Genomic DNA, 72,089 nt, shown 5'->3' with positions numbered 1-72,089 from the left:
GGACATGTATCTCGCCAAATATCCATCAAGAGTTATCTTATCTTTCATGCTCGCTCGCTCGCCGCTCGCCGGCTTTGCCGCTGCATTCACGTGGGTCACCTTCAACGCATCCTTCACGCGCTTCTTCACAGCCAGCTGGTTCCTTCACCTTTACAGCCACTCCACGCCTCTTCCTGCGCTTCTATTGGAGACACTCGCTTCAGTTGCTGCGCCTTCAGATGCCTGCGCTTCTCTGCGTTCTTGCCGACGGCCAACTCCGCCTCTGCTTGGCTTAGCCGCCTCTGCTCTTCTGTCGGCTATGCCAACGCCGCCTCTTCCACGTTAATATATATATATATATATATATATATATATATATATATATTATAGCCGCCTTCGGATGCCTTTTGCTGCTACCCGCTGCCAGTCTCCACGCCAACGTCGGCCAGCAGCCGCCTACGCCGACGTTTCTGCTGCTACCCGCTGCAAACTGCTCACACTCCCTCAATGCAGAACCCGACGCCGACTGCCCCCTCCACGATGCAACATTCGACGCACTCTCGCCGGCAGCTCTTTCTTTTTTTTTTCTTCTGCGCTCGCTTTACCTCCACGCTAACCTTCGCCACTGCTCTGCTCCCGCCTATGCCATCGCCACTGGCCGCCTACACCAACGTAAAAAAAACGATTATACGGCCGCCTATACCAACGTAAAAAAAACGATTATATATATATATATATAATTGTTTTTTTTTTAAGCCATCTGCTGCACGCCTCTTTTCAGCCGCCTTTCCACGATGCAACGTTTGATGCAGCCCGCAAATATATATATATATATATATATATATATATATATAGATTTATAAGTTTTTTTCTTAAGGCCACCCTTGGTTGCCCGTTTCTTTCAAGTAAATTGGTTAGTCATGCTGCAATAGATAAATATTCCTTATTTTTTCCTCGAGCACGGACAGCTCATATTGAGCTTAATGGCCGCCTTACATGTGCATGTATATATATATATATATATATATATATATATATATATATATCTTTGCTGCGCTTGATGCGTTGGCTCCCCACACAATAACAACACAACAAAACAATAAAAGAAAGGCCGCCTCCAACACTTCCTATCTATCCCTCGCCAACCCCGTCAAAAATACAAAAACAGAAAGTACTTAAATCTGATTAGTGGCGGGATTTCTCTATCGCAAAGAGGTTTTAATTAATTTTGTTTTTTTTGTTGCTTCTAATCAAAAAAACGAAAGCACACAAGGCGCCCTTGAGATCACACACTCAATGCCCTTGCAAACCCTACTCTAATCTACTCTAATCCACGATTTTGCAATCAATGGAGCACTTAGTAAGAAGTAATGGTTAACACCCTTCACTAACTTAGGTGTGCGTTCCCCGGCAGCGGCGCCATTGTTTGAGGCATCATAGCATAGCGGAGGCTACACTCCAACCCACACACTTGTCAATCCGTGAATGCAACCCGGTTAGCGCATAGAGGGTATCCCGAATGGGAGAAGAAGAGTTATCCACACACTAATGACTTCTAGTCCTACTCAATCCTTCTCAACACTCAAGCAATCAATCTTACATAATCAAAGCATCAAGATTAGGCTACACTTAAGCACACAAATGCAACTTATGCAAGGAACCTAATATGCAATGAGCTATCACACAAGCCTCAACTACACATTATTTCAAGCACAAGCTTCATTACAAGCACTCTACAACTCACAAATCAAAACATCATTAAGAAATCTAGATTAGCAAGAGTGTAGACCAAAACCTCATATCATTGAAAATGTAAAGAATAGAGAGTACAAGATTGAAGCATGAATGGAGATGGAGAGCCTTGGGAGAGCACTTGAGAAGGAGCTATGGAGCAAGCTCTCTCTATGAGCCTCTCAACCAAATGACCAAAGAGTGCTCCCTCTCTCAAATGGGCCACCTTTTATACAAAAATTCTAGAACTCCCAAAAGTTCCCATGTGGGATTATTGTCAAGCCCTCTCCCACATTCATCTACAACTTGGAACTCTTTTCAAGAGCCCTAAGTGTCTTTTTTGTTGCATCCTTGTATTGATCTTCATTCGTCATGCAACAGAGACAATAATACATAACTACAAAACATTTAAACACAAGATAAAGTATTTGATTTGAAGTAATAATATCATACCTTCTCATTTTCATCAGCAACAAGAAGTTCATCTTTCCAAAGATTTATTCCTCTCCCCTCCAGTCCAGCCTCTTCTTTAAGCTTTTCCTTATGAAGTGCTGAGAGATTCATAGCTTCCTGGGTGAGCTAGAAGGCAGCTTCATCTGGCTTTTGGAAATTTTCAGCCTCTTTGAAACAAATAGTAAGGGCCTCTGCAGGATCAAAAGTTGTTTCCAAAGCCAGTAGTGAATGGCCATCCTCTATGCCAACCTCCTTGTCAAGCCTTGAAGCCTGGGCAATTAGGGAAACGGCATAGTCCTCCCTCAAATTAAACATACACTCTATATCATGGAGGAAAACATAATCTTTACCACCAATCAAGACACATGGAAGCATGGACACTACATAGTTGCTGCTCTAAACATCAAAATCTTCAACTGGCTGTGCTGCCCTAAGAGTTTCAGTCCTCAGTTGAACAAGGTCAAGAGCAGCCACTTGCAGCCCCTCATCCTCGAGGTTGATATCTTCTTCCTGCTCTGCCATATCTGTTGCCACAGGAATATTCTCTTTTACCTCCGCTACAGATATATCTTCTTCTTCAGCCTCCTGCCCTTGCTCTTCTAGAGATTGCTGATGGAAGACAATGTACATAAGGAATGCCATGGTTTCCTAAAGCACTCTACACTTTCTAGTGTGCAAGTTACAGCTGAATTTATATTCCTCAGGCAGGCTGTCAAATCTTCTATTTACATGGTACCTCAGCCTGTCAATGGAGATAATATGATTTATATGCACAAAAACCTTTTCACCTTCCACAATTCTTCCTGCCTCTGTCAGTTGTTTGAAGGTATCCCAATGGTCTGAAAGAAAATCTCTATGATGCTCCAAAACAGAGCTCATAGTGAACTCCCTGTTGAAAATATTGTGGTATATGTGGAAGTTCCTCTGAGCCTTGCATTTGTGAAGAAAGTCAAATAGGAGCAAATCTGGAGATTTGTCCTCTTCTGGTTCCCTGTGCTTTGAAAGGTAAGATTCACCTTTCTGCTCCAGTCTCTTGCTTTTGCCAGAACAAAACTTTATATATCATGAATTCTATATGCTGACATATGCAATCAGGGAATGTATAGGATATCACCAAACAACTCTCTTCATGAGCACACATGAATCACCTGGTGATTGCTGTGGTCTGAGTATAGCTGCAGAAAAGTCCAGCTTCCTCGTAAAAGGAGGGGCCTGAGAATCAACTGTTCCAAAGCAAAAACTTTTCCCATCATTAAGAAAGAAATCCCCAGGGACATAGAAAGCAAAACAATAAGGAAGAAGTGAAAACCAAAAGTGACACAAGAATTTGCAAGAAAACGCGATGCAGGGCCATTTGGAAAATGTCAAGTACTCTCCTTGCATTTTGTTGCAAATTCTCCATTTCTATTGACATCCATCTCCAATCAAATGCTAGAAACATCTTACAATGTTCTGGACAATAAATAATACTAGGAGGAATACCCAAGGCAAGAGAGAGCAAAACAAGGAGGAAGAAATAAAAACTAAAACTAATAAAAGAATTGGTAGGAAAACGCGATTTGGACCATTTGGAAAATGTAAAGCACTCTCCTCGCATTTTGTTGCAAAATTCTAAGTCCTTTTCATATCCATCACTAATCAAATCATAGGGTGATGTACCAGATTCCTAGGCAGTAAGATTCAAGAATTCTATAGATGGAAGAAATATATATCAGAAAACATTGAAAAGAATATAGATCTCTGACCTTTCTTTTCCTCTTCCATACTGTTAGAGTTGCCCTGGTGATTCTCTTGCTCTCTTCCAAACTTGAGCTGCAGCCTAGGTAACCTGGAGATCTGGCAGTGGTAGTAGTCTTCAGACAGGTTGCAGAGTGGATGGAGTGTGTTGGGTAGAAAGTGATCAGAGGGGGAAGGAAAAGGATGATGGGAGGGTGCTGGCAGGGATGGAAGACAGGGAGGGAAGAGTGTTAATGGATCTGATTATGAAATCATGATTGGCACAATTTCCAAGGCAAAAAGTGACTTTTACACGTGTCAAATTTCAAATTCCAAAAGATTTGGGTGGGACCCACACGTGTGAAAAAACGACTACATTTCACACATGTGGTATTTAATAGCTACTTTATTTGTATTTTGCAATAATCTATTCACTCCTGTTTAATCTCTCCTAACTCAGCTCTCTTGCCTCTCTACCTCCCTACTCTACACCATCAGCATCATGACCAGTAGCACAGGCTCATCCCCAGCACAGGATACTCATCACCAGCATAGCACACCTACAGATAGCTTCCAGGTCAGTAAGACACTCTATTTCCTTCTCTTCTTGTTTAATAGTATATTAGGGTAAGGTACTGATTGATGTGATGTAGCTTAGATATTATGATAAATATTATATGCATTTCTTAGCTTTTTCCACTATAAGGAGAAGCAGGAAGACTTTCTAATTGGGCTTGTTGAGTGAGAGCTTGATCACTTCTTGCCTTCTATAGACTCAATCCATCTTGCACCAAGTTGTAAACACACTGAAATGACTGAAGGCATGCTCCACCATGCTGCCTCAAGAATTTGCAGTAAAACGCAAGGACAGGGCTTTAGAAATCTTAAACAGCCCAAATCACATTTTGTTGCAAATTTGAAAATGCTGCTTCATCCCACCCTATCATTGTGTTTTTGTGTCTTTCTAGGCTATTCAAGGCTGTATACTCCTTGCATAAACTCAATCTATATTGTTTGTAGTTGTAAAGACAGAGAATTCACTGTAGGAATGCAATAGCATGTTGTTTCAAGTATTTGCAGAAAAACGCGATGGTGAATTGTTAGAAATTTCAAAGTATCATAATCGCGTTTTGTTACAAATTATTAAATTTTGCTTTATCCAATTTGTCATTGCCTTCTTTTATCATTCCATGTTCTCCATGATTGTAATCTTTTTCCATTGCTTTGTATGCAGCTTTTTAGAGTGATGGCAAGAACCAAGGAAACTGCAAGGATGGCTGGCAAGGGGCCAAGGCTTGCAGCAGCAGCTGGGGCCAGATATCAAAGAATCTAGTGTGCCTCCAAAGGGAAGAGTTGCACATGGCAAGAAGGGGAAGCCAATGAGCATGTTGCAGCAAAAGTCCAAGAGATTAAAACATTCTGTAGGTGTGCTAAAGGAGATCAGAAAGCAACAAAAAGCTATAGGCTTTGCAATCCCCAAGGCCCCTTTTCAGAGACTAGTGAGAGAAATATGTGATAGTTGGCACCTTGGTTTCAGGTGGAACAGGACTGCCATTCTTTCCTTATAGGAAATGGCAGAGGATTACTTGGAGAAATACTTTGAAGATGCAATGCTTGTAGCAGTCCATGCTCAGAGGGTAACTCTGATGGCCAAGGACTTCAACACTTTGTCCAGAGTGAGATGGAGGTATGACAAGCTGGTCCATCCTGTGGAATGGTAGGACATAAAAATGAGAGACATATTATTAATTCCACCTACAAGGAAATTGAAGGTAGATAAGGTGAAGGTTGTTGAAGTAACCCACTCAAAGAGCACAGAGGGAAAGTTGCCTATGAGGAGTCATTGAAGCAGCAAATAGAAGAATCCAAATCTGCTATAGATGTGGAGACTGTACAGATGGAGCTGCAGATACAAAGAAGGTTGCAGGAGCTGGGCCCTAACATAGTTGTCCATATTGAAGATGAAACTTCAGAGAATAATTTTGACTTGACAAAACCATGCTTGGCAGCATTGGCTCATAAGAATGAGTATTGCTCAGATACTATCATTCTTGCAATGCTCTAGTAAGTGTCTTTTATTTTACATTTGTTTGCAAAACAATCCTTATTGTACCTCCTTCTTTACACCTTACCCTAATTATTGTTTTGTCCAATGTAGCATGATGAGAAGCTAGCTGAACCATGCTGTACAGCATACAGTTCATATTATTGATCCTGCAATTTCCTTCAAGTTAAGAGATCCAAAGGAAACTCCCATGGATATTTCCAATTGGTTCAGACACTGTGATTTTGATCATGTTGATATTTTGCTACTTCCATACCATAACAAGTATGCGGGTGACTACTTCTTTTAGGATTTTTCTTCAAGATTGAGAACTCTTGTAGCCTTTGATTTCTTAATGCCTTTTTTCTTTTGTAATGACCACTGGAGCTTTGCTTCTATTGACATCCAGCAGAAGCAATGCTTTTTATTTAACTCTCTTAGAAACACACACAGAGAGGTCAAATTGTAAGTGATTTGTGTGCTATTTTTAACTTTAAACTTTATTATTTGGATTTAATGTACACTAACTGAATTATATGTATTTCAGTTGTATTAGAAGGCTTCTAGATGCATTGGATCACTGTCCTCCTAATGTCAATCTTTTGGATTCAATAGAGCCAATAGATTTAGAGGTAGAAAGTTGTTCCCTCTACTGATGTCTATTTCATGCTATGCCTTTGAACTTATTGAATAATTTTATTTTGTTCAGATATTAACAGTTTCTAACATATCTTTCCAACTATCCAGACACCACAACAAGATGATTCAAGTAGCTGCGGATGGAGAGTGCTGATTAGTGCCAAATATATACTTTCAAGCTATTTTGAGATAGGATAGCCAAAGCTTGTAAGAAAAAATAATTTTCATTTAGCTTCAAAAAATTTGATATTGGTACAAAGTGTTCTAAATCATCATATCTCATTGCAGATGAGAGAAGATAGCTTCAGATTGAACTATGTATATAGTTTCAGAGCTGATATAATTTGGAAGTTTTTGAAGTATGCCTCCCCCAAACCTATTGTACCAGCTACTGTCGAGTTGGGTGAGAGCTCTAAAGTCCGAGAAGGTGTCATACACCTTGATGACACAAATGATGTAGATATGGTGCCACAGGAACAAGGACCTAGTGTTGATGAGGAGAAGCCACAAGAACAAGGACTTGATCTGCTGCTGCTGATGTTATTGAGGAGATGATGGAGCAGCAGCAAACAGATGCTCCAGGGGCAGTAGAGGAGACAATGGAGCAACACCAAGAGACTGTACATGACACGATGGAGCAGCAGAAAATAGATTCTCCAAATAAAGATGATACGGTGAGCTTGGACCATGTAGAGTAGCCTCTAATAGAAAATTGTTGTCTCACGAATATGTTCTACATATATAATTAAACACTTCTGTACAAAATTTTACTTTATTGAATATAATACATTTATTTATGGAGTCTGTGTTATCTCAATTTTCAAATTTTCAATGTCTTTGCATTTTATTGAACTCTCTCTTCTTTTGAGCACCTGCAAAAAAGCAATATGAAACAATAGGGTAAAGCAAACTAATAGCAGTGCTTAATGAGACTAGGATAAGTCACATGGTATACCTTCTTATTGTTGTAGATAAATAAAAAGTCCTTTGAAATAGAACCTTTTGTCTCAAATAGAATGTCATTGCGCAATTGAGCTAGGGAGCAACATTGTCTTAATGAGATATTGACTAGCACATCGCCATTCTCAACAACATCAATATCAAGAAGTTTATTTTCTACACCAAAAGAATCTTCATCTTGATCCATTGGGACTAGTTTTGTACCTAGCATTCGATTGCGCTTATAATAAAAAGAAAAAATGAAATTTTGTGATGCAACCATGTACTTCAGTTGCATAGAAGGTTGGACAACCTCACAAAACATTGAACTACATGTCTTCTTATCCCAACCTTTATCCAAAAATTGTGGCATGCATGCCAGACTTGTTGCTTTAACTGTGAACATTGTTTTTGAAACCTTCACTAGAAAGGTATTAAACAAGTCTACAAAAACTGTGAGAGGCATGCATAAAGAAATTTTTATTATCCTTGTGGCAATATTGGGCCTCAGAGCTTTTTGTACTTCTTTGAAAAGCTTGGCCCTATATGCCTTTGTAACACTAAAATGTGGGAGAGGCCAATCCACTGAATTCCATGCTGGAAGGTCTTGTTTTCTTAACACACCATGTGTGTTTGCATTGTCCAGCAAACTGATAAAAACATTAGGAACTCAATGGAGTCTTCTTGGGCCCTTTAATTTGGACGTTTAGTGAAATGCTTAAAATGCTAATCCATCTTTGACCAAGCCTAGAGGCCTAGTCCTAAAAGCATATATTTGATTTTTCATAAAAACAAAAAAAAATGAAAACAAGGAGATATTCTTAGATCTGGCCACCTAGGTGACTTTAAAGCTTTGTAATGGGCTGTCAGTCAGTTATCATAGCCTTCTCTACCTTTTCGAACTCCAAACATTCCAAAAATTCGTCACTTTCTTTCCCCCTTTTTTGTGTGTGCACCAGATCTCTTTCTCTCTCTAAATCCTCTCTCTAAAACACCCTGCACTCCTTCTCCATGGAAAAAAGCATCTTTCTCTACTCCAAAAGCCATAGCTAGCAGATCTGTACTCCTAAATGAGCCTTCTCTCTCCAAACCCACAGTAGTAGCCATGGCTTGCAAGGAAGAAGCTTACCATGAGCATTCTCTCTACAATACTTGGTCCTCTCTCCATAGCTAGCAGGTCTGTACTCCTAAAAGAGCCTTCTCTCTCCAAACCCACAGTAGTAGCCATGGCTTGCAAGGAAGAAGCTTACCAAGAGCATTCTCTCTACAATACTTGGTTCTCTCTCCAAACCCATAGTAGTAGCCATGGCTTGCAAGGAAGAAGCTTACCAGGAGCATTCTCTCTACAATACTTGGTTCTCTCTCCAAACCCACAGTAGTAGCCATGACTTGCACAGAAGAACCTTTTCATGATGTATTCTCTCTCTATATTGCTTAGCAGCCATAGCTTGCACTAAAGAAGCTTCCCATGATGCATTGTCTCCTTTGCATTTTCGTCTCACCATTGCCAAGCCTCTCTATGTTTCTTTGGCTCCCTTTCTGGCTTCTTTCTCTATCCACAATGTAGCTCTAGAGAAGCAACCCTCATCTCCATTCTTCCCATTATTTTTTGATACCATATCCTGCTCCTTCCACTCCTATTCAACCCAAGCTTACAAGCCTACTTTCTTGTAGATGGCACTACAAGACATCACCAATAAGCCTTCTAAGATCCGCCTTCAGGTTGATTTGGAGAAAGAATACGCAACCCTACGCAGTAGGCATGTTGCACCCAATATTTCATACGATCAGCTTCGAATGCAAGGAGCAAAGGCCATTGATCTTTGGATTGATGGAAATCTTTATCCACCAGATCCAATATCTGGTGCCCCTCCACCATTTAAAAGCATTACAAGTTTTCTTAAGTTTGTTGGTGATGGTTTCAATGGGATTCTTGGCTATTGTAGGAGATTACACATGTTGTGGCTAGATGAGGCAGCTGAAAAGAGGCAAACACAATTTGCCTTCGACCAGCTTCAAGCGGCATCGACTAAGCAGATCAATAGTTTGATGCACAGGATTCAAGAGCTCTCAGAGGAGCTTGAGGTGCAGAAGAATAATCTAGCGGATCGTGTGCGCACAATAAATCAATTTACCGATAATTATGTTCATCTTCAACACTCCACTCGTAATCTTCGGCGTCGTGTTCACCATTTCACTCATCTTCCCATTGGATATCACGCAAGGCAAAGAAAACGTAAAGCTGTTGGGTTACTTTCTAAGACAGCAGGCGCATGCAAGAGGCGTAAACAAACAACCAGTTAAAATTTTTTGTAGGAATTATAGAAACTTTGAGAAGCAATTGATGAATAAAGCATCTCTCATGGGTGACTCTTGCGATTGTAGGGCATGTGCAACAGCTATACTAGGATGTAACAACGCTGAGGCCAATGTTAATGTCTCCCTTCTTCAGCATGTCCTTCAGGAGAAGGATATCATGGAAATGATAAATAGTTCTGGTAATGATAAGCTGCGGGAGACCCTTCGTCAACATTTCTTGAAGGAAATCAAAGAAATTGTCACACCCAAAGAGATGCTTGATATATGTGACTCAGCAGGTATTAGCCAGAAAGGTTAGAGAGCAATATACAGGTCAATCACTTTAGGGTTACGAGCAAAGGGAGTTACGCAATCCTTGCTTCCAACACTTTATAGCTTACAGATGGCAAAGAAGTGTGCTAATGGTGATATTGCATCCATGTTTAATGGTGGGTACAAGTGGGTTGAGGATATTATGCCAATGCCAACAATCAAACCCTTTGAATACAATGCATATAACAATGTCTACATTGACATGGAAGTGCTACAAAAAGCAATGATTCATTACTATGGCCTCACACTTGAAGAGACAGGTGGAAATGCCGTGTTTGTCTTGAAGCTGGATGAATGTCAAGTGGTTAAAGGTCAAAGACTGGAGCATGTTAGTTTAACCTTGATGAGCCGAGCACTTAGAGGAAAGCCTTTAGAGACCCAAGAGTTGGATGCAACTAAAGACAGCAACAATAGGGGTCAAGGGCATAAGCAAGACTACTACGGCATTCAATAAGAGAAGAACATCTGGTGGCAAGCAGCATGGGTCCTCCCAAAAGAGAACCATGATACCTTGAGGTGGTATTTTGAACGGTCTGGCATTCAACATGTCGTCTCTTGTCAGGTCAATGGTCAAAAGCTTGATGTTCCCGGAATAGGCTGCTTTAACATTGAATGGCACTTGGGTGGCGATCTAAAAACCTTAAAGTGTATGTTGGGTTGTAAAACAGGTGCGAATACTATATTCTCATGTGTTTACTGTTGTCATTCCAAGACAGCAGTAGACTCAAGAGTAAAAGGGAAACAACCTAGCAAAGGCAAAAGTCAAAAACAGGTGGGTGCAAAAAAAGCAATCGTTTTTGGTGCTGAATAGAGGAAAGGATCAAAGGTATGGCATAATGGCATATTAAGTTGTGACCAGAGCAAGCCACCTAGTCGTGACCAGGAGGACAATGCTTGGAACCCAATCTTGGACATTCCACTATGCCAAGTGCATGTGTGCACATTACATGCAAGACTCAGGATTTTGGATAAGCTATTGATGCTCCACATAAACTATGTCTGGAACATGGAGCCCGAAGATCGACAAGAAGAGTCAATACGTGCACTAGAGGGTGTACTTTCCTCTATGGGATTACATGCTGGAGCAGTGGTCTTGACAAAGGACAAAAAATCAAACCCTACACAAGACAACCCTAATAAAATTTGCATGGGTGGATCAAAGGCAAGACACTTGCTATCAAACCACTTGGGTTCTCATAGCCACACTGACTTTGAAATTTGGAAGAAGATATGTGATGTTACAACATATCGAGGAAATGATGCCAGGCTTGGCCTAAAACGTGCACATGTATGGGAGGTGTGTAATAAAATGGTCGATCTTCTAGAGCGACCTCACCTGGATGACCATGGTATTGAGGCACTTAAACAAGCCACTTGTAGATTTACAAAAGAAATGGTCGAGGCATGGGGAGAAACACACATTACTCACTACATGGTAATGTTATATTTCTTGTGTCCTTGTAGTATGTTCTTCATACTGTTTGTTGACTTTTTTTAATTTTCTATGCAGCATATATTGTATGCACATGGGCCATACTTTCTCGATAGATATGGCTCTTTAGTACTTTGGAGCAATCAAGGCATGGAGAAATCACATTACCAAGCAAAGGCCGTGTATTTTAAGGCCACTCGCCATGGTGGTGGCAAAGTCAAGAGTAATGCGCTCCATGAAATGTTCAACTGGTTCTATCGCGTTCTGGTTGGCAAAAAAAGGCAGAAAAGTCGCGGTAATTTGTCTCTTAGGCGTCAAATAATGAAAACTATTAATGCAAGAAGAACTGAAGGATACAACAGATCAAATGCTAGGGAGAGACTACGGCAGTGGGTAGCAAGCAAGCGTCGGTGTGGTTCCTCATGGGCTTAAACTCTCTGATTATAATCTTTTTGTGTTTTTAAATTTTCTAAAAGTTTTAAAAAATTATATTTATAGACATATTTAAGTCATTTTTCATTTATAGCCACCACATTTCAATTTCTTCTTTGTGCTCTACTCTCTCTTGCCCTCCCACTATCTCTTGCACTCGTACATACCTAGGCCATGCCAGAAGAACAGGAGCAAGACTTGCCGTTTTTCGATCAACTCGGCCCACTACCTGCTACAGCAAAAAGGACAAATCTACCTATAATAACAGAGCAAGAGCCAAAGGAGATGAGAGAAGAAGAGCGCAGGAAGGAGGTTGAAGAAGCGCAACGCAGGAAGGAAGCTGAAGAAGCCGAGCCTAGTAGAGAAGCAGAAGAAGAGCAGCATCGAAAAGAAGCCGAGGAAGGTCAAGGGTAACCACCGGAGATTGTTATTGAGGCCGACACCCTAGAACAGCTAGAGGTTATCTTACAAAACAGGGAGGTCGAACTCTTGTCCTATGGCATCACGAAAGAGACCATTGACAAAGAGTTTGCTCTTGTGAGGGCGGCTTGGGAGACAGAAATGCAAAAGAGACAGTAGCCCAAAGAGGACGCAAGGAGGGCAAGCCAAGCACACCCACAAGCAGCCACAACATCTAGACGTCCAGTCAAGAAGTGTGGCAAAAGAATGGAGGGCAAGTTTCGGGACCAGCAAGAAGAGGAAGAGCGTGCACAAAAGAAAAAGAAGTTCAGGTCTGAACGACCACCGTGGGAGAATCAAAGACCACCACCGCCTCCACCAGTTACAAAGAAGAAGAGAAAATGGAGGCCAGGGACAGTCGCGCTACGAGAGATTAGGAAATATCAGAAAAGCATAGATCTTCTCATCCCCAAGGCACCATTCTCTCAACTGGTGAGAGAAACAATGGAAAAATTTACTGACAGGGTTGATCGCATACAGAGTACAGCTCTTGAAGCTCTTCAAGAAGCTGCTGAAGATATTGTAGTTTCTGTTTTTGAAGACTCAGTGCTGGCTATGGTACATGCCAAGAGAGTTACTTTGAAGCCTGTAGATATGTCCCTAGCCCTACGTCTACGTTTAGAGCGTAGCCTTCTACCTTAATAGGCTAACCCACTTTGTAATTCTCCCTACAAAATTTTGTAATGTTCCCAAATTTCTTTGTAGCATTTTCACACATTAATGAAAGCTTTTTGAGTTGTGTTACATTCTTTGTTGAGTCCAATTTTTTTTGTATGCTCAGTGCCAATGAACATTTCATTAAAAAAATATAAAAGCACTATACACACAGGAAAAAACACACACAAACACACACACACACACACATATATACACACACATACATATATACACACATATATATATACATATACAAATATATATACATATACACATATATATATATGTACACACACACACATATATATATATATATTTATATATACAAAAAAGGTAGAGCCTATAAAGTCACCTAGAGACCCTTATAGAGGGCCTTATGAGCCTCAAGACCAAAAATATCAAAAATAAAAAATAAAAAAATGCCATGTGCGCTACGGCGCGTTAATCAACAGTTTGACCAGGTCAAACTGTCGATTTCCGTGCCGTAGCGCACATGGCATTTTTTTTATTTTTTTTTGATATTTTTTGTCTGGTGAGGCTCATAAGGCCTTTAGGTGCCCTAACAGCCCCAAAACCTTATATATTTATATAAGATATTATATATATTTATATATATCTTATAATAGCTCCAAAATCTTATAATATCTTATGTCTTATATATATATATATATCCTATATATCTTTTATATATATATATATATATCTTTCAATAGCCCCAAAATCTTATATATATATATATAGGTACACACACACACACACATATATATATGTATATATATACATATATGTACATATATATACATATATGTGAGTGTATATACATCTATAAATATAACATTTTTTCGTACCGCTCTAACCCAATCTCAATTACTTTTTTAATCACAATCACATTTAAAATGAATCCTAAACAATATTTTCTATGAACACATGAACAAAATCTTAAAATTGCGAGGCTTGAAATGGTATATCACAAGTACGCCAGGAATAATCACAATGCACAACAAAAAAATTTTATTAAACTTGGAAGAAAAGTTTGCATTACATCTTTTTAATAAGCTCTTGGAAGAGCTCAGGAGAGAGAGTTCTAGAGGCTAGTTTCTGGCCTAAGATTTGGAATATATCACTTGGCTCATTGATTCCTTGAGCCTGAGAAAGGGCACAATGGCCTAAAACTGAGCCGGGATGCTTGCCCGTAAAGCAATACAAGGCAGCTTCCCTAGATACCAAAATACATTTATTTATGTTCGAGGCTAAGGGGTTCTTCGACAAGACTGCACTAAGTGCTTTACATTTTAGGAGCTTGGCATAGGCGATCCCTGAATAGTCTAAATGAAAAACCCGCACTATGTCGACTCTGAGGGCAGGTATGTAGTGCCAAAGAGATGCATCTCGACCCTCCGACTTTGGTCGCGTTCCTCCTACGTGCATAGCAAACTTGTCCACTTCAAAAGCAGTCTGTCAACATGTCAATATAGAAGTTAGGAAGCGTGAAATGATACAACTAAAAATAATTTGCTTTACAACTAAGAAGTTAGGACATACCTCAGTTGCATCGTCACTTGCAACTAGTTGCTCATTTGTCAAGTTTATGCTTCCTTGGTCTTGAGCATCGCCAGCAACCAAGGGCATGTGTGGTCCAAAGGCAGCTACGCTCTCATAGAATTGCACATCTTGCTTTATTTCAACGAGCGCTTTGGCCACTACATCTTCCAAGGAACTGCTACCAATATCGTATGCAAGCGCTTTTGTGAGGTTGTCATCTTCAAAAGAGATTTTCACTTTTCCTTTGTCTTGACCCCCAGCATTCACGGCAATAATAGACAGTGCCTCATCCTCGCGAAACCCGAGTGTCGTGGCAATGTCATCCAAAAACAAAAATTCTTTCCCATCAATAATGATTGGATGCAAAGCCATGATAACAAGGTCTGGGACCTCCTCAAGTACTTCATCCCCCTCTAGAACTAGGTCCGGAACCTCCTCGGGGACATTCTCTTGTAGAGCCACCAATGCCATTGAGGCCTCCCATTGTTCTGTAACATTCTCTTCCTCAGCATGGGCCTCTTGGACCTGCTCCATTAGCTTTACTTTGCCCTTTTCTTTTTCCTTGCCACTTTCTTTCGCCACACCCTATTGTAACAGAAGGACCAACACCATGTCCCAGCTCAGGAAAGAAGTGCCGATATTGCCCATTTGTAGATCCAAGAGTAAGTCTTCCTCCTCAATCCTATAGTCCTTTTCTGTGAGGGATTTTAAAAACCTTGTTAGGCGAAATCTAAAATTCTTGTCTTCCCTGAATATGTACTTGATGAGGTCAACTGGAACCCATAGGCCCTCATCACCCTCAAACATGATGGAGTACGTGCTGATGTGTTCATCCATATACTGAATGACATCTGTAAAAGCATCCGCGTGTAGATGCATTGTTGCATGCACATCAATTGCTCCCTCAAACATAGGGACGATCTCATCAACCCTATGAAGTAACTCAAGCTTTCCTAGCTGTGCAATAAGTGCGTCAAGTAGAGGTGCCATGACTATGAGTGATTGCAAGAAATAGAGAGTGTGTGATACACAAAGGTGTGCAAAATTGAGAGCAAGTGTTAGGAGAGAACGATAATTGTCAATTGATAAAAATGAGTAAAGTATCGTTTATAAATGGGCGACCTTGTTATAAAAATTTTAAAAACTTTTAAAATTTTTAAGTACCAAAATTTTTTTTAAAAATGGTATGCGAAAGCAAGAACGTATCCTTCCATCGCAAGGTCATTTCTAATTTACTAGTGGCTCAATCCACAGATGCTTGTGTGACCAACCTTACACTATCACAAAAAAATAAAACTTGCACAAGACAATTGAAAAACCTTAATAAGATAGTGAGGCAAAAAAATTAAACTTATATTTACTTCAATTCAAGATTACATATCCAGTGGTTATTTGATAGCTACACAGCTAGGGAAAGTAATTTCTCTACAAAGAAAAGATCGTTCCTGCCTTTTGCGCACTACTCTACCATTGATTATAAAAGCAAAATCACCACTCTCAGTGAGAATCGAAGAACTAAGTAGTCGCGTAAGTTGCATTCACAGCAACATCTTCTACATCCCCACCTTGCATGGATATATGTAGCACACCCTGTTCTATAGAGGTTGTGTCAGAGTCTAACGCCTCCCATTCTCCATTTGTAAGCTTCCATCGCCTGTAAGGAAACGCAATGGACAACTGTTGCTTGGCAATATGGTAGCGCATCACAACCTTCTCAACTATTACTCCGCATCTAATGGTGTCTCCACTGTGTTGAACAACTTTTTTATCCCATGCAGGTGATAAGAAACAAGTCAGAGCTCTCTCCCCCTTTGCAATCCATAAAGTTGGGGTACGATGTGTGTCACTTGTACGAAACAGGTACACAAAGAGGTGTAGAGGTATAAAGCAGGATATGGTTGCTTTGTGAGATCCATATGTGCACTTCATAGCATTTTGCACCTTGCTTTCGATCTGCAAACAAGCCATGGCCACTGAAGCATTGTCTGGAATTGGCCATTCAATAGATGTGAGAGTTGGCGTAGGTTTTGGAACTAATTTTCCAGTACCATTTGCTGTCATGGGAACCACATATGTATCCTCATAGAAGAAGATGTTTCGTGCAAGAAGTTGTGCAGCTGGACACCCTCCAAAGATTAAACTACCAAGCTCCACATGGTATGCTTCAAAGGTTCCTGAAATTGCCTCCATAGGCTCCCACTCACTATAGTTTGAGGGCAAAATATCTACGCAGAGGAACCCAAGAACAATCAAAGCAGTGCTCAGTACCCCATTATTAGCACACAATTGATTTAAAAACAAGAATATAAAGTGGTGAAATAACTTACAATTTGCAGGAACTCGTTGACGTTGGTCATGGTCTGCTAGTTTCAGCTCTGTTGCCTTGTAAACATGTTGGACCTTGGCTAGCTTTTTTCCATCACGATCTTGTTTGAGCTCCAATATCCGACCTTTCCAATGGTGACTTTGTATATCAACGTATTGCTTTGACACCTTGTGGGTTCCTCTTGTACTAGGCTGCATCGTAATCCAATCCCACTTCTCGTACTGTTTGATGTTCCAGTGTCCATCCTCATCTTGACCACTGCTACAAGAGAGAGATTGAATACTGATCGGAGGCCTTCGAGCTCTAGAAGAAGACATCAGATGTATATATTAGGGAGATTATAAACCTTGATGATGGCAAAGGAAAATTGAATGGTGAGAAAAAAACTTAGACTAGGGAGATGTACAAAAGAGAAGGAGTTGTAGAGCAAGTTCCAAGGGCTTGGCTGTGCTATTACTGCACTTTGAAAGAGGATATTAGAGGGGGTGAGAGGAGACAATGAGTAAGATTATGAGAGCCAAAGAATTTGCAACTCAAGCTTCCATAGCTTGGCTCCACTGTTACACTCTGTAAAAGGAGGTTGGACAAGGTAGAAGGATGAAGTAAGGAAATGTAAGTGAGGATCAAACTTCCATAGCTTCTGAGAGGAGGTTGCAGATCAAGCTTCCATAGCTAAGCTCTGCTGTTACACTCTGTAAAAGGAGGTTGAACAAGGAAGAAGGATGAAGTAAGGAAATGTAAGTGAGGATCAAACTTCCATAGCTTCTAAGAGGAGGTTGCAGATCAAGCTTCCATAGCTAAGCTCTGTTGTTACACTCTGTAAAAGGAGGTTGGACAAGGAAGAAGGATGAAGGAAGGAAATGTAAGTGAGGATCAAACTTCCATAGCTTCTGAGAGGAGGTTGTTTGCAGATCAAGCTTCCATAGCTATAGATCTAGGTTTTTGAGTGAAGAGAGAGGTAGATCAAGAGGTAGATAGCTAAAAGAAGTATCTTACAAACCATTGGTTTTAGTCCACATGTAATCTCCCTATTTGTCTATTTCTTAATCACCTCCATTAGGCAATGGCAAATTAAAGGGCCCAAAAAGACTCCATTGAGTTCCTAATGTGATCAATAAAAAATATACCGGATTAAGCTAGCTCTGTTGCACATCGACCTTGGTATTGTTGTTCTCCTATCGATCCATGCAAAACATCTATAAATCCTAGAATACAATCGATGTTTTGCCATGTCTCATACGATGAAGGGTATAAATCTGAAATAAAATAACACAAGAATGTCAATAAGCAAAGAAAGAAAGCTTTATCTTAAAAATCCATACACCTCATAAAGAACAAAACCACAATAGAAAAATATACAATTAGGCCTGTGTTGCGGAAGATCATTTGGATAGTCTCGCAACAAGACAAGTTCTTTATGCATGTACACATGCTGAATCAAAACTTCTTTCACTGATATCTTCCCTCTGGTGATTTTAAAATCTCGTACTCTTCCATTCCATGATGCCAAGAAAATGTTTTTTGTCTGGGATCTCTTTCTTTTGCTAGGTTGCATGAGCACCCATGCTCCTTTCGAAACACTAAACCTTTCCCAAGTTCCTTCCGTTTTGACTGTACTTGAATTCTCTACCGAAGAAATAGAAGAAGCAGGTCGACGGGGTAAGGATGTGTGGTATAATTCTGCCTTCATAGCATTATCATCCCCACAGAGCGTCTTCCACAAGAACGGCCATAGTATTTATTCACCATGGAGACCTTGTGAATCTGTAACCACAGCAAAGTAATGTAAACAATATAATAAAGTGAAGTTTCAAGAAAGAGAAAGTGGGCAGACAGACAAGAAACATCTTACTCTAAGCCAAACACGATCAAGGGAGCAGTTTTGGAAAAGAAGAGGCTGCTACACAATGAGGCAGTGGTGTAGAATGGTAGACCTTTCGAAGGAAAAGCAGCACAACATTTCAAAGTTCAAAGGAAGGTGGAAGCGGGAAGGCCCTTGTCAGAGACAATGTCAGACTAGATTCTATCTTCATGTCCAAAGATCTTGTGAGAATAAAAAACCAATCTCCACATTAATGTAGCACGCTTGTACCTACATAAAATATTGTTTCTTTTATCTATTTTCTCTTATTTTTGTGAATTTCCAACGTTACGTTGGCCCTTTGTTCATTGGTTGAGAGCTTATTTTTCCAAACCGTAAAAGGCCCCAAAATGAGCTCCCTTTTTTCCTAATGAACGTGCCATCTTTAGAAACGCATTGTTTTTCCATATTTTTAGTATGCATGAACTCTTAATATGTAAAAGTACTCTAAATATGACCTCTTATCACCTAAATTCGAATTTCTATTTTTGGAGATACTTATCTCTTAATAGAACTATTCTTGTCTTCTTATTTCTTTTAGGATTTTTGGAGCTAATGTTTTTTTCTTATACTTTCCTTATGTTTCTAGCCTTATTGTCTCACTCTTCTCTAAGTACACTCTCTTTCCTTATTAAAATCTATATTAAAAGAGATACGTACATACATGGCTTGGGAGGGACCTTCATGGTAATTGGCAAAGGCAGCATAATGATACACAAAGGTATTTTTATTGTGGTAAGCCTAGACATGTGTAGGTAGATTGCTATAAGAAACAGAGTGACATGAGAATTAGAAAAGTGTAGAAAAATAACTATGCATCCTCTAGCAGAAATAATGACGATAATGAGAGGTTGTTTGTTATGCAATATGTGGTTAATCCTACTCATTTTTAGAATTTCAGAGCTATGGCTAAAAAACATATAGGAATGTGAAGTGCCTAAGGTCAGATGGATGGGGAGAATACTTCTCCAATGATTCTTTGAATTCTTGTGAAAGAATGGCATTCAGAGACAATTTACATGTAGATACACTCCACAGAAAAATGGAGTTGCTGAGTGAGAAAACAGACACATTGCAGAGATAGTATGAGCATTGATATCAAAGAAGAATATGCCACATAGCTATTGGACTGAGGCTGTGTCTATAGCAGTTTATATCATGAACATGACTCCTAGTGTAGCCATACATGATGTAATGCCAAAGGAGAAGTTTACTGTGGCAAGAAACCTGATTTGTCTCACTTGAAAGTTTTTGGATGTATTGCATATGTGCATGTGCCAGATGAGTTGCATACCAAGCTAGATCCAAAAGTAGAAAAATGCATGTTTATTGGGTATTCCCTTAAGCAAAAGGGATATAGATGTTATAATCCTACTATACGGGTAAGCAAGGATGTTGTATTTTGATGAGATAAGTAGCTGGTATGTTGCTGAAAAAGATGTTAGAGAGATGATGTAAGTGGAAATGTGGTTGTACAGATTGCAAGTCAGTAATCATAGTCATTGAGTGGACCAAGAGAGTCCTCATCTAGTGGTTCAATTTATAGACCATGGAGTGGTAGGATGCATCATAATACTAGTCCTGAGAATGTAGTTGGTACATCACATAAAGTCAAAGAGAAAGTGGTTGAGCCCCTTGGTATGCCTGATATTTCTGCAAAGCATTCTCTTGTTGATTAGTGGCTCGGAGATGAGCCTTGATGAGAAGCTTAGGATTCCAACAATGAGGACACCTGGTGTGAAGAAGGCTATGGAAGCCATGAATGCAAAGTTATGAAGATCTGGAAGAGTCAAAAGCCCTATGTGCAGAGGTTGACTTATGATGGTTATGTGTGGCACATCACTATGCTTATATGACAAAAATTGTGTAGGTTGTAGAACCCACATGTTTTCGAGGAGTATGCTAAGCACCCGACCTAACTCTCTTACCTAGGTCAAGCTCTCATGAAGCAAGTTAATAGGCACATAGGACATTCCCTTATGAAAACAACCATAAGGTGGAGCATAAGCTCCTTTATTACATTGGGCCATGTTATAGGGACATAGCCTTAGACACCACTGTCACATTTTTAAATTTGTAACACAAACACAAATATAAGAAACACATACATTTTACAGAATGTAATTGAGCTTAAAAAGTTATTATATTTTAGAAATTGTTGGGCCTTTGGCCATATATACATAAAGTTTTTAGAATGAAGAGGTGTCTAACTAGAATCCTCATTGGATTCTACGTGATCTTCATCATCCAATTCCTCGTCCTTTTCACTTACTTCACACTAGTAATCTGGATCCTCCTCTTCTTCTTCCCCTTCATTCTACATACATGCCATCAAGCATAAGGTAAGCTAGAGTATTAAAATACAATTAGACATAGAAAAGAGAATGGTTTAGACTCACTTATCTCATCAGCTTGAGTCCCCAAAACGGACTCATCCAAGTGTACACCTCGCGTACGCATCCATGCCCACAATTGAGGATGGGGGGCTCTATACCTATAGTCATACTCCTCCTTTGTTGGGTCACGCCCAACAACCTCCCTCTACAAAAAACAATTAAGAAAATATACAATTATTTCAAGAAAATAATATATTACAAAACAAAATTAAAGAAGAGAAGAAATGATACTTAATGAAATGAGCAAGAAAGGAGGATTTCTCGCTGGAGCCAAAGTGCAAAGCCCCTCGTTTCCATAGTCGGGAAGCACTCATTGCCGCTTGTTGTTGAAAAGCACCTGGGTGCTTTCTCATGAAGCTGCATGCATGCCTCCATTCCTCGGCCGTACACAAACTAGGCTTCTCCAAATTATTCTTTGCTGCTCTCTTCATATATAGAGAGAAAAAGCTTGATGTGTCACTTCATCCACTTCTCGAAGAAGCAAAGACCCGCATGTGGCAAGGGGAACTCCGACTTCAGCACATCGATAACATATTGCTTATAAAGTTCATCTTGTGCTTTCCACTTTTTGAAGGAGTTCGAGAACTCCAGGTTCGCAACAAGTACATTCATACAATTCATGACTTGCTTTCCTTGTGCATCTATCTCACGAGGGAACCATCCACATTGGTAGGAGGCATGGATCGAACAATGGAATAGGTCTCTTGGGGGATGGCTCATAATGTGTAGATAAAAGCCCCATGTTGGGGGGAGACACATTGAGAGACCTATACTTATTTTGCTAAAGAAAAAGCAGCTTGCTTCCCCCTTGTTAGCATGTCAACTACCCCCCCCAGACTCCCTACTACATCGTTGTTGTGGTGAAGATGAACGTGAGGGAGCAGGGGTGGATCTAGTAGCGGAAGGTGGTATAGGCTCATCATCACAACCATATTGTGATGGGCCTACACCACTCGGCCCCATGCCTATCAAAGGCGTGATCTGCCCCGACTGAGCAAGTGGGGTAGATTTTCCCCACGGCATTGACTAGCCAAGTGGGGTAGTCAGTCCCCATGGCGTCGACTGGCCCGACTATTGTGTCTGTAAATTGCAACCAAGCTTGCTGCCCATATTGTTCATTTATAATGGATAGCAGATTGGCCACATCAAGATCTTGTGTGACAGGTTGATTGTAAGATCCCTGTTCCCACCGAGCAACAGATTCGGAATACTAGCAGCGGAAGTAGCACTTCTTGCGCGGGACAGGGGTCCCACACTCGGGGCCTCACCCACGGATATCCGGATAAGAGACTAATCCGTCGGTTGTTCCAAAACCGAACCCGGAAAAACTTCCTTTACCGGAAAGCATGGGCGATTCCACCAGGATAACTTTTTACTCTAACGTAGTCAAGATCATTTCTGATCGAGCTGATCCAATTGCATCTATAAGATACTTGGTCAGATCAAGGAAGAAACTTGCACTTGGATCATTGGGATCAACGCTTTTTCCCCATTCAAGAGGCACAGCCATTGATTCCTATCCATAGAACAGTTACTGTCCGGGATTTATTTTATCTATCGTAAAAACAAAAGTTAAGTCTCGATTTACGGATCCATCAGTACAGCCTAACCCCATCCAGCCCCATGGGTTAGCCAACCGCCCAACCACTGTAGTGATGGGATTCAATTAAGAATTTGGTTAGGTTTTGTCCCGGGTACCAAGGAAAAGAGTTCCAAGGCCCCCTAGCCAGATGTTCATGCAAAATAAAACTAGTCACACCACTCACACACCCAATATGAAATTGCCTTTTCACAAATTCAACCAGTTTAAAACAATCCTTTAATAAAACCATAGTATCACTGATCACCATCTTCCAATTTATCCAGTTGATTCTTAATTTTCCCATCATTCCTTCATCAGAGTATCTATGGCATCATTGGCAACTAGGACGCTCACCACCTGTCCACTCAGGGGCCGTTTCCTAATCCCTAGCCCATAAAACTCGGCAATATAATCACTTATCAAGATGGACTCTCGTTGAAGATCAGCAAGATCAACCAACAGATCCATATAAAGAGCCCTGGACTCATCCATTGAAGACCAGCAAGGTCAATCAACCAGATCCATGCCTGATTTCAGAAAACAACGCCAACTCTGTTCCAATATCTTCCTCGACGCACGCGTGGGTATCCTAGGCGACCCAGAGCCCGAGCACCGTATGGTCAGCACCCTCTAGGGTCCTTCGCAGGTGACCTAGCGCTTCACTCATAGGCCGCTTCCTTGGCCCCTCATCCACCGTACCGGAAGCTCACCATTTTAATCGCACCGAGGCTGGTCAAGACCTCGACCGACCTTGCTACGCGAGACGTCCTTCATTGACTCTCCGTCACCAGTTGCAACTTTATCAGTTAGGTCCACGACCTTAATCACAAGACGGTCAAAATGCTCCCCCAGCATTCTTGACATAAAACAATCATTTACAAACAGCATTTACAAACAGTTTACAATACAATTTCTATTTTAACTTTCATTTTTCCACATTATCCCTCATCAATCTACATTACTTATTCCATATTCCATTTATATGTATACTCATCCCATCACATCATTTTCCATCTCATCACTCCAGACTCCTTTATATCACATATCATATATTCACATCCATACATCCACATCTACATCCATACATCTATTTTCACATCCACTTCTACATGCACATTCATGCATCCACATCCATACATCCACATCTACATGCACATTCACATCCATACATCCACATCTATATGCGTACATTCACATCTACATGCATACATCCACATCTCTGTGCATACATCCACATCCACATTCACATTCACCTCCATACATCTACATCTACATGCATACATCCACCTCCACATCCACATCTATACATCTACATCTACATGCATACATCCACCTCCACATCTACATCCATATCTACATCTACATGCATACATCCACCTCTACATCCACATCTACATCTATACATCTACATCTACATGCATACATCCACATCTCCATTCACATCTACATCTATACATCTACATCTACATGCATCCATCCACCTCCACATCCACATCTACATCTATACATCTACATCTACATGCATACATCTACATCTATACATCTACATCTACATCTACATGCATACATCCACATCTCCATTCACATCTACATCTATACATCTACATCTACATGCATCCATCCACATCTCCATTTACATCCTCATCTATACATCTACTTCTACATGCATACATCCACATCTCCATGCATACATCCACCTCCACATTCACATCCACATCTATACATCTACATCTACATGCATACATCCACCTCCACATCTACATCTACATGCATACATCCACCTCCACATCCACATCTACATCTATACATCTACATCTACATGCATACATCCACATCTCCATTCACATCTATATCTATACATCTACATGCATACATCCACATCTCCATTCACATCTACATCTTTACATCTACTTCTACATGCATACATCCACATCTCCATGCATACATCCACCTCCACATTCACATCCACATCTATACATCTACATCTACATGCATACATCCACCTCCACATCTACATCTACATGCATACATCCACCTCCACATCCACATCTACATCTATACATCTACATCTACATGCATACATCCACATCTCCATTCACATCTACATCTATACATCTACATCTACATGCATCCATCCACCTCCGCATCCACATCTATATCTATACATCTACATCTACATGCATACATCCACATCTCCATTCACATCTACATCTATACATCTACATCTACATGCATTCATCCACATCTCCATTTACATCCTCATCTATACATCTACTTCTACATGCCTACATCCACATCTCCATGCATACATCCACCTCCACATTCACACTCACATCCATACATCTACATCTACATGCAAACATCCACATCTACATGCAAACATCCACATCTCCATGCCTAATAAAATTCTTTTAATTAATCTAGGATGATAGTTCCTAGAATATGATAGGAAGTTCTCTTTTTATGCTTTGAATGAAATTATTTTATGCGTAATTTCTATAAAAATTTTGCCATAGCTCCGCTACTATGACTGATAAGTCTCAATTTTTTCTAAGGGATAAGGCTTATCATTAAGAAATTAATTAGAATGGTCTCTAATTGGATCATCAATCCATAATGGATTGAATCATCGATATACATAAACTAAAAGCATATAAAAAAGCCATTAATTTGGCCTCAAGCATAGCTTAATCTTGGATTAAGGAAAAGCCTTATGAAAAGCTTCATTTGCATTGAAAAGGGTCATGAGTATGACCATTTCTTAAGTGAGAGAGAGAAAACCCATTAGAATTAAATATAAATAGAATTTTATGTAGTTCTTTACTATCATTAATTAATTAACTTAATAGCATTTCAAAAACCATATCAATTAAGCTTCTCAAGCTTGAGAGGGGTTGAGAAGAGAGAATCATTGAGAAATTATAGAAAAGATCAAAATTCACTATACTATCTTATAATTTGCTTGATTCTTTGGTCACGGTAGAGGCCCCTAACCAATCAATTGGTTTAGTATGTTGATGGAGCCACCAATGGGGAAGAAAGGAGAAAGTATCAAAAACTAGTGAATTATTAAAGAATTCACAATTCTTGGCTTAGGTAGAGTAGAGTAACAATGCATAAGACACTATATCTTTTTCAACAAGGGAAGGCTTCTATTTATAGGAAAAATTAAGCTTCTAACCAAACAAACTGATTCTAGAATTTTCCAAGTCAGTTTGGTTGAATTTGGACTAGATTTGGACCTAGTTTGGTTACTTTTTGATTCGATTTGGTTCCATTTTGATTTGGTTTGGTTCAAGAGATATGAGAGATAAAAATATCACATTATTTTTGAGTTTAAAACTCATTCAAGCATGTGAAATATGCATCTCCTTTAAAGAACTCCCCTTCCTTACATATGTGTCAAAATTTTATTGTTCATAGTTTTTTACTAATAAACCTTGTACATTTTTAACTCTTCATCTTATGTGAGCATTTACTCATTTTTGGATACCCAAAATATCTCATATTTTTAATATTGCTCATAGTTTTTTACTAATAAACCTTGTACATTTTCAACTCTTCATCTTATGTGAGCATTTACTCATTTTTGGGTATCTTCTTTTACAATTTGGATTTATCTCCTCCCTACACATGGATTGATGCTATTGGCCCATAGGGACCTTAATTGGACCATAATCCAAAAATTTCTGAAAATCTAGACCCTTAGACTAAGGTTCTTTATACCTATTTCCAATTAATTCCAATTGCACATTGGAAAATTCTTTTTGAATTTCTGTTTCAGGGGAACTTATTTTAATAAGATGAGTTATGTTTCTATCCAAAAATATTCATAATCTGAATATTCTCTCTCTAGAATAATTTTCTCTCTCTAGGCTAAAACAGTTAGAAACAAGGTCTTTATATTTCTAAAGAGGGATTGATTACAGGGGAAGATACTAGACATCAAAAAGGGGTTGGGGGAGGAATCTTACATTCTACCCCACTTAAAAAATGTGAGATGTCCTCATCTCGCAAACTGGGATAATTTCGCAAGATGCACGAATATAAGACTTAGAGAAAAAATTTAATCAAGATTAACCACCAAGAAAAGTCTTAAAGAAATCAAGATAAGAACAAGATTTAAACTTTATTCATTCTCGGAACTTATACAGTAAAGATAGAAGAACTCTTTACACTTCCATAAGCCCGTCCATCATATGGTCACAAAAGCAGCACTCACACAAGCTGCACAAGTATAGGGTAACTCATCTATGGGAATGATTTTGCTGGTTATTACCACACCTATCTCAGTGGTATGAGGTGATCTAACAAAAGGACCTCTGAGAGACAAGCCAAAAACGGGATAAAGGCATATCTTCTCATGAGGAAGAAAACACGCCAGTAAGAAGACCCGCTCAGAAAACCCAAGATGCCTTGATCTCATGACGCAGTAGTATCGGGGACCCAAACCCAAAGCTTCAATAACCATGGCCAAGCGGACATTGTTACGAAAGTGATGCTGACCCCAGGGTGTTACCCTGGTTATATCTTGATAGGTCCGCCATTTGGTCTGCGCTACAGAAATTCCCAAGTGAGGGAAAAGTGAGCGCTCATACTGTTCGATAAAATTCTTCTTCACAGACTCACTTGCGTCTTGAAGGTGAGGAATCATTATGGATAAAACTAGTTCTTGTTGCCAAGCCATGAAGGAGATTAAGAAAGAAAGGAGATTGATGGGAGTAAGATTACTGTGAGCGACAAGTAAAAGTTACGACTTATATAAAGGAAGGAGCTAGCATAACCTAGAAGCCAACGGTAACTTGCCACTGAAGTCTTACCGTCTTTCCATGATTTGTGTTTGACACATTTTTCTATAGAAGGCATTAAGAATTTTGAGATGAGGAGATAAAAGAAGCTTGTAGGCTAAGTCACCTACTTTCATTGAATTCAGATATAAGGGTCACAATATCTGGGGGATAACTTCTTATACTCCCCAGAGATAAAGAACTTCTTTTGGGCCGTACTCGAATGAAAACCAAAACCCTGGTATCCAAAACACCGATTCTCACTTCTGAACTCATTGTTCTAAATCCTTAAAACAGGTGGGACTCCTGAGAAGTATTCTAGGGAAAGGGTCTTCCTTTTTTAAACAAAAACTTTCTTTTATTTTAGAGAGGGAATAATTATAAGATCAGAAAGGAAGATTCTTACTCCAGTATACCTCGAAGGTTGGGGAGGAATCTTACATTCTACCCTACTTAAAAAGTGCGAGATGTCCTCATCTCGCAAGGTAGAGGACAGCTCTTTTTCTTAAGATCCAATTTTATTCTGGGGTTCCTTATATTCTGGGATAAATATCCCTTATATAGAACTCATCATTAAATAACAATTCATTCAGATTATATCATTCATATCTTTAACATGATAATGGTCCATTAGACCGAAAAGTTTCCTTCGGAACATTCCTCCACGGAAATTTTAGTCAAGCAAGTTCTCAATTTGACATCCCTTAACTTGATCTACCGGTCAAGTATTAACAGTAGCAATCTAACAGCACAACCCACTAATCTCATAGTGATTTGCTGAATTCATTATCATCATTCTAGTTATGAATATCATCATTCTAGTTATGAATATCATCATGGGGACTCGTCCCATTCCCCCTCATTGTGGTTTTATTATATTTCAACTAATTTTTAAAAATCATCATTTTTCAATCAGAATTTTTAATCAGAATCCAAATCAATTCATCAATTCTCAAACAGAATTAAAATGCTCTGATACCAACTGTAAGATCCCTGTTCCCACCGAGCAACAGATTCGGAATACTAGCAGAAAGCGGAAGTAGCACTTCTCGCGCAGGACACAAGGGTCCCACACTCGGGGCCTCACCCACGGATTTTCGGATACGAGACTAATCCGTCGGTTGTTCCAAAACCGAACCCGAAAAAACTTCCTTTACCGGAAAGCACGGGCGATTCCACCAGGATAACTTTTTACTCTAACGTAGTCAAGATCATTTCTGATCGAGCTGATCCAATTTCATCTATAAGATACTTGGTCAGATCAAGGAAGAAACTTGCACTTGGATCATTGGGATCAACGCTTTTTCCCCATTCAAGAGGCACAGCCATTGATTCCTATCCATAGAACAGTTACTGTCCGGGATTTATTTTATCTATCGTAAAAACAAAAGTTGAGTCTCGATTTACGGATCCATCAGTACAGCCTAACCCCATCCAGCCCCATGGGTTAGCCAACCGCCCAACCACTGTAGTGATGGGATCCAATTAAGAATTTAGTTAGGTTTTGTCCCGGGTACCAAGGAAAAGAGTTCCAAGGCCCCCTAGCCGGATGTTCATGCAAAATAAAACTAGTCACACCACTCACACACCCAATATGAAATTGCCTTTTCACAAATTCAACCAGTTTAAAACAATCCTTTAATAAAACCATAGTATCACTGATCACCATCTTCCAATTTATCCAGTTGATTCTTAATTTTCCCATCATTCCTTCATCAGAGTATCTATGGCATCATTGGCAACTAGGACGCTCACCACCTGTCCACTCAGGGGCCGTTTCCTAATCCCTAGCCCATAATACTCGGCAATATAATCACTTATCAAGATGGACTCTCGTTGAAGATCAGCAAGATCAACCAACAGATCCATATAAAGAGCCATGGACTCATCCATTGAAGACCAGCAAAGTCAATCAACCAGATCCATGCCCGATTTCAGAAAACAACGCCAACTCTGTTCCAATATCTTCCTCGACGCACGCGTGGGTATCCTAGGCGACCCAGAGCCCGAGCACCGTATGGTCAGCACCCTCTAGGATCCTTCGCAGGTGACCTAGCGCTTCACTCATAGGCCGCTTCCTTGGCCCCTCATCCACCGTACCGGAAGCTCACCATTTTAATCGCACCGAGGCTGGTCAAGACCTCGACCGACCTTGCTACGCGAGACGTCCTTCATTGACTCTCCGTCAGCAGTTGCAACTTTATCAGTTAGGTCCACGACCTTAATCACAAGACGGTCAAAATGCTCCCCCAGCATTCTTGACATAAAACAGTCATATACAAACAGCATTTACAGACAGCATTTACAAACAGTTTACAATACAATTTCTATTTTTAACTTTCAGTTTTCCACATTATCCCTCATCAATCTACATTACTTATTCCATATTCCATTTATATGTATACTCATCCCATCACATCATTTTCCATCTCATCACTTCAGATTCCTTCATATCACATATCATATATTCACATCCATACATCCACATCTACATCCATACATCTATTTTCACATCCACATCTACATACACATTCATGCATCCACATCCATACATCCACATCTACATGCACATTCACATCCATACATCCACATCTATACGCGTACATTCACATCTACATGCATACATCCACATCTCTATGCATACATCCACATTCACATTCACCTCCATACATCCACATCTACATGCATACATCCACCTCCACATTCACATCCACATCTATACATCTACATCTACATGCATACATCCACCTTCACATCTACATCCATATCTACATCTACATGCATACATCCACCTCTACATCCACATCTACATCTATACATCTACATCTACATGCATACATCCACATCTCCATTCACATCTACATCTATACATCTACATCTACATGCATCCATCCACCTCCACATCCACATCTACATCTATACATCTACATCTACATGCATACATCCACATCTCCATTCACATCTACATCTATACATCTACATCTACATGCATCCATCCACCTCCACATCCACATCTACATCTATACATCTACATCTACATGCATACATCCACATCTCCATTCACATCTACATCTATACATCTACATCTACATGCATCCATCCACATCTCCATTTACATCCTCATCTATACATCTACTTCTACATGCATACATCCACATCTCCATGCATACATCCACCTCCACATTCACATCCACATCTATACATCTACATCTACATGCATACATCCACCTCCACATCTACATCTACATGCATACATCCACCTCCACATCCACATCTACATCTATACATCTACATCTACATGCATACATCCACATCTCCATTCACATCTACATCTATACATCTACCTCTACATGCATACATCCACATCTCCATGCATACATCCACCTCCACATTCACATCCACATCTATACATCTACATCTACATTCATACATCCACCTCCACATCTACATCTACATGCATACATCCACCTCCACATCCACATCTACATTTATACATCTACATCTACATGCATACATCCACATCTCCATTCACATCTACATCTATACATCTACATTTACATGCATCCACCCACCTCCACATCCACATCTATATCTATACATCTACATCTACATGCATACATCCACATCTCCATTCACATCTACATCTATACATCTACATCTACATGCATCCATCCACATCTCCATTTACATCCTCATCTATACATCTACTTCTACATGCCTACATCCACATCTCCATGCATACATCCACCTCCACATTCACACTCACATCCATACATCTACATCTACATGCAAACATCCACATCTCCATGCCTAATAAAATTCTTTTAATTAATCTAGGATGATAGTTCCTAGAATATGATAGAAAGTTCTCTTTTTATGCTTTGAATGAAATTATTTTATGCGTAATTTCTATAAAAATTTTGCCATAGCTCCGCTACTATGACTGATAAGTCTCAACTTTTTCTAAGGGATAAGGCTTATCATTAAGGAATTAATTAGAATGGTCTCTAATTGGATCATCAATCCATAATGGATTGAATCATCGATATACATAAACTAAAAGCATATAAAAAAGCCATTAATTTGGCCTCAAGCATAGCTTAATCTTGGATTAAGGAAAAGCCTTATGAAAAGCTTCATTTGGATTGAAAAGGGTCATGAGTATGACCATTTCTTAAGTGAGAGAGAGAAAAACCATTAGAATTAAATATAAATAGAATTTTATGTAGTTCTTTACTATCATTAATTAATTAACTTCAATAGCATTTCAAAAACCATATCAATTAAGCTTCTCAAGCTTGAGAGGGGTTGAGAAGAGAGAATCATTGAGAAATTATAGAAAAGATCAAAATTCACTATACTCATCTTATTATTTGCTTGATTCTTTGATCACGGTAGAGGCCCCCAACCAATCAATTGGTTTAGTATGTTGATGGAGCCACCAATGGGGATTGAAGAAAGGAGAAAGTATCAAAAACTAGTGAATTATTAAAGAATTCACAATTCTTGGCTTAGGTAAAGTAGAGGAACAATGCATAAGACACTATATCTTTTTCAACAAGGGAAGGCTTCTATTTATAAGAAAAATTGAGCTCCTAACCAAACAAACTGATTCTAGAATTTTCCAAGTCAGTCTGGTTGAATTTGGACTAGATTTGGACCTAGTTTGGTTACTTTTTGATTCGATTTGGTTCCATTTTGATTTGGTTTGGTTCAAGAGATATGAGAGATAAAAATATCACATTATTTTTGAGTTCAAAACTCATTCAAGCATGTGAAATATGCACCTCCTTTAAAGAACTCCCCTTCCTTACATATGTGAAAAAATTCTATTGCTCATAGTTTTTTTACTAATAAACCTTGTACATTTTCAACTCTTCATCTTATGTGAAATATGCACCTTCTTTAAAGAACTCTCCTTCCTTACATATGTGTCAAAATTTTATTGTTCATAGTTTTTTACTAATAAACCTTGTACATTTTCAACTCTTCATCTTATGTGAAATATGCACCTTCTTTAAAGAACTCCCCTTCCTTACATATGTGTCAAAATTTTATTGCTCATAGTTTTTTACTAATAAACCTTGTACATTTTCAACTCTTCATCTTATGTGAAATATGCACCTTCTTTAAAGAACTCCCCTTCCTTACATATGTGTCAAAATTTTATTGCTCATAGTTTTTTACTAATAAACCTTGTACATTTTCAACTCTTCATCTTATGTGAAATATGCACCTTCTTTAAAGAACTCCCCTTCCTTACATATGTGTCAAAATTTTATTGCTCATAGTTTTTTTCTAATAAACCTTGTACATTTTCAACTCTTCATCTTATGTGAAATATGCACCTTCTTTAAAGAACTCTCCTTCCTTACATATGTGTCAAAATTTTATTGTTCATAGTTTTTTACAAATAAACCTTGTACATTTTCAACTCTTCATCTTATGTGAGCATTTACTCATTTTTGGATACCCAAAATATCTCATATTTTTAATATTGCTCATAGTTTTTTACTAATAAACCTTGTACATTTTCAACTCTTCATCTTATGTGAGCATTTACTCATTTTTGGGTATCTTCTTTTACAATTTGGATTTATCTTCTCCCTATACATGGATTGATGCTATTGGCCCATAGAAACCTTAATTGGACCATAATCCAAAAATTTCTGAAAATCTAGACCCTTAGACTAAGGTTCTTTATACCTATTTCCAATTAATTCCAATTGCACATTGGAAAATTCTTTTTGAATTTCTGTTTCAGGGGAACTTATTTTAATAAGATGAGTTATTTTTCTATCCAAAAATATTCATAATCTGAATATTCTCTCTCTAGAATAATTTTCTCTCTCTAGGCTAAAACAGTTAGAAACAAGGTCTTTATATTTCTGAAGAGGGATTGATTACAGGGGAAGATACTAGACATCAAAAAGGGGTTGGGAGAGGAATCTTACATTGATCGACATTGCTGCTACATACATGTATAAATCTTAGACAAAGAATACAACATGTGATATTAGAACATTTTTAAGACCTCCTATAATATTGCTTAGACAAGTAGGGTGGACAATGCCCCTTTTGGATGATAGCTTCTAAGGAATTTCCTCACACTCCCCACTATTAAAGCCAAAGGCAACTCCTCTTTTACAAGAGAAGGATAGTGAGAAGATTGAGGGCTCCCCCTCCACTATAACCAACTACTCGAGGATAACCACTCCTAACTTGACATAACATTCTAGATGGCATGTAACAATGTCCCATATCTCTATGCATAAGTATTTCCTAAACCCATCACCCAAGGATGCAATAAACATGAGGTTGAATAAATAAGGCCACTTATCTCAACAATGTCAAGCCAACCAAGAGAAAACAACAACACAAGCTTAGACAAAAAATACAACCTCTAATATTATGAAATTGTTACGACCTCCTACAATATTGCTTAGACAAGCAGGGTGGACAGTGCCCCTTTCGGATGATAGCTTATGAGGAATTTCCACACGCTCCCCACTATTAAAGCCAAAGGCACGAACTATAGTGAGAAGGTTGAGGTCTCCCCCTCCACTATAACCACCTACTCGCAGGAAAACCACTCCTAACCTGACATAAACATCACTCTAGATGGCATATAACAATGCCCCATATCTTTGTGAATAAACCATAGCGTATGCATAGTCTAAACTATACGCCATGCATAGCCTATGCATACCCTATGGCCGTATGCTGTATACATAGGCCTTGTGCATACAGCCTATGCACTTTTGCATAGGCCGTACAGCGTATGCATAGGCCATATGCCGATGCATGGACCGTCTACATAGGCCTTATGCATAGGGCTTCTGCATAGGCCTATGCATATGGCATACGGCCGTATGTATAAGGCCTATGCATCTAGCATACGGCCTATGCATAATAGGTCGTATGCCGTATCTATATGCATAGGCCATATGTTGTATGCATAGGCCTATACTTATGGCCTATACACATGGACGTATGCCCCCGGCACAACCTAAGGGTGCAAAAACACAAAGAGAAGAAGCATAAACAAAGAGGACTTACCTCTACTAGCCGACTCCATATAAACTACTGCATGGCCTATGCTCTTGGTGGTTGTTCGCTTGAATAGACCTACAAAATATTATCTTAATAAATCAAAATATTAGTTCATTAGTTCATTAGTTGCATAAGAGGGCTATGCATAGGACATTTGCATAAGAGGGCTATGCGTAGGGCCTATGCATAAGAGGGTATGCATAAGCCCTATGCATGCATAAGGGCATGTGTGAGATCCCCTTGTTCCCACCGAGCAACGGATTCGGGTACTAGCAGCGGAAGTAGTACTTCTCACACGGGACAGGGGTCCCACATTCGGGGCCTCGTCCACGGATATCCGGACAAGAGACTAATCCGTCGGTTTTTCCAAAACCGAACCCGGAAAAACTTCCCTTACCCGGAAAGCACGGGCGATTCCACCAGGATAATTTTTTTTACTCTAACGTAGTCAAGATCATTACTGATCACGCTGATCCAACTGCACCTATAAAGATACTTGGTCGGATCAAGGAAGAAACTTGCACTTGGATCATTGGGATCAACGCTTTTTTCCCCATCAAGAGGCACAGCCGTTGATTCCTATCCATAGAACAATTACTATCCGGGACTTACTTCATTTATCGTAATAACAGAAATTGAGTCTCGGTTTACGGATCCATCAGTCCAGCCTAACCCCATCCGATCCCATGGGTTAGCCAACCGCCCAACCACTGTAGTGATGGGATCCAATTTGGAATTTGGTTAGGTTTTGTCCCGGGTACCAAGGAAAAGAGTTCCAAGGCCCCCTAGCCGGAATTTCATGCAAACATAAAACTAGCCACACCACTTACACACCCAATATGAAAATTGCCTTTTTCTTAGCATCAACTAACTTTAAAACAATCCTTTAATGAAACCATAGTACCACTGATCACAATCTCCCAATTTATCCAGTTGATTCATAATTTCCCATCATTCCTTCATCAGAGTATCTATGGCATCATTGGCAACTAGAACGCTCACCACCTGTCCACACAGAGGCCGTTTCCATAGTTCCTAGCCCATAATACTCGGCAATATAATCACTTATCAAGATGGACTCTCGTTGAAGATCAGCAAGATCAACCAACAGATCCATATAAAAGAGCCATGGACTCATCCGTTGAGGACCAGCAAGGTCAGTCAACCAGATCCATGCCCGGTTTCACAAAACAACTCTTACTCCTTGTTCCAATATCTTCCTCGACGCACGCGTGGGTATCCTGGGCGACCCAGAGCCCGAGCACCGTATGGTCAGCACCCTCTAGGATCCTTCGCAGGTGACCTAGCGCTTCACTCATAGGCCGCTTCCTTGGTCCCTCATCCACCGTACCGGAAGCTCACCATTTTAATCGAACCGAGGCTGGTCAAGACCTCGGCCGACCTTGCTACGCGAGACGTCCTTCATTGACTCTCCGTCAGCAGTTGCAACTTTATCAGTTAGGTCTCCACGACCTTAATCACAAGACGGTCAAAATGCTTTCCCAGCATTCTTGACATAAAACAGCCATTTACAAACAGCATTTACAAACAGTTTACAAATACAATTTCTATATTAACTCTCATTTTTCCACATTATCCCACATGCAATCCACATTACTTATTCCACATTTCATTTACATGTGTACTCATCCAATCATATCATTTTCCATCTCTTCACTTCAGATTCCTTCACATCACATATCATATATTCACATCCATATCCACATCCATACATCCACATCCACATCCACATTCACATCCATACATCCACATCTACATGCTTATCTCCATTTTCACATCCTCATTTATACATCCACATCCCATATCCACATTCATACATACACATCCATATCCACATCCACATGCATACATACATCCACATCCACATTCCCATTCACATATATACATCCATATCTACATGCACATTCACATCCATACATCCACATCTATATCCTCATTCACATCCATACATCCACATTCATGCATCCACATCTACATGCTTATCTCCATTTTCACATCCTCATTTATACACCCACATCCCATATCCACATTCATGCATACACATCCATATCCACATCCACATGCATACATACATCCACATCCACATTCCCATTCACATATATACATCTTTATCTACATGTACATTCACATCCATACATCCACATCTATGTCCTCATTCACATCCATACATCCACATTCATGCATCCACATCTACATGCTTATCTCCATTTTCACATCCTCATTTATACACCCACATCCCATATCCACATTCATGCATACACATCCATATCCACATCCACATGCATACATACATCCACATCCACATTCCCATTCACATATATACATCTTTATCTACATGTACATTCACATCCATACATCCACATCTATGTCCTCATTCACATCCATACATCCACATTCATGCATCCACATCTACATGCATACATCCATACATCCACATCCACATTTACATCCATGCATCCACATCTACATCCTCATTCACATCCATACATCCACATTCATACATCCACATTCATACATCCACATCCACATCCACATTCACATCCATACATCCACATTCATACATCCACATCCACATCCATACATCCACATCCACATCCACATTCACATCCATACATCCACATCCACATCCACATGCATCTTATCATATCTTATCACTTCCCATATCTTTTATGCATACCTCTATGCATGAAATTCAATTATGCTAAAAGTAACACTTTTATAATAAAATATTCAACTTTTATGCATACCTCTATGCATGAAATCCAATATGATAAAAGTAACACTTTTGATATAAAAAAATTATCCTTTATGCATACTTCTATGCATGAAAATTAAAAATGATAAAAGTAACACTTTTGATATAAAAAATTTTCCTTTATGCATCCTTCTATGCATGAAAATTAAAAATGATAAAAATAACACTTATAATATAAAAAAATTATCCTTTATGCATACTTCTATGCATGAAAACTAAAAATGATAAAAGTATCACTTTTGATATAAAAAATTTTCCTTTATGCATACTTCTATGCATGAAAAATTAAAAAATGATAAAAGTAACACTTTTGATATAAAAATTTTTCCTTTATGCATACTTCTATGCATGAAAATTAAAAATGATAAAAGTAACACTTTTGATATAAAAAAATTATCCTTTATGCATGATATTAAAATTCAATTTCTCCATGATTATAATGAAATTCTTTCAATTAATCTAGGATGATAATTCCTAGAATATGGTAGGAAGTCCTCTTTTTATGCTTTGAATGAAATTATTTTATGCATAATTTTTATAAAAATTTTGCCATAGCTCCGCTGCTATGACTGATAAATCTCAATTTTTTCTAAGGGATAAAGCTTATCATTAAGGAAATGATTAAAATGATCTCTAATTGGATCATTAATCTATAGTGGATTGAATCATCAATATGCATAAACTAAAAGCATAGAAAAAAGCCATTAAATTGGCCTCAAGCATAGCTTAATCTTGGGTTAAGGAAAAGCTTTATGAAAAGCTTGATTTGGATTGAGAACGGGTCATGAGTATGACCATTTCTTGAGTGAGAGAGAGAATTTACATAAAAATCATTAGAATTTAAACATAAATGAAAATTAACTTCAATAGCATTTATTAACTTATGTAACTCTTCACTATTATTCAAACTTCAATAGTATTTAAAAAAAACCATACCAATTAAACTTCTCAAGCTTGAGAGGGGTTGAGAAGAGAGAAACATTGAGAATTTATAGAAAGATCAATATTCACTAATTACCTTACAACTTGCTTGATTCTTTGTTCACGGTAGAGGCCCCCAACCAATCAATTGGTTAAGTATGTTGATGGAGCCACTAATGGGGATTGAAGAAAGAGGGAAGCTCCAAAAACTAGTGAATTATTAAATGAATTCACAGTTCTTGGCTTAGGTGGAGTAGAGTAACGATGCATAAACACTAACTATTTTTCAACAAGGGGGAGGCTTCTATTTATAGGAAAAATTGAGCTCCTAACCAAACAAACTGATTCTAGAATTTTCTAAATCAGTTTGGTCAATATTTGACCATTTTTAGGTCAGTTAAGCTAACTTTTTGGAACTAGACTTGAATGAGGAGAGAGGAGAGATGAAATATCTCAATTTTTATGAGTTTAAAACTCATTCAAGCATGTGAAATATGCACCTCCTTTAAAGAACTCCCCTTCCTTACATATGTGTCATAATGGAATCATTTTAATATTGCTCATAGTTTTTTTTACTAATAAACCTTGTACATTTTCAACTCTTCATCTTATGTGAAATATGCACCTCCTTTAAAGAATTCCCTTTCCTTACATATGTGTCATAATGGCATCATTTTAATATTGCTCATAGTTTTTTACTAATAAACCTTGTACATTTTCAACTCTTCATCTTATGTGAGCATTTACTCATTTTTGGATACCCAAAATATCTCATATTTTTAATATTGCTCATAGTTTTTTACTAATAAACCTTGTACATTTTTAACTCTTCACCTTATGTGAGCATTTACTCATTTTTGGGTATCTTCTTTTTACAAATTTGGATTTATCTCTTCCCTACACATGGATTGATGCTATTGGCCCATAGGAACCTTAATTGGACCATAGTCTAAAGATTTCTGAAAATCTAGACCCTTAGACTAAGGTTCTTTATACCTATTTCCAATTAATTCCAATTGCACATTGGAAAATTCTTTTTGAATTTCTGTTTCAGGGGAACTCATCTGAATTATAAGAAATATTTTTCTATCCAAAAATATTCAAAATCTGAATATTCTCTCTCTAGAATAATTTTTCTCTCTCTAGGCTAAAATAGTTAGCAACAGGGTCTTTATATTTCTGAAGAGAGTTGATTACAGGGGAAGATAATAGACATCAAAAAGGGGTTGGGGGAGGAATCTTACATTCTACTCCACTTAAAAAACGCGAGATGTCCTCATCTCGCAACTTGTGATAATTTTGCAAGATTCACGAATATGAGACTTAGAGAAAAATTTTAATCAAGATTAACCACCAAGATAAGTCTTAAAGAGAGCAAGATTCAAAATACGAACAAGATTTAAACTTTATTCATTCTCGGAACTTATACAGTAAAGATAGAGGAACACTTTACACTTCCATAAGCCCGTCCATCATATGATCACAAAAGCAGTCCTCACAAGCTGCACAAGTATAAGGTAACTCATCTATGGGAATGATTCTGTGGGTTATTGCTGCGCCTATCTCAGTGGTATGAGGTGTTCTAACAAAAGGACCTCTGAGAGGCAAGCCAAAAACGGGGTAAAGGCATATCTTCTCATGAGGAAGAAAACACGCCAGTAAGAAGACCCGCTCAGAAAACCCAGGATGCCTTGATCTCATGACGCAGTAGTATCGGGGACCCAAACCCAAAGCTTCAATAACCATGGCCAAGCGGACATTGTTACGAAAGTGCTGCTGACCCCAGGGTGTTACCCTAGTTATGTCTTGATAGGTCCGCCATTTTGTCTGCGCTACAGAAGTTCCCAAGTGAGGAAAAAGTGAGCGCTCATACTGCTCTATAAAATCTTTCTTCACAGACTCCCTTGCGTCTTGAAGGTGAGAAATCATTAGGGATAAAACTAGTTCTTGTTGCCAAGCCATGAAGGAGATTAAGAAAGAAAGGAGATCGATGGAAGTAAGATTACTGTGAGCGACAAGTAAAAGTTACGACTTATATAAAGGAAGGAGCTAGCGTAACTTAGAAGCCAACGGTAACTTGCCACTGAAGTTTTACCGTCTTTCCATGATTTGGGTTTGACACATTTTTCTATAGAAGGTATTAAGAATTTTGAGATGAAGAGATAAAAGAAGCTTGTAGGCTAAGTCACCTACTTTCATTGAATTCAGATATAAGGCTCACAATATCTGGGGGATAACTTCATATACTCCCCAAGAGATAAAGAACTTCTTTTGGGCCGTACTCGAATGAAGACCAAAACCTTGATATCCAAAACATCGATTCTCACTTCTGAACTCATTGTTCTGAATCCTTAAAACAGGTGGGACTCTTGAGAAGTATTCTAGGAAAAGGGTCTTCCTTTGTTAAACAGAACTTTCTTTTATTTTAGAGAGGGAATAATTATAAGATCAGAAAGGGAGATTCTTACTCCTGTATACCTCGAAGGCTGGGGAGGAATCTTACATTCTACCCCACTTAAAAAGTGCGAGATGTCCTCATCTCGCAAGGTAGAGGACAACTCTTTTTCTTAACATCCAATTTTATTTTGGGGTTCCTTATATTCTGGTCAACCCAGCAGAACACTGGGATAAATATCCCTTATATAGAACTCATCATTAATATTCAGATCATATCATTCATATCTTTAACATGATAATGGTCCATTAGACCGAAAAAATTCCTTCTGAACATTCCTCCACGGGAATTTCAGTCAAGCAAGTTCTCAATTTGTCATCCCTTAACTTGATCTACTGATCAAGTGTTAACAGTAACAATTTGACAGCACAACCACTAATCTCATAGTGATTTGCTGAATTCATTATCATCATTCCAGTTATGAATATCATCACTGGGACTCGTCCCATTCATCCTCATTGTGGTTTTGTTCAGATTTTTATATTTCAACTAATTTCAGAAATCATCATTTTTCAATCAGAATTTTCAATCAGAATCCAATTCAATTCATCAATTCTCAAACAAAATTAAAAATCATATCAACCACATTCGAATTCATCATCTGGATAGCATTAACGCTTATAATTTCAAGTCTTAGATTTACTCGTATATACTGTCAGTAAAGAGCTGCAGTATACTCTCGGTATATACGGGTAGTCGTGGCTGTTGGAATTATAAGGTAAATACCATCATGTCTAGGCCTCAAGCAAGTCAGGGATTCTATATAATTGCGGTACTTCCATCTGAAGACCCAATTACCAAATTACGAATTTCAGTTTGAATATCAAATTGTATGAATTATATCACACAATTACAACCTTTTTGTGCTTCTTGATAAATTTTTGACATATTTGTCTTCTCAGTTGATCTTTATTAACCAAATGCTCTGATACCAACTGTGAGATCCCCTTGTTCCCACCGAGCAACGGATTCGGGTACTAGCAGCGGAAGTAGTACTTCTCACACGGGACAGGGGTCCCACATTCGGGGCCTCGTCCACGGATATCCGGACAAGAGACTAATCCGTCGGTTTTTCCAAAACCGAACCCGGAAAAACTTCCCTTACCCGGAAAGCACGGGCGATTCCACCAGGATAATTTTTTTTACTCTAACGTAGTCAAGATCATTACTGATCACGCTGATCCAACTGCACCTATAAAGATACTTGGTCGGATCAAGGAAGAAACTTGCACTTGGATCATTGGGATCAACGCTTTTTTCCCCATCAAGAGGCACAGCCGTTGATTCCTATCCATAGAACAATTACTATCCGGGACTTACTTCATTTATCGTAATAACAGAAATTGAGTCTCGGTTTACGGATCCATCAGTCCAGCCTAACCCCATCCGATCCCATGGGTTAGCCAACCGCCCAACCACTGTAGTGATGGGATCCAATTTGGAATTTGGTTAGGTTTTGTCCCGGGTACCAAGGAAAAGAGTTCCAAGGCCCCCTAGCCGGAATTTCATGCAAACATAAAACTAGCCACACCACTTACACACCCAATATGAAAATTGCCTTTTTCTTAGCATCAACTAACTTTAAAACAATCCTTTAATGAAACCATAGTACCACTGATCACAATCTCCCAATTTATCCAGTTGATTCATAATTTCCCATCATTCCTTCATCAGAGTATCTATGGCATCATTGGCAACTAGAACGCTCACCACCTGTCCACACAGAGGCCGTTTCCATAGTTCCTAGCCCATAATACTCGGCAATATAATCACTTATCAAGATGGACTCTCGTTGAAGATCAGCAAGATCAACCAACAGATCCATATAAAAGAGCCATGGACTCATCCGTTGAGGACCAGCAAGGTCAGTCAACCAGATCCATGCCCGGTTTCACAAAACAACTCTTACTCCTTGTTCCAATATCTTCCTCGACGCACGCGTGGGTATCCTGGGCGACCCAGAGCCCGAGCACCGTATGGTCAGCACCCTCTAGGATCCTTCGCAGGTGACCTAGCGCTTCACTCATAGGCCGCTTCCTTGGTCCCTCATCCACCGTACCGGAAGCTCACCATTTTAATCGAACCGAGGCTGGTCAAGACCTCGGCCGACCTTGCTACGCGAGACGTCCTTCATTGACTCTCCGTCAGCAGTTGCAACTTTATCAGTTAGGTCTCCACGACCTTAATCACAAGACGGTCAAAATGCTTTCCCAGCATTCTTGACATAAAACAGCCATTTACAAACAGCATTTACAAACAGTTTACAAATACAATTTCTATATTAACTCTCATTTTTCCACATTATCCCACATGCAATCCACATTACTTATTCCACATTTCATTTACATGTGTACTCATCCAATCATATCATTTTCCATCTCTTCACTTCAGATTCCTTCACATCACATATCATATATTCACATCCATATCCACATCCATACATCCACATCCACATCCACATTCACATCCATACATCCACATCTACATGCTTATCTCCATTTTCACATCCTCATTTATACATCCACATCCCATATCCACATTCATACATACACATCCATATCCACATCCACATGCATACATACATCCACATCCACATTCCCATTCACATATATACATCCATATCTACATGCACATTCACATCCATACATCCACATCTATATCCTCATTCACATCCATACATCCACATTCATGCATCCACATCTACATGCTTATCTCCATTTTCACATCCTCATTTATACACCCACATCCCATATCCACATTCATGCATACACATCCATATCCACATCCACATGCATACATACATCCACATCCACATTCCCATTCACATATATACATCTTTATCTACATGTACATTCACATCCATACATCCACATCTATGTCCTCATTCACATCCATACATCCACATTCATGCATCCACATCTACATGCTTATCTCCATTTTCACATCCTCATTTATACACCCACATCCCATATCCACATTCATGCATACACATCCATATCCACATCCACATGCATACATACATCCACATCCACATTCCCATTCACATATATACATCTTTATCTACATGTACATTCACATCCATACATCCACATCTATGTCCTCATTCACATCCATACATCCACATTCATGCATCCACATCTACATGCATACATCCATACATCCACATCCACATTTACATCCATGCATCCACATCTACATCCTCATTCACATCCATACATCCACATTCATACATCCACATTCATACATCCACATCCACATCCACATTCACATCCATACATCCACATTCATACATCCACATCCACATCCATACATCCACATCCACATCCACATTCACATCCATACATCCACATCCACATCCACATGCATCTTATCATATCTTATCACTTCCCATATCTTTTATGCATACCTCTATGCATGAAATTCAATTATGCTAAAAGTAACACTTTTATAATAAAATATTCAACTTTTATGCATACCTCTATGCATGAAATCCAATATGATAAAAGTAACACTTTTGATATAAAAAAATTATCCTTTATGCATACTTCTATGCATGAAAATTAAAAATGATAAAAGTAACACTTTTGATATAAAAAATTTTCCTTTATGCATCCTTCTATGCATGAAAATTAAAAATGATAAAAATAACACTTATAATATAAAAAAATTATCCTTTATGCATACTTCTATGCATGAAAACTAAAAATGATAAAAGTATCACTTTTGATATAAAAAATTTTCCTTTATGCATACTTCTATGCATGAAAAATTAAAAAATGATAAAAGTAACACTTTTGATATAAAAATTTTTCCTTTATGCATACTTCTATGCATGAAAATTAAAAATGATAAAAGTAACACTTTTGATATAAAAAAATTATCCTTTATGCATGATATTAAAATTCAATTTCTCCATGATTATAATGAAATTCTTTCAATTAATCTAGGATGATAATTCCTAGAATATGGTAGGAAGTCCTCTTTTTATGCTTTGAATGAAATTATTTTATGCATAATTTTTATAAAAATTTTGCCATAGCTCCGCTGCTATGACTGATAAATCTCAATTTTTTCTAAGGGATAAAGCTTATCATTAAGGAAATGATTAAAATGATCTCTAATTGGATCATTAATCTATAGTGGATTGAATCATCAATATGCATAAACTAAAAGCATAGAAAAAAGCCATTAAATTGGCCTCAAGCATAGCTTAATCTTGGGTTAAGGAAAAGCTTTATGAAAAGCTTGATTTGGATTGAGAACGGGTCATGAGTATGACCATTTCTTGAGTGAGAGAGAGAATTTACATAAAAATCATTAGAATTTAAACATAAATGAAAATTAACTTCAATAGCATTTATTAACTTATGTAACTCTTCACTATTATTCAAACTTCAATAGTATTTAAAAAAAACCATACCAATTAAACTTCTCAAGCTTGAGAGGGGTTGAGAAGAGAGAAACATTGAGAATTTATAGAAAGATCAATATTCACTAATTACCTTACAACTTGCTTGATTCTTTGTTCACGGTAGAGGCCCCCAACCAATCAATTGGTTAAGTATGTTGATGGAGCCACTAATGGGGATTGAAGAAAGAGGGAAGCTCCAAAAACTAGTGAATTATTAAATGAATTCACAGTTCTTGGCTTAGGTGGAGTAGAGTAACGATGCATAAACACTAACTATTTTTCAACAAGGGGGAGGCTTCTATTTATAGGAAAAATTGAGCTCCTAACCAAACAAACTGATTCTAGAATTTTCTAAATCAGTTTGGTCAATATTTGACCATTTTTAGGTCAGTTAAGCTAACTTTTTGGAACTAGACTTGAATGAGGAGAGAGGAGAGATGAAATATCTCAATTTTTATGAGTTTAAAACTCATTCAAGCATGTGAAATATGCACCTCCTTTAAAGAACTCCCCTTCCTTACATATGTGTCATAATGGAATCATTTTAATATTGCTCATAGTTTTTTTTACTAATAAACCTTGTACATTTTCAACTCTTCATCTTATGTGAAATATGCACCTCCTTTAAAGAATTCCCTTTCCTTACATATGTGTCATAATGGCATCATTTTAATATTGCTCATAGTTTTTTACTAATAAACCTTGTACATTTTCAACTCTTCATCTTATGTGAGCATTTACTCATTTTTGGATACCCAAAATATCTCATATTTTTAATATTGCTCATAGTTTTTTACTAATAAACCTTGTACATTTTTAACTCTTCACCTTATGTGAGCATTTACTCATTTTTGGGTATCTTCTTTTTACAAATTTGGATTTATCTCTTCCCTACACATGGATTGATGCTATTGGCCCATAGGAACCTTAATTGGACCATAGTCTAAAGATTTCTGAAAATCTAGACCCTTAGACTAAGGTTCTTTATACCTATTTCCAATTAATTCCAATTGCACATTGGAAAATTCTTTTTGAATTTCTGTTTCAGGGGAACTCATCTGAATTATAAGAAATATTTTTCTATCCAAAAATATTCAAAATCTGAATATTCTCTCTCTAGAATAATTTTTCTCTCTCTAGGCTAAAATAGTTAGCAACAGGGTCTTTATATTTCTGAAGAGAGTTGATTACAGGGGAAGATAATAGACATCAAAAAGGGGTTGGGGGAGGAATCTTACAGCATGTATAAGCCCTATGCATAAGGCCTATGCATACGACCTATGCATACGACCTATGTATAAGCCCTATGCATAAGGCCTATGCATACGACCTATGCATAAGGCTATGCATAAACCCTATTACATTAGAGGGCTATGCATAAGCTCTATGCATAGCCTAGCCCTATTACATAAGAGGGCTATGCATACCCTATGCCTTATGCATAGCCTATGACATAAGAGGGCTATGCATACCCTATGCCTTATGCATAGCCTATGCATAAGGCTATGCATAAGCCCTATGCATAAGCCCATAGGGCTTATGCATACCCTATGCATAGCCTATGCATAAGCCCTATGCATAAGGGTATGTATAAGCCCTACTGCATAAGGCTATGCTTAAGCCCTACTGCATAAGGCTATGCTTAATCCCTATGCATAAGAGGTCTATGCATAAGGCTATGCTTAAGCCCTATGCATAAGCCCTATGCATAAGCCTATGCATAGGGCTTAAGCAGCATAAGGCTATGCTTAAGCCCTATGCATAAGCCCTATGCATAAAGAGGCCTATTGCCTATTGACCTAACCCTAATCCCTGGCACCCAAGGGTGCAAAAACACAAATACAAGAAGCATAAATAAAAAAAGGGGCTTACCATATGAGAGGATATGCCTAAAACCTTGCTCACTTAAATAATCCTACAAAAAAGAAACATAATAAATAAAAACGTTAGTGCTCATTAACACATTATTAAGCAATAAGAACAAGATAAAAAAGAGGTGAGTACCCTAAACCTTACTCTTAATGCATAAGTGAATGGAAAAACTAGTTTATATTAAGCCTAAACCCTAGCATAATGCATAAAATGCTTAATAGAAAGCTTTGATGGAGAGCTATCAAAGCTCTCTATTAGAGCTCTATGCATTAGGCTAGGGTTAGGGAAAGGGAGAGGCAAGAGAGGGGAAGGGAGAAAAGGAGAGAGAGGAAGGGAGAGAAGCTCACATAAAACTAATATGTCCAAGCTTTCCATGACAGCTTGGAAGAAGACATGAAACCATGAAACCATGAAGAAAGCAAGAAAGTGCTTACCTTGGAGGGGGATACTTGATTGATCCAACACCCTTCAGGAATGCATTGAGGTTGGAGGAAAACTCGGGCTGTAGATGTAGGCTGTGCATGTGCAAGATAGCGGAAGTAGGTAGGTATTGACACCCGTCGGTAGTGGTGATTTAGGTGGGAGTCACAGTTTTGTAGGTCCTATCGAGCAGTGAAATTTTATTGCTAGCTTCGCTGGTGAGCAGTGAAATTTTGCTGTAGCATAATTTCGTTTTGCGAGGCAATGGATTTTCACTGCTACTGTACAGTGAAAAAACATTGCTGTGGTGTTGTTTTAGCAGCAAAAACCTAGGTAATTTTCTGTTTGTAGTACTGGACATTGTTGTGTGTTTTGTATGAACCCTTAATCAATTTTGACTAGGTTGTACAGTGAAAAAACATTGCTGTGGTGTTGTTTTAGCAGCAAAAACCTAGGTAATTTTCTGTTTTTAGTACTGGACATTGTTGTGTGTTTTGTATGAACCCTTAATCAATTTTGACTAGGTTAAAGATGTCTGATAGTGATCATCAAGGGTCGAAAGTTTGATCCGAGGCATGGTTGAGAGAAAACAATCGATGTATATGTGATCGATGCAAGGGCCAGTATATACGACAACGTTGTATAGCAATTGAGTATGTCCGAACATATGGTCTTCATGAGGCAGTGGCACGACTAAGTGTGGATGATGACATGGAGGAGAACCATAGGAGAGTTCTAGGTAACATTCCCCACCATTCGGTGACATCGGGTAGAGTGCAGAGGGTGGCAAGGCTTCATATGGAAAGCATAGCTGAGACTTATTTTCCCCAACCAATGAGTGAGGTGCCTCCACCATTGCGACATGAGGAGGAAGAGAATCTCCTTATGGCCTACATGGTGTTTGAATTGAAAAGATGCAGGGGGGAAGAGAGCTTGAGCTCTTGCAAGCACACACACACACTCACAAACCCTAATAGAGAACACACAAGGTGAGAGGCTAAAAATCTTCTTCTTCTCTACTCAACACTCAACACACCATATACAAGAATAAGAGTACACATAATATGAAAGGTACTCAACCAATACATACACGGGTTCTCTATAGTGTGAACCCGACTAAATGAGCTGGCGCTATAACTATGCCAGTCTCTAGAGTGGCTGTCACACAGCTTGTCATCCCACTGGCCGCATATCACCCAAGATCTCACCAACCATGCCAGTGGTGTAAGTGCGGGGCCTATCCCCATCAGTGTCCACCGCCTCACTAGAGCTCGATATCTCAACACTCCCCCTCGAGCTCAACTCCATCTCATGTACACCAACAAGCGAAGCCCTGAATCTGCAGAGCTTCTCTGTACCCAATGCTTTGGTGAAGATGTCAGCTACCTGATCCTCTGTGCTGACATAAACAAGGTCAAGGTCTCCTGCCAAGACCTTCTCTCTGACGAAGTGGTAGTGGACCTCTATGTGCTTCGTACGAGCATGAAAGACTGGGTTCCTGGCCAACTGTATACTACTAATGTTGTCACAGAAAATGACAACTTGTCTATCCACTGATAGACCCAAATCTGCAAGTAGCTTTCTCAACCAAGCTACCTCACATGCTGCCATAGCAGCTCCTCTGTACTCGGCCTCTGTACTCGATAGAGCAACCGTAGGCTGCTTCTTGCTACTCCAAGTCACAGCAGCACTCCCCAAAGAAAACATGAATCCACTGGTAGATCTTCTGTCTGAGATACTACCAGCCCAATCAGCATCTGTGTACCCATGTACACATATCTCTGTCCCAGTCTCATAGAATAGTCCACAATGTAAAGTAGACTTCACATACCTCAGTATGCGTCTCACTGCATCCAAATGCGATTTCCGTGGAACCTGCATAAACTGACTCACCAACCCAACGGCATAGCTCAAATCTGGTCTGGTGATCGTCATGTAGATCAAACTTCCTACTATGCGTCTGTACATAGTAGGATCCTCCAAGATCTCTCCTGAATCTGCACTCAACTTGCCATTCTGATCCAATGGCACAGAAATAGGCTTACAGCCTGTCATACCATACTTGGACAACATGTCCAAGCCATACTGTCTCTGCAGTAATCCAATACCATGTGGTGACCTAATCAGCTCAATGCCCAAGAAATATCTGAGCTCCCCCAGATCCTTCATCTCAAACTTCTGTCTTAGCCAGATCTTTACATCAAAGATCTCTGCATCATGGTCCCCCGTAATGATCAAGTCATCTACATAGATGACAACAAGCACAACCCCTCTATCACCATGTCTCACATACAATGAGAAATCTGCATTGGCTACATGAAAGCCAATAGTGACAAGATATTCAGAAATCTTGTCAGACCATGCTCTTGGTGCTTGCTTTAAGCCATACAAGGCTTTCTTCAACCTGCAAACATGCTCGGGGTGACCCACATCCTCATAACCAGGTGGCTGCAGCATATACACCTCTTCTTGCAAATCCCCATGCAAGAATGCATTCTTTACATCCATCTGATGTAAATACCATTGCTTTGACGCAGCCACTGCTATCACAACTCTCACCGTTGCCATCTTGGCAACTGGGCTGAAAGTTTCCTCATAATCAATCCCATATGTCTGCGCATATCCTTTGGCTACCAATCTAGCCTTGTACCTGTTTATGCTTCCATCACTGTTATGTTTAACTTTGTACACCCACTTGCATCCAATGGCTTTCTTGCCTTCTGGCAATTGCACTAAATCCCAAGTTTCATTCCCATATAGTGCATCCATCTCCTCATCCATAGCTTTCTCCCAACACACATTTCCAACAGCCTCATCAATGCATGTGGGCTCAACAACCTGCACAACCTTTGCCATATATGCATAGTGATGTGCCACATAACCATCATATGTAAATCTCTGCACAGGGTTCTTCACTCTCCCTGATCTTCGCAGCTTTTCATTCATGGCTTCCATAGCCTTCTTTACACCAGGTGTTCTCATAGCTGGGATCCCAAGCTCCTCATCAAGGCTCATATCTGAGCCACTAGACTCTCCATCAACATGAGAATGCCCTGCAGAAATGTCAGGCATACCAAGGGGCTCAACCACTTTCTCTTTTCCTTTACGTGATGTAGTAATCACATTTGCAGGACTGGTATTATGATGCAGCCTGCCACTCCATGGTCTATCAACAGACCCACTAGATGAGGACTCTCCTGGTCCACTCAAAGACTGTGATTGCTGACCTGCATTCTGTGCAACCACACTTCCACTCACATCAGCCCCAACAGCTTCTTTTTCAGCAGCATACCAGCTGCTCATCTCATCAAAAACAACATCCCTGCTTACCCTCAACTCACGTGTAGCAGGGTTATAACACCTGTATCCCTTTTGCTCAAGGGAATATCCAATAAACACACATTTTTCAGCTTTCGGATCCAGCTTAGTTCTCAGCTCATCTGGCACATGCACATATGCAATGCATCCAAAGACTTTCAGATGAGACAAATCTGGTTTTCTGCCAGTAAACCTCTCCTCTGGAGTTACATCATGTATGGCTGCAGTTGGAGTCCTGTTCATGATGTATACTGCTGTAGAAACAGCCTCAGCCCAATAGCAATGCGGCATATTTTTCTCTTCCATCAATGCCCGTGCAATCTCAGCAATGTGCCTGTTTTTTCGCTCAGCAACTCCATTTTGCTGCGGAGTGTATCTGCATGTATACTGTCTCCGAATTCCATTCTTCTTCAAAAATTCAGAGAACTCATTGGAGAAGTACTCTCCCCCTCCATCTGACCTTAGGCACTTTACATATTTCCCTGTTTGCTTTTCAACCAAAACTCTGAAATTCTGAAAGTGAGTGAACACCTCACTCTTCTCCTTCATGAAATATACCCACACTTTTCTTGTGTGGTCATCAATGAAAGTGACATAGTACCTGCAGCCTCCCGTAGACACGGTCTTCGTAGGACCCCATACATCTGAATGCACAACATCTAGTGCATTTCTGCTCACATATCTGTTACGTGGAAACACATGCTTTGTTTGCTTCCCAAATTGGCATGCTTCACATATTTTCTGCATACCTTCCACCTTAAATTTTGGCAGCCCTGTCACGATTCCTTTTGTCTGCATAGACTTCAATCTCTGAACATTTACATGTCCAATTCTTTTATGCCATATGTCTGTGTCTGCAACAACTCCTGAACCATTTGCAAACATCGCAGCACTCATTTCAGGCATGTCTACATTCAACGTAAACATTCTGCCCACTCTGTTGCCTTTTGCAACCAACCTGCACTTGTCTTTAAAATCTTCAACATAACACCCATCAGGGTTAAACCTAACCTGCAAACCCTGCTCAATCATCTGGCCAACTGAAACCAGATTCTTTGTTATGTTCGGTACATGAAGTACATCTGCAAGGTACTTCACTTTGCCATCCTGCATAGATAATGGCACATCTCCAACGTGGGCAATTGGATGAGCAGTGTCATCCCCTGTTTCCACAAAACCTGGTCTTTCCGGGTTCTTCATCTCCTTGAACCACTCCCCATGACTCGTCATGTGGTTCGAAGCGCCTGAATCCACATACCATACATTATCTTTTTGTGCTGCATCAACATTTTCAGACATGGCATTCACAACATGTTGCATAACAAACAACCTCTCATTATCCTCATTATTTCTGCTTGAGGATGCATAGTTGTTTTGCTGCACTTTCCCATTTTGCATATCAGCCTGCTTCTTATAACATTCTGACTGCACATGTCCTGGCTTACCACAATAGTAGCATTCACGTGCATCATTATATTGCCTTTGCCAATTTCCACGGCCTCTTTGACTCCCCCTGCCTCTAAATTTGCCTCTTCCACCTGCGTGTTGTTGTTGTTGTTGATTCTGGGACTGTTGTTGTCATTAGGACCTCAATGGAAGGCTTCTTGGGCCCTTTTATTTGGCAGTTTAAGGGAGTCAAACCTTTTCTCTTAAGAAGAAACATTTTCTAATTAGAAGCTTCAAAACGGCTACTTTATTTGAATTTGAATTTTGGGGAGAAAATGGAATTTAAAATCTAGCGGATAAAACCATATCATGTAACATATCTATGGAAAGCTCTTGATGAGTAGATCACGGATCTGTAATCTCCGCTCAAATTGAAGCTTGTATGTAGAAGTTATGGAGGTCCAAAAATTGTAAAATTGCCCCCCCCCCTCTTTTGGGAAAAAAGTGCACCCTTTGACCACTCTTACACCTCTCTTAAAAACCCAACATTTCAGTCCACATGGCAACCCCCCATTTGGCTATTCCTTAATCACCTTGATTAGGCTTGGGCAAATTAAAGGGCCCAAGAAGACCCCATTCACTTCCTAATGTGTTGCTGCTGCTGGCCATAATTTTGATTACCTGTTCGGCCACCTCCTTGACCGCGTCCACGGCCTCCTCTACCTCGTCCTCTTCCTGAACTCGTGTAGAAGGCCTGTTGCTCTGAACTGTTTTTGCTTTGTGAAGACTGTTGGTCTTCACCCAAGTTCTTCTCTTCAATAATCAGCATAGACACCAAATCTGTAAAGTTGGGAATATTTTTCCGAGTCTGAATAGACGTCTTAAACGCCTTGTATTGTGGCCCGAGACCACGTAGACAGACTTCCACCTTGTCATCATCATCTACTGAAACACCAATAGATGCAAGGGATTCCACAATACCCTTTATCTTCAGCGCATAGTCATTCACAGACATGCTCTTTTTCTCCACAGTATGAAGTTCATTCTTCAACTGTATCTTACGAGCCTTGGTATTTGTTTCATAAAGCTTTATCAAGGTGTCCCACGCCTCCTTGGGGGACTTGGCATCCTGAATGTGCCCAATCATGGTGTCCTGTATACTAATGGAAAGCCAATACATTACTTTCCTGGCTCCTTGGTTCCAGTCTTTAAACTCTTTCACATCTGCAGCAGTCGGATTTATATCCGGTATCTCCGGTGCCTCTTCATGCTCACCTTCTATGTAGTCCCAATAACCTTTTCCCATCAGGAAATTTGTCAACCTGAACCTCCAAGCATGGAAGTTATTCTTATCCAGCTTCTCAGCCACAATCTGAGTTATCCCATCATTTGACATCTTGCCAAACACACAACTTTACCAGAAACTGCACTCTGGTTTTTCCTGCACAAATGCTGTATTTTTTGCACAGCGGTACTCTAGTACTCTCAAATGTCACAACCAGTGACTTCAATGCACATACATACACCCAATGGCAACTGTAGACCTCTTTGCAGCACCCACAGTGTCTACACAGTCAATCTGTCTTCTTGCAGTTCTTAAAACAGAGTTCTGCAGAGAATCGATGACTTACTCGCAGTGCTCGAAATAGCCTGCTTTCCGAAAAACGGAGGTCCAGACGCGCCCGAAACGCATTTTCGGCCCGAAAAGTGTAGTCCGTAGGACTGTATAGTTGCCCTATAGCTTCACTCCCGTGAAGAAAGCTCCTCAATCGGAGATCGTTTGCCGGTGCCTCCCGTAGAGCTCCCGACAAGGGTGTAGTCACCAACACAATAGGGAAGAGTAGTTGAAGCTCTTACCCTCGTACCGCTTCCTGTGGTTCTCTTGCTTGCAGCTCAGCCCTTAGCACGAACCAGGCTCTGATACCATGAAAAGATGCAGGGGGGAAGAGAGCTTGAGCTCTTGCAAGCACACACACACACTCACAAACCCTAATAAAGAACACACAAGGTGAGAGGCTGAAAATCTTCTTCTTCTCTACTCAACACTCAACACACCATATACAAGAATAAGAGTACACATAATATGAAAGGTACTCAACCAATACATACACGGGTTCTCTATAGTGTGAACCCGACTAAATGAGCTGGCGCTATAACTATGCCAGTCTCTAGAGTGACTGTCACACAGCCTGTCATCCCACTGGCCGCATATCACCCAAGATCTCACCAACCATGCCAGTGGTGTAAGTGCGGGGCCTATCAGTGTCCACCGCCTCACTAGAGCTCGATATCTCAACATGAATGACTTCTTTGGATGGAAGGTCATAGATGATAGTGAGCAAGCTCCAATGTCACAAGAGGAGGAAACCTTGCATAGAGAGGAAAGCACACCTTTGTATGAGGGATGTTTGTACTCCACACTGCGAGCAAACTTGGAGCTATTGAACTTGCAACAAACAACTTATGGATGGAGTGATGCAAGTGTCACAAGTCTTCTTCTTGGTAAGACCACCTCATTCTATTAAAAATATTTCATGTTCTATATACTCTCCTTGCTAATATTTTGATATATGATTTCTTACCCTATGTTATAGGCTTCTCAAGAAGATTCCTCCTCCTCAAAATCTATTACCAAACTCATGAGATGGGTGTCATAAAATTCTCTCTATGCTAGGTATAGATTACACAAAAATAGATGCATGTCCCAATGATTGCATGCTATTTAGAGGGGTTAATAAAGATGCAACTGTGATGTGATGTAATGTGGATAGAATATATGTGATGGGATGGCAGTGAGAATGAATGTGATGGATATGAATGAATGTGATGTGATGGATGTAAATGGATGGAGGTGATGTGATGTGAAATGGATAGATGTGAGTGAATGAGATGTGATGTAATGTGATGTGAATCGGGATGTGAATGAATGAGATGCGATGTCATGTGATTCAGGATGTGAATGAATGATATGGGATGTGAATAGATGAGATGTGATGTGATGTGAATGAATGAGATGTGATGTGAAATGGATGTGATGAGATGTGATGTAAATTGGGATAGATGTGAATGGATGATATGTGATGTGAATGAATGTGATGTGACGTGAATGAATGTGATGTGATGAGATGTGAAACAGGATAGATTTGAATGAATGAGTTTTGATGTGAATGGATGAGATGTGATGGGATATGAATCGGGATAGATGTGAATGAATGTGATGTGATGTGATGTGATGTGAAACGGGATAGATTTAAATGAATGAGTTTTGATGTGAATGGATGAGATGTGATGGGATATGAATCGAGATAGATGTGAGGTGAAATTGATGTGATGTGATGTGATGTGGATCGGGGTAGATATGAATGGATGAGATGTGAATGAATGTGATGTGGATATGGGTAGATGGGAGTGGATGAGATTTGATGAGGATAAATGATGAAAGATGTGATGAGATGGAAAATGATGTGATTGGATGAGAATGGGAATACATATGAAACGGATGTGGATTAAATAATGTGGAACAATGTGGAAAGATGAGAGTTCATTATAGAAATGGATGTGGATTAAATAATGTGGATTGATGTGCAACAATGTGGAAAGACGAGAGTTTGTTATAGAAACTGTATTTATGACCTGTTTTCAAATGACTGTTTTATGTCAAGAATGTTGGGGAAGCATTTTGACCGTCTTGTGAATGAGGTCGTGACCAAACTGTGATAAAGTTGCAATAGCTAACGGAGAGTCAACGGAGGACCAACGGAGGACGTCTCATGTAGCAAGGTCTCGGGAGGTCTTGACTAGCCTCAGTTTGATTTAAATGGTGAGCTTCTCGTACGGTGGATGAGGGATCAAGAAAGCCGCCTATGAGTGAAGCGCTAGGTGACCTGCGAAGGATCCTAGAGGGTGCTGACCATACGATGCTCAGGCTTTGGGTCGTCGAAGATACCCACACATGCGTTGGGGAAGATATTAGAACAAGGAGTAAGAGTTGTTTTCTGAAACCGGACATGGATCTGGTTGATTGAACTTGCTGGTCCTCAATTGATGAGTCCATGACTCTTTTATATGGATCTATTGGTTGATCTTGCTGATCTTCAGCGGAGATTCCATTTTGATCTTTATAAGTGAATATATTGTCAGATACTATAAGCTAGGAACTATCAAAAAGGCCCCTGAGTAGACAGGTGGTGGGCGTTCTGGTTGCCAATGATGCCATAGGTACACGGATGAAGGAATGATTGGAAATTAGGATTCAAGGGGATATTTTGGAGGATTATGATTAATGACACTATGGTTTCATTAAATGATTATTTTAAAGAGAGCTGAATCTGTGAAAAAGGCAATTTCATATTGGGTGTGTAAGTGGTGTGACTAGCTTTAAGTTTGCATGAATATCCGGCTAGGGGGCATGGGAACTCTTTTCCCTGGTACTTGGGACAAAACCTAACCAAATTCCTAATTGGATCCAATCACTACAGTGGTTGGGCAGTTGGTTAACCCATGGGACTTGGATGGGGTTACGCTGGACTGATGAATCCCTAAAATGAGACTCAATTCTGTTATGGTACGATAGATGAAGTAAATCTTGGATAAAATTTGTTCTATGGAAAAGAATCAACGGCTGTGCCTCTCAATGAGGAAAAAAGTGTTAGTCTCTATGATCCAAGTGCAAGTTTCTTCCTTGATCTAACCGAGTGTCTTTACAGGTTCGATCGAATCAGTTTAGTTAGTTATGACCTTGACTACATTAGAGTAAAAATATCCTCGAGAAATCGCCCGTGCTTTCTGAGCGAGGGAAGTTTTTCTAGGTTCGGTTTTGGAAGAACCGAGGGATTAGTCTACTGTCCGGATATCCATCGGCGAGGCCCTGAGTGAGGGACCCTGCCCCATGCAAGAAGTGCTACTTCCGCTACTAGCAACCCAGAACTCGTTGCGTGGAGGGGACAGGGATCTTTCAGCTGGTATCAGAGCAAATTGGCTAAAGTAGATCAACCGAGAAGCCAAAAATGTCAAAATTTTATGTAGCAATAAAAGGTTGGAATTATGTGATAAAATTCATACAAATTGATATTCAGAATGAAATTCATAAATTGGTAATTGGGTTTTCAAATGGAAGTACCGCAATCGTATGGAATCCCTAACTTGCTTGAGGCCTCGACATGATGGTATTTACCTTATAATTTGAAGGACCATGACTACCCTCATATACCGAGGGTATAACTATAGCTCTTTACTGACAGTATATACGAGTAGATCTAAACCTTGAAATTATAAGCAAAAATGATATCTAGATGATGAATTCGAATGTGGTTGATATGATTTTAAAATTCTGGTTGAGAACTGATGAGTTGATTTGGATTCTGATTAAAAAATGATGATTTCTGAATTTTGGTTGAAAAGCGATAAGCTGAGCAAAACTGCAATGAGGATGAATGGGACAAGTCCCTGTGATGATGTTCATAATAGCTGGAACGACGATAATGACTTCAGCAAATCACTATGAGATTAGTGGATTATGCTGACAGATTGCTATGGTTACACTTGACACAATGGATCAAGTTAAGGGATGACAAGTTAAAAACCTGTATAATTGAAATTCCCATGGAGGAATGTTTAGATGGAAATTTCGGTCTAATGGACCATTATTATGTTAAGGATATGAATTATATGATCTGAATGAATTGTTATCTAATGATGAGTTTTATATAAGGAATCTTTATCCCAGGATTCTGTTGGGTTGACCAGACTATAAGGAACCCCAGAATCAGTTGGATCTTAAGGGAAAGAGTTGTCCTCTAGTTTGCGAGATGAGCACATCTCGCGTTTTTTAAGTGGGGTAGGATGTAAGATTCTTCCCTTCAGATTTTGAGGTGTACAGGTGTAAGAACCTCCGCTTCTGATCTTATAACTATTCCCCTCTCTGAAATAAAAGAAAGATCCTGTTTTACCTTGTTTTGGCCTGGAGAGAGAAAATATCTAGAGGGAGGTAATCCAAAATTGAGATATTTTTGGATATAAAAAACCTCCTAGTGTCTAAAATGGTTTCCCCTGAAATAGAAATTCAAAAAGAACTTTCAAATGCGCAATTGGAATTAATTGAAAATAGGTATAAAGGACCTTAGCCTAAGGGTCTAGATTTTCAAAAAAATTTGGATTATGGTCGAATTAAGGTTCCTATGGGCCAATAGGATCAATCCAAGTGTGGGGAGGACATAAATTCAATTTATAAAAGAAAAATACCCAAAAATGAGTAAATGCCTACATAAGATGAAGAGTTAACTAAGTATAAGGTTTATTAGTAAAAAACTATGAATATTACTTTAAAAAATGAGATATTTTGGGTATAATGATACATTTTTGACACCTTGGTAAGGAGAAGGGGGCTCTTCAAGGAGGTGCATATTTCACATGTGTGGAGGAGTTTTAAACTCAAAAATAATAAGATATTTTTATCTCCTCTCTCTTGGATCAAACTAAATCAAAAGGGAGCCAAACTTGGTCCAAATCTTGTCCAAATTCAGCCAAACTGAACCTGGAAATTTCTAGAAACTAGTTGGACTTGGTTAGAGGCCTCCCTCACCTATAAATAGATCCTTAGCTCTTTGTAAAACAAAGTGTGTGAACTATATCATGCTAGTATTATACTGAAATAATGATATTTTCTATTATCCTCTAAAAATCCTCTACAATTTGGAGAGAATGGAGTTTCTCTCTCTCCTCAACCTTCTTTGGAGTCTTCATCAACATACTAAACCAATTGATTGGTTGGGGGCCTCTTCTTAGACTAAAGAATCAAGCAAAATAAGAGGTAAAGTGTGATTTATGGTCTTTTTCTTAATCTCTAAATGTTTCTCACTTCTCAACCCCTCTCAAGCTTGAGAAGTATTCAATTGAATGGCTCTTTAATGCAATTGAAGCTCTCTAATGGATTTTAGTGATTAAACACATAAAATTTTCATTTATGCTTAAATTAAAATATTTTTTTTAGTATATCTCTCTCTCCCCCAAAGAATGGTCATTCCTATGACCTATTCTATATTCAATTAATGCTTCTCATGGAGAAATTCTCTATTCACAAATCAAACTTTAGGCTTGTGAAGCTAGAGATTTAAGAAAATAGTTTTTATACGTATATGCTTGAAAAATATGGTAATATTATGGGATAAATCTATAAATTGGATTTAATGCTAAAAGATAGTTATACTATCATAATTATTTTACTATGTCTTATTCTAGCAAAATTTTTAAGAAATTAATGCATAATTCATTCTTATGCATAACGTGAAAAGAGGACTTCCTATCATATTCTAGGATTAAATATCCTAGGTTAAAAGAATGGTTTTTGTCACATTCAATGGAAAACTAATTTTTAAGTTTATGTGTAATTAAATAATTAAGAAATGAGGAATCTTTTTTCATTTATTATCATCACATCTCATCCACTCGCATCAACCCATATTCACACCTCATTCATTTCACATCTATCTCAATTTACATCACATCTCATCTCATTCATTTCACATCTCATCTCATTCATTCTTATCCCAATTCACATCACATCACATCTCATCCATTCACATCCCATATCATACATTTACATTCGATTTGCATGACATCACATCTCATTCATTCACATCCCGATTCACATCATATCACATCTCATTCATTCACTCACATCGATATTACATCCTTTCACATACACATCCACATCCATTCTTCCACATACACAACCACATCCATTCTTCCACATACACATCCGCATTCATTCTTTCACATACACATACACATTCATTATTCCACATACACATCCACATCCATTCTTCCACATACACATCCACATTCATTCTTCCACAAACACATCCACATTCATTCTTGCACATCACATCATATCACATCCTATTTTCATCTTATCACATCCTATCACATCTCCTACACATCTTATCACATCCTATCACATCTCCTACACATCTTATCACATCCATTTTCATTCTATCGCATCTCGTTTACATATTGTCACATCCTATCACATCCATTTTTATTCTATCGCATCTCGTTTACATCTTATCACATCCATTTTTATTCTATCGCATCTCGTTTACATATTATCACATCCCATACACATCTTATCGCATCCTATTTCCACCTTATCTCATCCATTCACATGCTATTCCCATTTAATAGCTTTTTCGAGGTTGATCCCGATAATGGGACTTTTTCTAAATCTCTGGCAATTGCTTGGCCTAATTAAAGGTTCTTTTTCTCGACGACTATTTCCATATTCATTCTCAATTTCTCAAATTAATTATATTCAATATTCCTCTTTTGAATAAAAGGATTCATGGGATTTACAGAAATCAATTCTACCCATATTTCCACTTTTGATAATTAATCATAAATTGAATTATACTAAAAATTCCTCTTCTTCTCATTTAGCTTCTTGGATCTCAAAATACCATCGGAATTCCTCTTTTTGCATTTAATTAATTGCATTCCAATGTCATGGGTATTCCTCTTTTATTATCAAATATTTCTCATAAAGTAATTTCATCTAAAATAAAATACCCATTAATTCAATATGCTAGGAATTTCTCTTTTCCCATCTAAATGATGGAATTCCAAATGTCATAGGAATTCCTCTTTTAACATTTTAATATTTCTCATAGATAAAATAAATTTATCTAAAATTTATCTTTGAATTTAAATACGATACTCATTAATTCCAATATGCTAGGAATTTCTCTTTTCCCATCTAAATGATGGAATTTCAAATGTCATAGGAATTCCTCTTTTATCATTTCAATATTTCTCATAGATAAAATAAATTTATCTAAAATTCATCTTTGAATTTAAATACAACACTCATTAATTCCAATATGCTAGGAATTTCTCTTTTCCCATCTAAATGATGGAATTCCAAACGCCATAGGAATTCCTCTTTTAACATTTAAGTATTTATCATAGATAAAATAAATTCATCTAAAATTTATCTTTGAATTTGAATACAATACTCATTAATTCCAATATGCTAGGAATTTCTCTTTTCCCATCTAAATAGTTGAATTCCAATATGGTGGGGATTCCTCTTTCATGATTTAAATTTATCTATGCAAAAAGATAAATTTAACTAAAATCCTTCTTTAATTTTTAGGTAAAATATACATTATTTTAGCATCCCAATTTTTCTCTTACTTCATTGGAATACATGGATTTCCATTGTCATGGGGATTACCCTTTTAACATAAAAATGGATTACTAGAGATTCATCTTTTTCCTAATTAACTATTTATGCATAAACATAAAAATTAATTTTTCCATGATTATAATGAGAATCATTCAATTAATCTAGGATGATTAATCCTAGAATATGGTAGGAAGTCCTCTTTTCATATTATGAATGAAAATGATTTATGTGTAAATTTTTTAAAAATTTTACCATAGCTCCGCTGCTATTATTGATAATTCTCAATAATTTGAAAGCATAAAGTTGAGCAATATCCTTGTTAGAATAACCATTAATTGGATCAATATCCAATTATGGACTTGATTCTTAATTTTTTCATAATTAAATATCATAAAAGCATTAAAAAGCCACTTTGACAAGCATAGAAATTACTTTTAGATTAGAGAATTGATTCATGAGAAGCTTCATTTGAATATAGAATAAGTCATAGGAATGTCCATTCTTTGGGGGAGAGAGAGACATGCTTTAAAAAAACATTTAATTTAAGCATAAATGGAAATTTATGTGTTTTATCACCATAATTCATTAAAGAACTTCAATTGTATTAAAAATCCATTCAATTGAATGCTTCTTAAGCTTGAGAGGGGTTGAGAAGAGAGAAACATTTGGAGATTAAAGAAAAACGACCATAAACCACATTTTACCTCCTAGATTGCTTGATTCTTTGATCAAAGTAGAGGCCCCCAACCAATTAATTGGCTTGGTATGTTGATGAAGTCTCCAAGGAAGATTGAAGAGAGAGAGAAGCTCCAATCTCTTCAATTTGTAGAGGATTTTTAGAGGATAATAGAAAATATCATTATTTCAGTATAATACTGGCATGGTATAGTTCTCATATTTTTTTACAAAGGGCTAGGGATCTATTTATAGGTGAGGGAGGCCTCTAACCAAGTCCAACTAATTTCTAGAATTTTCCAGGTTTAGTTTGTGTTTTGCTGCTATCACATCTTCCCAAAAACTCAAAAGAACTTCAGACTTCCTGACAGACTATTTGACAAACTAAATGACAACGCTGGTGACAAACAGATTGACAACTGAATTGACAAATAGATTGGCAAAAAGGTTGACACATTACATCTTGCATTTAGAAATCCGCCCAAAACTACACAGAGAAATCCGCCATTAAAACATCTTTTTTCTTCATCTCCTTTCTAACCACCAAAAAACTACCCCATAAATAAAACTCCCACGACTTCTAACTTCTATTCAGTTCCAAAAGACACTTTTCATTACATCCGATTATGACAAACTTAAAGACAAAAAAAGTAGTCAAAAGAACATCTAATTTTTAGCCTTAAACACTTGGCACAGCTCGATGGCTTGAGCCATAGGCTGACTTCGGATCCACAATCCCTTGATCTGGATTATTTTGCGCTTTATCCTTCGCAGTACTTGCATCTTGAACTGTCACTTCAACTTCCAACTTCTTTGTCTTCTCAGCTTCTGGCTCTGCCTCTTGAAGAACAACAATATTCACCTGAAGCTCATCCTGCTTGTCTGCCTTTGCTTTAACTCCTGATCCTTCCCCCTCAAACTCCAACTGCACCACCTTGACCTTTCGCTCCGCTTCCAACTGCTGCTGCAAATCCACCACAGTCCGCTTCAGCTCCTCATTTTCATTCTGAACACGCTCATCGCCAGTAGCCTCGAACCACATTCTGAATTTATCAATGGGCTCCCCACACTTGGCAAAGAACAAAATAGTGTAGACTTACTTGCTCCCCCTTGGGCTACCTCCGGAGTCACCCAAGTTATACAATTTGCTAGCTTTTGCTTTGATCCCGATGGAGATCCATACTCCAGCTTCCGATTCTTAGCCTCCTTTGACAGTGTTACCACTGGTCCCACAGGTACCTGCAACACATGACTAAAAATTTCCCCCAAATATGGGACAAGATTTGTCAGGGACGGTGATCTCCTCTTATCCTTGAGCTCCGCAATCTGCAGTCTCTCAAAAAGAAATGAGGCCCAGTCAATGTGAACCCCGTGCTCTGCATTCCATAATGGTGCAAACGCCTCTTTGGACATGTGGGCTATCTTTGCTAGCAAACAGATTTTATCCAAATACCAAAACAGATGCGTGCTCCTCACTTTTTCTGCATTCCTCACCATATAGTAACCCCTGGTGCCCTGTGGCGGCCCAAACTCCCCTTTCATGATAGACTCGGTAATCTTCTTCAGCAGCTTTGCACCCTGTTGATTCAGCAACTTAAACACCTCAGCCACTAATTACGGCGTTAACCCTTGTTTTCCCTCAAGTGTTGCATCTGCTATTCTGCATAAGGGTTGTGCTGCCATGCAGACCAAGGCAACTGTGCAAATTCAAACAATCCAACCCGCTTCAACCAAACCTTCGTCTCATCTGCATGCAAATCAATACCTTCATCTGACTCCATGTCGTGACTCTGGGCTTCTGAAACATTGTCGGCTTCATCATCATCTTCAATCACCTGCACAGCGACCCGCGGCATCTTCAATTCCTCCATAGCGACCTTCATTGAACGCGTCTGCAGCATAAGATCACTTCCCTGCTCCTGGGGTTGCATGAAGACCTTCTTCCTCAAACTCTCAAAAAACATCTTGAACATGACATAGAAGACCCTCAAAAATACCAAGCTTCCACACACTTTGATTTGGACTAGTCGGTCACGTCGACCCTCCACCACAGGTTTATCATGGTGCTGCTTCTCAAAAAACGCACCGCATGCAAATTTCTCAAAAGGTGTGCCTAAAATCTGTCTCACACGTGGCACCATTCTTTTCTTAACTTGAGTGCAAAGATTCCCTCGAAAAAATTCACTCCCCCCATTTTGACTTTCATTTTGGCTATCCTTTTGACAAAATATCTGACAACCACATTGTCTATCCAAAAACTGCTTTCCCTCAATCATTCCGATTTCGCTTCCGCCTACCATCAAATTTCCCTGGAAACCCAGCTACCAACTGACTTTCCTCCTTACTAATTCTACTCCGATTTCTAATTCAACTTCCACATGCCTCACAGCAATGTCCTCAGCCTTATTAATCATCCATCTTGGAATTTCAGGAATCTTACCATAAAACTTCTTCAGTCGGAATCCATTTACTGGCTTAGGAACAGGAGTTCCAAACACATCTATCAATCTAAAAGTTCCTTGCCCCAATTCTTGCACAATCTAATATGGACCAAAATACCTAAGCTTTAACTTTCCTAGGTATGGCCCGAATTTCGAATTGTACATCATCACCCAATCACCTTTCTGAAAAATCTTGAATTTAACCTGTCTTGTCATCCATGCTTGTCTTGTGTTTTGACTTAGTTCCGCCACATAAGCACTATAAATTCTATCTTCTTCCAACTTTAACAATTCCTGTTGCCTATGCAGCAATGAATCTTCAGGGCTCAATCTATGAACTGCAAGCCTCAAGCTAGATATCACATATTCCATAGGGACAACTGCCTCAATCCCATAAACTAGCTTAAAAGGTGTCATGCCTGTTGCCACCTTGTATGCAGTTCTAAATGACCACAATGCTGAATCCAATTTCTCATCCCAATCTGCCCTGTTTTCATAAACAATCTTCTTCAAAATCCTCACTAACACCTTATTTGTGCTTTTTGCCTACCCATTAGCTTGCGGATGATACGGGGTAGATTTTTTATGAAGAATCATATGCTTGGATGTCAACTCCTTAATGACTGAATTTAGAAAATGAACACCTTGATCAGACACCAATTCTATCGGACACCCAAATCTGGTCATCATTTTGTACAGGAACCTAGCCACATTGGCTGCCTTGTTATCCTTCAAAGCCACTGCTTCCACCCATTTGGTGGCATAATCTGTTGCAACCAAGATGTACCTTGCTCCCGTTCTTCTGGATTTCGGCTTAATTGGTCCAACAAAATCAAGACCCCATTTTTGAAATGGTTCAAGGGGTAATATCGGATGATCCTGCATCCGATTGGCTGGCCCATCTTCTGGCATTGCACACATTCTTTTGCAAATGAATAAGCATCCCTCAGCAATAATGGCCACCAAAGTCCAGCTTGCATAATCTTTCTACCAGTAATCTCTCCCGAAAATGACCTCCAGCTACACCAAAATGTGCTTCTTGTAAAACTGCCTTTTTTGTTCTTCATCTGGCACACATCGCTGAATGATCTGATCTACTCCCCTTCTATACAAAGATCCTGCAATTATCAAAAATTGTCTACTCCTTAGAACAAACTTCTTCCTCTGATCAGCTATCATGTTGGAAGGTAATACCCCATCAGTCAAAAACTGAACCATTTGGTCATACCAGTTGTCATATGCTTGACCTTGAACCTGAAACAATTCTGCATCTGGCAATTCATCCGGCACCCTGATATATTCGAGACATTTTCCAGCCTGCTCAAATAATCTGCCACTGCATGCTGATTTCCAGGAGTATGCACTACAGTGTAATCAAATTCTTGCAACAAAAGCATCCATCTTGCAATCTTTCCTTCCAACTTTGTTTTATTGACCAAAAACAACAGAGCTTGATGATCCACATGAAAAACAACTTTGTTTCCCAACAAATAATGCCTGAATTTTTCCAATGCAAAAATCATTCCCCTAGCTTCCCTCTCTGTGACAGTGTAATTTCTTTCAACTAGATTTAACATTCTACTAGCATAATACACTAGTCTAAACCATCGTGGAACCTTCTCCTGCATCAAAACAGCTCCGACTGCCATATCCGACGCATCCACATAAATATGGAAAGGTAACTCCCACTTTGGTGGTTGAAGGATAGGTGAAACTACCAACATTTTCTTGATAATCTGAAAGGCTTTTTCCTGTGCTTCACCCCACACAAAACTCACATCTTTTTTGGTCAAATGGCTCAACGGTGCACACACATCAGCCTAATATCTCAAATAACGGCTATGCCATTTAGTTTGACCAAGAAACCGCATAACTGCCTTCAAATTATTCGGTGCTATTGCCCTCTGAATTGCACTAATCTTGTCAGCATCTATTGACATCCCCTCCTTGGATATGATGTGACCCAATAGCTTTCCTTTTTGAACCGCAATAGCACATTTGTGCGGGTTTAAAGCCATTCTAAACATCCTGCACCTCTCCAAACATTTCCTTAAATGCTCCAAATGTTTAATCTTCTCCCCAAAAACTGAAAAAATCATCCATGAAAATCCGCATAAATTCTGCCAAATATGGTTCAAAAGTTTTAAAAGCTGCCTTTCAAAAGGAAGGTGGTCCATTCTTCAAACCAAAGCTCATTACAGTATAAGCAAATGCTCCACATTCAGTGATAAAAGCTGTCTTCTCAATGTCTTCTTCTGCCATTGGAATCTGATTATAGCCAGAAAATCCATCAAGAAAGCTATACATCTCATGCCCTGCAACATCATCCAAAACTGAATCAATGAATGGCAATGGAAATGGATCCGCAATGGTTGCTGCATTCAACTTTCTGTAATCCACACAAACTCGGATTTTCCCTTACTTCTTTGGCACCACCACAATTGGGGACAACCACTCTGCTTTATCCACTAGGATGATAAATCCAACATTGAGAAGTTTATCCAACTCTTCCTTCACCTGTTTTAGCATAATTTGGATTCATTAGGTATCTTTGCTGGATCACAGGCACCGCATCCTCCTTTAAATTTATCTGATGCCTATACACCTGGGGATCCATACCCTTCAAATCAGAATAATCCCAAGCAAACACATCCATGAATTCCTGCAACAACACCTTTAAATTAGCCTTGAAATCATCATCCAGGTTGACACTCACTTTGACAACCTTCGGATTCTCCACAGATCCCAAATTTAAATCCTGCAAATTATCCTCCTTCACTCTGGAAACCTTCTCCATCAATTTATCATACAAGAACTTGCATTCTCTGAATCCTCATCAGAACTATCTGTTGACATTCCACTGTCATCTCCTTCATGTGACCATCGTTGATGTTGGTCATCTCCCCAATACTGCAAACCCAAACTCCTTGCTCTTGACCTTGTAAAATAGAAATGAGATGATTTTCCTAAATCCTCCAGAGCGAAAAACCCCCGCCATTATAAATGCATGAATGAAAAAAAATCTAACCATTGCCTACATAAATCTCTCCATCTTGCAGCACTCACCATTAACAGAAGAATGTAAGCCTGCGCATGAAATTCATCACAAACACCGTGATCGCCAAGTGTTTTGCTGCTATCACATCTTCCCAAAAACTCAAAAGAACTTCAGACTTCCTGACAGACTATTTGACAAACTAAATGACAACGCTGGTGACAAACAGATTGACAACTGAATTGACAAATAGATTGGCAAAAAGGTTGACACATTACATCTTGCATTTAGAAATCCGCCCAAAACTACACAGAGAAATCCGCCATTAAAACATCTTTTTTCTTCATCTCCTTTCTAACCACCAAAAAACTATCCCATAAATAAAACTCCCACGACTTCTAACTTCTATTCAGTTCCAAAAGACACTTTTCATTACATCTGATTATGACAAACTTAAAGACAAAAAAAGTAGTCAAAAGAACATCTAATTTTTAGCCTTAAACAGTTTGGCTGAATTTGGATAAGATTTGGACCTAGTTGGCTCCCTTTTGATTTGGTTTGATCCAAGAGACAGGAGAGATAAAAATATCATAATATTTTTTAGTTTAAAACTCCACCACACGTGTGAAATAGGCACCTCCTTGAAGAGCCCTCCTTCTCCTTACCAAGGTGTCAAAATTGAATCATTATACCCAAAATATCTCATTTTTTTAGTAATACTCATAGTTTCTTACTTAATAAACCTTGTCCTTAGTCAACTCTCCATCTTATGTGAGAATTTACTCATTTTTGGGGGTTTTTCTTTTATAAATTGGATTTATCTTCTCCCCACACTTGGATTGATCCTATTGGCCCATAGGAACCTTAATTGGAGCATAATTCAAAAATTTTTGAAAATCTAGACCCTTAGGCTAAAGTCCTTTATACTTATTTTCAATTAATTCCAAATGCACATTGGAAAGTTCTTTTTCAATTTTTGTTTTAGGGGAAACCATTTTAGACACTAGGAGGATTTTTATATCCAAAAATATCTCAAATTTGGATTATCTCTCTCTAGATATTTTCTCTCTCTAGGTCAAAACAGGGTGAAACAGAATCTTTCTTTTATTTCAAAGAGGGGAATAATTACAACATTAGAAGGGGAGGTTCTTACACTTGTACACCTCAAAAGCTGGAGGGAGGAATCTTACAAGTCCAGATTGGTATAACCCTACAATGGATTGTAAAAAGCCTCCATCCAAATACAAGACAAAGCAAGTAACTGGTGATAAAGACCAGACCAAGGCTAAAGGGAAATCAAAGACTAGGAGCAAGGGAAAGTCAACAAAAATAGCCAAATTCAAGTGTGGACCATGTAAGTGAGAGAGAGTTCACATTTGTAGTTTACATGTAGAAATTAGAATACTGGATAAGCTATTAAAGTTTCATCTTGACTATACTCATTCCATTTTGCCATCAGAGTTATCAGATGCATGTTTAAAGAAATGTGAGACTTTACTCTCTAACATGGGCTTTCATGGTGGACATGTGCAACTTAAAAAGGATGACAGGAAATCAGGTACCAGTGGTGATGTTCTGGCAGATGTGTCAATTGGAGGAGCCAAAACTAGGAGGTTCTTGTCAAACTATGAAAACAAACAAGTTACAGCAGTATGGGAATGTTGGAAATCTCTATGCGAGCAACCAACTAACCAAGCTAGTGATCCAACGATGACAAAGCTTTGTACATGAGGGTCAAGATAAAGCTTGATAATTTTATAAAACTCTTACATAAGCAAACGACTGAAGGCGATTACAAAAGTCAGTTTGAAATAGCAATCAAGACGCTTGTGGAAATAATTGTAGATGTATGGGGGAACAAGGACATAACCTTCTACCTAGTAAGAGTTTTAGTGACACGTGTCAAGCTCTGTGGTGTTGAGAATAGGGAGTTTTGGCAGATTGCATTTGCGTGACGACATCGACTAGTGACAAGGACCGTAAAATGCGCATGGAGTAAATGCACATGGTGACGCATGTTGAGGTATGTCGTCGTGTTCAAAGCACAGTCATTAATATGCTAGTATGCCGAAAAAAAAACCGGCTAAAGTGCCAGCCTGCTCTAAATCCAAAATCTCACCCCCTCGCGCATCGTGCTACGGCCCCCCAAAAGTGCCCCAAAAATAGCTTCGTGAATGGCTACACCTGATCGTGCATTGACCCTACAACAATATATTTTTATGATAATCTATCATTAGGGATTTATTAAAATATAAGGCAAGTTTGGGAGCTTACCTTGCTTGGATTTGAGGAAGAGAATGAGCCCAGGAGGAGGTGAAAGAGAAGGAACTCGAATTTGTAAAAATAAGGCAAAGATATGCCAAAAATGCTTGCAAGGAGGCTTATTTATATAGGCAAGTATTAATTATATATGTCTTACTTCCCCACTTCTTTACTCTCTCCACGAGGCTCCTCTCTCACCCCTTCACATGGCTCCCGCACACATGCCAAAAAGGTTTTTCAAGTGTGAGAGTTCTTACAACCTCATTAATCTCCAATGATTATTATGAAAAAGATCCCAAATGCTTACTTTGGTCTACCTTAGCATTTAGCATTATTTTTCCACTTTAAGGTCATACATCTATTCAATTTCAAGGTTTACAAAACCAACTTATTTTTCATCATCATCAGTATTTTATCATTCCTATGTCGATTTCTCCTAGTTGATGGACATGAATCATGGTTACAAGGCCGTGCAATTTTTACCCTATTACTAGATGGACAAGTTTAGTAAAGAGAATGTGGGAGAGAGGTAGAGCTTCAAACCCTAGCAAGCAAACACACACACACACAAGAGAGAGCAAGACACAAGAGAGAGATGGATAGCTGAATTTTCTTCTATCTTCTTCTTCTCTACTCAACCACCATAACATAAAGATAAGAGTACACACTATATGGGTTAGTACTCAACTACTACAACATACAAGGGTTGGTCCATAATGTGAACCTGACTAAATGAGCTGGCACTATAACTATGCCAGTCTCTAGTAATCCAAAATGGCTATCACACAGCCTGTCATCCCATTGGCCGCATATCACCCATAATCTCACCAACCATGCCAGTGGTGTAGATGTGGAAGTTATCACCCAAGCGGGTCATCAATGTCTGCCGTAGCACTAGTTGAGCTCGATATCTCAACACTCCCCCTTAAGCTCAACTCCACACACTGCACTCCAAGTAAGCTCCTAAACCTATTGTGGAGCTTCTCTCTGTGTGCCCAATGCCTTCGTAAAGATGTCAGGTACCTAATCCTCTATGCTTACATATACCAGATCTACATCTCCTACTAGAACCTTCTCCCTCACAAAGTGATAATGCACCTCAATGTGCTTGTTCTAGCATGATATACTGGGTTACTAGCCAACTATATGCTTCTCATGTTGTCACAATATATGATAACTACCCTATCCATGGGCTCTCCCATGTCACCAAATAGCTTCTGAAACCAAGCTACCTCACAAGCTGCCATAGCCAGCTGAGTACAGGGGGTGCTACCATAGCAACACCCCCCTGTACTCAGCCTCTGTACTTGATAAGGCAACTATCGCCTGCTTCTTACTACTCCAACTCATAGCAGCACTCCCAAATGAGAACATAAAACCACTGGTAGATCTCCTCTCTGCAATACTACCAACCCAATCAGCATCTGTGTATCCATGCAACTGTATCTCTGTACCACCCTCATAGAAAAGTCCATAAATCAACTGTGGACTTTATGTACCTGGATCTGTCTAGCTGCATCCAAGTGTGGCTTCCTAGGGGCTTGCATAAACTGACTCACAAGTGCAGCAGCATAGCTCAAGTCTTGCCTTGTAATGGTCATGTAGATCAAACTACCCACTATGTGTATGTATATAGTGGGGTCCTCTAAAAGCTCACCTGTATATCATCCAATTGCGTTCTTTTTCTTAAGCAAAGGCACTAACTCCCATATGTTGCAATGCTACCATCTCATCATCCATGGCAACTTCCCATTTCTGTGCCTGCTCAAAGCAAGTGGGTTCAACCTCCTGTATTGTTTTTACCATCATGTAATAATAATGATGGGCTATATATCCATCATATCTCAACCTGTCAACAGGGTATCTAACCCTCGTAGACCTGCATACACCTGGGTGTCCTCAAAACAGCCCTGGTTCTCCTTACACTAGGAGAACCAGGGTTACACTAGGAGTAACCATAGATGGAATGCCAAACTCCTCATCAAGGCTCTGCTCATAGTAGCTACTAGAGTCACCATCCACATATGAGTGACCTGCTGACAAATCAGGCACAAAAGATTAATCTAACTTTTCCTTCCCTTTCCATGATACATGTGTACCTGCATCATTTCTTAACGTGCCTGACCATGGGCTAACATTAGATCCACTGCTCGAGGACTCCCCAGGTCCACTCAGCACCTGTGATTGCTGGTCTACATACATGTGGTGCAACATCAACACTTCTTACATCTGCATCTTCTGTTGCCTTCACTACTGGTGCATGCCAGCTACTCATCTCATCAAAGAAAACATCTCTGCTTACTTGCATCTCATGAGT

This window comes from Cibotium barometz, chromosome 3, assembly GCF_041138505.1.
Source record: "Cibotium barometz isolate CiBa-2024 chromosome 3, ASM4113850v1, whole genome shotgun sequence".
In the NCBI taxonomy this organism is placed as follows: domain Eukaryota; kingdom Viridiplantae; phylum Streptophyta; class Polypodiopsida; order Cyatheales; family Cibotiaceae; genus Cibotium; species Cibotium barometz.
The sequence above is the reverse complement of the archived record's forward strand: the minus strand, read 5'-3'. Positions refer to the sequence as shown.